The following is a 61,647-nucleotide window of genomic DNA, read 5'->3' as shown; positions in this document are numbered from 1 at the left end:
AGACCGATATGGTTTTTTCAGGGCCGATAACCGATCATCAGTCGTCAAGGAGGCCGATAACCGATATTTGGAGCCGATATTCATTTACAGAAAAAGGGAAAATATTGGCGTCAAAATTTTGAATAATACAAACTCCAACACTGAAGTTCATTTAAATGCCTTTAAGCATTTGTTTAATAAAAAGATTCTCAGAACATATCCATATCGATATTATCAGCATCCAGAGGGACTGCGAGCGAGCAGAGCTGCCGCTTATGTGTTTATAACGTTAGTGGGCTCACAGTAATGTTCCTAGTAGTTATGAGTTGTAGAGGACTGGGATGTTTATTACAACTGCGGGAGACTCTGCTGCCTTAACTTACCTCGAAATCAAGCCCGCAGGAACAGCGCGGGTTTCAACGGTGGCAAAACTTTTTCTCCTCTCCGCCGTGTGTCCGTGTGCAATGTGCATGTACAGCTTTCGCTGCTGATTGGCTGTTACCCGCGCCATGGCTCTGCGTGTAACCAATCACATGGTGCTGTGGGTGGGACAATGCTGGAGACAGCGTAGAGACAGCAGACAGAGAAGCGCAGCTGCATCAGAGCCAAAATAACCCAGTTTTAAACTGATCTCTTATCGGCCCTCGGATAAAAAAAAAAGGCCGATGCCGATATGCGTCAGAATGCCGAATATCGGCCGATAATCGGTCGATCCCTAGTGTGGACATGTTAAAAGAGTCAAACCACAACACAGTTTAAAAGTCCTGTAATAACAATCCTGAGCTGAGTAGCGCCTCAGACCACAGTGCTTGAAGAGACCCTCTTGGTTTGTGCAGGCGAAACCACAAAATTCTCATGTCATAGGAAACTGTAACAAGAAATGAAAGTCCAGTTACTTGATAAAATAAACACTCAAAAAATCTGCAGCATGTAAGACCCTCCAAACCGCGTCACTGCCAGAGCGTCACGTTTCCATGACGACCGACCGGAACAAGACGAGGAGTGTGTCATGTTTACATGACTCCCGGTTGTAAAAACGAGTCTTTAAAGTAAAACTGAACTTTAACTTCAAAGACACACGTGCACAGTATAACGCTTATTTGTAGCGCTGCTCACTTTGTTTAATAAATGAGACTGTAGCCGCACTGACGGAGCTAACGAAGCTAACAGAGCTAACGGAGCTAATGAAGCTAACGGAGTCAACAGAGCTAACAGAGCTAACGGAGCTAATGATACCATAATGATACCATAATGATACCGGTATTGGAATCGGAACAACTCCAGTTCGGTCCAGTTCTGTATCTCGATGACTCCGGCTGTTAAATTTTAACTTGTTAACACGTTTTGAGTTGCTAACACGCTAACTTGCTAACAGAACAACAACCACAGGTAGCCAGTGTGTGTGTGTGTGTGTGTGTGTGTGTGTGTGTGTGTGTGTGTGTGTGTGTGTGTGTGTGTGTGTGTGTGTGTGTGTGTGTGTGTGTGTGTGTGTGTGTGTGTGTGTGCTCATATTAGCCTGTGCACCCACATGTTTATCAAAGGTTAAGTTACTGGCATATTTAAACGAGTCCTTCCCAATTAACTTATACATGATTTATGCACTGAAAGACCTCTCTTTAACCGTGAGAGTGATACTTTTCCGGATCCCAATGTTAAAAGGCCAATAAATATATATTTTTTTTTTTAAGAAAGAAAACTATACTGTAACGTTATGATAAAGTATAGCCCAGGGGTCTGCAACCTTTAACACTCAAAGAGCCATTTGGATCCGTTTCCCAAAGAAAAGAAAACACTGGGAGCCACAAAACCCCTTTACATCTAAAATGAAGATAACACTGCATATATCGTTTTCACCTCTATGCTAGGCCCATAGTGTGTTGCATTTATTAAATGAAATAACTGCTACAGAGAAAACGAAATAGCATTTATGTAACATAACAGGGATTTATCCATCGTTGTCTTACCTGGGGTCGAAAAGTTCAATAAATAGCTGGACCTGCCGGCGGGTGTCACAAGTCGGCAGTTGTGACGTATATTTTGAGTGACAAAAAATTAAATACATTTTATTTTAATGTTAAAAGATCACCATCAATTCAAATTTAGAATTATATTTAAAAAAGTAACGCCCTAAAATAAAAATACATTTGAATTAAATACTGGATAGCAACTAGTAAATGTGCTGCAATGCACTGTGGGAGTTCAGTGTCTTTTGGTTGATGTTACAACCATGAGTGTGGTGTGGCATTCAGTGTCATTCAGTTGTTGTGTAACTCTTGCTCTTTCACTGATGAGTGATTAGTTGCGGCTATTCTGAGGCAGTTAGTTAGCGTGAAAAAGTGAACGGCTTTGATCAGTGTCCTTGCTCCGCACCGCCCGCTGCAGAGAGCTGCAACAGAGGAACGAAAGAGCCGCAGGTTGCCGACCCCTGCTATAGCCTAATCTACACGCGTGAACCCCGAAGTTTAAGTATCATATTGAGCAAAGTACTCACCTTGAGAGTAAAAAGTCTCTTAGAGATGTTGGCAGCACATGGACACAGTGTGGGTGAGATGGAACCCCTGCAGATATGCATTGGAGACCCGCAGTTCTTGTTCTCTAGTTTTTTAGATCTTGTCCTGACCTCAAATGCACAGTTTTGAGGTTTGCTAACTCAAGTTAGCATGTGAGACCAAAACTTGAAAAAGATAGTTGGAATACATGTGTTGATTAGTTTACAACACAACTCAAACTTTTTTGCTTAGTTAGCTGAAAAAATATGGTTAGGCCAAGAAATGTAAGTTTTCATTTTTAGAGTGTTGTCAGTGTGTCAGCTGGTGTTTTTGTTCCCACTCTGTGTTTCCTGTCACTGTTTGTTTCATTAGTTACTTCCAGGCTGGATTACTGTCATTCATTATCATCAGCTTGATCCAAATAGCTCTCTAAAAAGCCTCCAGCTGATTCAAAATGCTGCAGAGAGAGCATTGATGGGAATCAACCAGAGAGATCATATTACTCCACTTTCAACTTCTTTTCTGTGAGTAGTTTGAATGTACATTGACATATGAGCTGAGAGCTGAACTATACAACACAGGAAGGAGGAAGTGTGAACATGATGTTGCTGCAGTCTCATGATCTGGATCTCCTCATAATTCTGACAGAAAGGTGTTTTTAGACTAAATCATTATCCTGCACCCTGCTGGAAGAGACACTGTCAGACACCTCTACTTAAGACCTCTGAGAATCCTCCAGCTGGAGTCAACTCACGGCACATATGACTGCTCCACCAAACACCCAGGCAGTCGTATGGTGAAGCTGGTGGATGACACGGTGGTGGGACAGATATCCCATGGTGACGAGTCAGTGTATAGACAGGAGGTGGAGGACCTGATGGACTGGTGCAGGGACAACAATCTCTGGTTAATGTGATGGAAACAAAGGAGATGGTGGTGGACTTCAGGAGAGGTGACCATGTTCACTCTTTTTTTTTTCCATTTGTCTGCATTTGTCTGCATAGTTGAACACCACAGGGTGTCAACATTATATGAGGTTGATGCAGTTATATTCTTGCAACTGAAAGCTTTATTACTTCAGGGCATGAGTGTGACCATCACCAGCCTCCCTGGGAACTGTCCTGTTGATCTTTATTGAGTGTAGTGACCTTGTGTGGCAGGGAGGCAGTGCTACACCTCAGTGAATAGAGGGGGAGAACAAAGGACAGAAAAGATGTAGAAGGATGGACAGTGGAGGAGATACATGTGGTGCTAGTAGGAACTAGTGGAGTGCAGGGTTCTGTGCTTCCCAAGTCACCTCACTCAAGTATGACTGGGTACAGTCATCTCTGGAGAGATGAGAGAGTCCAGGGGGGTAAGGTTGTCCCAATGGAAGGAGAGAAGTCTGCCATAGGGCACGTAGTGATAGAGTGAAAACAATAATCCAGCCCTTGATAGCCGGGACTCAACAATTCTTCTTGATGTGATCCAGCACGGGCCGGCAGGTGACAACACACATGCATTTGGGCATTCCCTAAATATGAGTGAGACCATTACCAGGGCCCAGAGTCAGGTCAGAAACCCGAGCGCCCGAGAACCTCCACCCCAGTGTGGGGCGCATGGGTGACAGGACCAGAGACCCACCGTAGCCACGGGGCAAGCCACACCCCAGCGCAGATGGCGAGCGACGACCAACATCCCCAGACCGACCAAGCGAGCATAAGCCGGTGCAGGCCAGAGCAGCCCCCTATACCCCCCACACCCCCAGCCACCGCAGCCCGTCCACCCACCGCCGCCAACAACCCCCCCAAAGACCCCACCCCCCACCCGCAGGGCAGCCATGGAAACCTCTCCAGCCGAGAGGACTCCCGCCAAGGAGAGACCCCAGCCCGCCATTGAAGGGAGAGGGGAAGCACCAAGCCACCACCCGAACCAGTCGATACCAGAACAACCGGGCACCCAAGGGAGCCGCCACGAACCCGTCGCCACACAGCACCGGGAGCCAACGCCCGGCCAAGAGGACACCAGAGAACCTAAGTAGGTACCCCTACCAACTGCCGTGGGGCCACAGACCGCCAGCCCAAGATCCCCCTGCTAGTGGAGGACCAGGCCCCCCAAGCCGTGCCAAGGGATAATGAAAAGTGACAGTGTCCCTATTACTGTGCTTCCTCAGTCCCTGATGAGGAAGCAAGCCCCTACACCGTGACCCTGTGACCCTGGATGTGGTGTGGTGCATTAAGACAGGGGGCAAACAGGAGGGTCGGGTGGGTCAGAGGACTGCAGCACACTACTGTCCTGCAGCCTGCCCTGACCCTGACTGATCCTGGGTGGACCCCTAAGGTGAGGTGCATTAAAAACTTGGGACGGGTGTATGTGGTGTACGTAGCCATGGTTGTAATGAGCGACATAGTGTATGGTGGAGTGTGAGGTGAGTGCAATTTAGGAGGCAGGCAAGTGAGGGCCAAGTCCCCGGCAGTAGGGCCGAGGCGCAACAGCAGCCCATGGGACCCACAGACGGGGCGAGGGCCCACAGGACTCAGGAAGTCCCCCGACCAGACCCCGCCCCCAGCCCAGCACAGCAACCAGGATACGACAGACCCCCAGGAAACCCCGAAGAACCAACACGACCAGCCGAGCAATGGCATCGCCTACCCCCCCATCTGCCCCCCGGGGTGGCAGGGGTGCCCCCAAGGCGGACGGAGACCCCACCCCCCGCAGCCCCCCCAGCCCCAGTGCGACAGAGCGACCGGACCCGCCCAGGGTGGTATTCAGGCAGCCCCCCGCACCCTCAGGCTCCGACCCCAAGGCGTCGGGCGTGGCCCCGACCGCCAGGGCCCCCCGGACCCCAGGAAGGTCCCCCCGACCAGCGAGGGCCCAGCCACCAGCAGAAGGAAGGAGGGGCCGGAGGAGGGGTCGGAGGAGGAGCCAGGCGAAGGGAGGAGGGCGCTGCAGAGGGGAGGGAGAGGAGGGGACAGGGAGCCCGCCAGCCCAGACCGCCAAGGCCCACCAGGAGATCCAGGGAGAGTCGGCCATCGACACACCACGACCCCAGGAAAGTGAGCAAGCGCCGAAGCCACAGGGAACCCCAGGCAAGTCTCCATCGCCACCCCACGTGGGGGAGAGGGAGGCCAGCCCGGTAAACCACTCAGGGCCAGAAGTCAACCCAGGGGTGAGAAAGAGTAGGGCACCCCTAATGCATGCTCAAGGTGTTGTGGTCCGGGGATCCTCCTTAGTGAACCTGGATGAAGAGGGCAATAAAATCTTTTCCATAACGACATTCATCACTGTAAGAGAAATATTATTATAGCATTACAGTAAGTGGAACAGAAGTGGCAAAAGCTAGCAGGCAAAGTCAAGATGTAAATTAAGGTTGAGGGAGTCGCAGAATACAGACCATTTTTTGGCAAACAGAGTCAACTGATTTTTTCGGGTAGCAGATATTTTCTCCAATGATATATAATCGGAAAGAAGGTTCAACCACTGGGAAATGTTTAGTGACTGTTTGTTCTGTGACGGCCCCAAGGCCCCACCCGGGTTTGGTGTTGTTGTTGTGGTGTGTGTGTGTGTGTGTGTTTATGTTTCAGGGTGCTGATTGTACCGGATTGGAGGCAGCTGGCCACTGTCTCCAGCCCTATAAAACCCGCCTTCCTGAGGGGTTCGGTCTCTGTTCTTTCCCCTGGAGTCATGAGGAGCTGATCATCTTTGTTTGAGTTCTCTTTGTTTAGTTTTCTATTTTAAGTTGAACTGGCAGTATGTTTTCTGCTAGCTTCTTTGGTTCAGTTTAGTAAGACTGAGTGATATTGTTTACTTTTGAATTCATTTTTGTTAAAATAAACTACTTGTTTTCATTTAAATCCCAATGTGCTTCTTAAATTTGTGATGGTCTATGAGCCGGACCATAACAAATTGGGCCCCAAGGCCCCACCCGGGTTTGGTGTTGTTGTTGTGGTGTGTGTGTGTGTGTGTGTGTGTTTATGTTTCAGGGTGCTGATTGTACCGGATTGGAGGCAGCTGGCCACTGTCTCCAGCCCTATAAAACCCGCCTTCCTGAGGGGTTCGGTCTCTGTTCTTTCCCCTGGAGTCATGAGGAGCTGATCATCTTTGTTCATTAGGATTGTTTTCTTGGCGATGGTGAGAGCTACAAGGACAGATTGTGATAGATGGCGAGGAAGACTGATTGTTTCCAGGTCACCAATGAGGCACAAGTTAGGGGTTAATGGGATTCTGCAGTCCAAAATTAAGGCAAGTTTCTGTGTTACAAGTGACCAGAAGTGCTGTACCGGAGAACAGAGCCAGAGAGCGTGGAAATAAGAATCTGAATAGTTTTGGGTGCATTGCGTACATTTGTCGGATTGGGAGAAGCCCATTCTATACATCTTGTATTGAGTTGTGTGTGATCTGTGGAGTACTTTAAACTGGATCAGCTGTAAATTCAAGTCTTTGTCATTTTAAATATATTTTGGCAGATCTGAGTCCAGAAATCAAAGTCTGTAGACAGGGAAAGATCGGCTTCCCATTTTGATATTGGTACATGTATTAAATGTGTGGTTGATAGCAGCTTATATATTAAAGAGAGGGTTTTCTTCTTTTTCGGTATGAGTTTTTTAATGTTGGTGACGAATTGTGGTGGCTGTATGCAGTTCTGGAGCACTTTCTTTCTGATTGTCTTGGTCACCTGTAGGTATTGGAGGAAGTTTCCATTTCTTATTTCAAACGTATCAAATAAATCTCTGTGATTCATAAGTAAGTTCCCCTGGAAGAGGTGATGGTCCCCGATTTGGCACAACCCTGACTTTGTTATTCACAAAGTCAGGGTTGTGCCAAATCGGGGAGAACCCACAGGGTTCCAGCAGGGATCCTGTGGTCTCTAGACTCTTCCACCAAGCCAACAGGGTGGCGGCAATAATGGGGTTTTGGAAGCAATTATGACGCTTAAGGGTGATTGTAATAAAGGGCAGGTCCGAAATGCATATGTTGTGGCAGTCGGCCTGTTCTATTTCTAACCACGAATTGTAATCTGCCTCTGGGTTTATCCATCTGGTGATGTATTGTAGCTGATTTGCCAGGTAGTAGATTGTAAAGTTCGGTGCATACAGTCCTCCTTCTGATTTATTTTTTTGAAGGGTGGTGAGGCTAATTTTTGTCTGTTTGTTTTTTGAGTAAAATTTGGTGACTGCAGAATCTAGGTTCTGGAACCATTTTGCTGTGGGTTTGAATGGGATCATGGAAAATAAGTAATTAATTTGTGGCAAAATTTTCATTTTAACTGTTGCTATGCGTCCCATCAGAGAGATAGGAAGATTGGTCCAGCGCTTCAGGTCATCACAGATTTTATCCAGGAGTGGATCGAAGTTCAGTTGCACTAACTCTGACAATTTAGGTGAGATGTTTATGCCCAAGTATTTGATATTACCTATGGAAACGGGTAGTTGGGGTTTATGGTCTGCAGGATCCCATGCTTTGTCCGTTATTGGTAGTATTGTTGATTTGGACCAGTTGATTGAGTAGTCAGAGAGGGCTGAAAATTTTGAAATACAATTATAAGCTTCCTGTAATGATCTCTGAGGTTGTTGCAAGTAAAGTAAAACATTGTCAGCATATAGATTGATCTTATGTTCAGAGATGGGTGAGTGGATACCCTGGATACTGGAGTTCTGACGTATTGCTGATGCGAGCGGTTCAATAAATATAGCAAACAGTAGGGGAGACAGGGGGCATCCTTGTCTGGTTCCCAACTGTAAGGTGAAGCTTTGTGATGTGAAACCATTGGTGGTGACTGTGGCCTTAGGTGAATTATACAGTGCAGCAACCCAGTGGATAAATGACTCTCCAAAGCCGAAATTTTGAAGGGTGGCAAAGAGGAAAGCCCAGTTAACTTTATCAAAGGCTTTCTCAGCGTTCAGTGATAAAACAATGGCTTCTGTATTTCTACGCTGGGACATGCTGATCAGGTTAAGGAGCCGTCTAACGTTATTTGTAGATTGTCGGCCTTTGATGAAACCTGTTTGGTCATTGAGAATTATTGATGAAATTACTTTCTCTAGTCTAGATGCTAGTGCTTTGGAAATAATTTTGATATCTGTATTAATCAATGACAGAGGGCGATAGCTGGAAGGGAGTGTTGGGTCTTTATCAGGTTTTAAAAGTAATTTAATTGCAGCAGTATTCATTTGGGATCTTATGCAACCTGTGTTTTTGATTTCTGTAACAGTCCTTAGGAACAAGGGGGCCAGATCTGACCAGAACTGTTTCATAAATTCGGCAGGGAAACCATCCGGCCCAGGAGCTTTGCCCATAGGCATATTTTCTAAAGCTGTTAATAGTTCTTCCATGGTCAGTGGCGAATCCAATATGTTTCTTTGTTCTGCCGTCAGTTGGGGTAGATTGAGTTTTTTGAGGAAGTCCTGAATGTCGTCAGGATTCGGGTTGGTAGTTGTTGAATATAATTTTTCATAGAAGCTGTAAAAGATAAGATTAATTTCCTGTGGTGATTGAGTGTGTTTGCCACTTGAGTCCTGAATTGCATTTATAAGAGATTTTTCTCTGTTGCGTTGGAGTTAATTCGCAAGAAATTTGCCTGATTTATTGCTATGCTCAAAATTTTGGTATCTAAGTTGTTGAAGTACGAATTCTGTTTTTTTTGGTCAAGATATTTTCTAATTGTAGTTTCGCATTTTGTAGTTGGGTCCATAATTGTTCATTTGGGTTTGCGGTGTATTGTTCAGTTATTTCTTTAATCTTATCCTCGATGTTTTTTTCTGCTTGTTGGTCCCGTTTTTTCTTGTAAGAGGAGTAAGATATAATTTTGCCTCTGATTACGGCTTTCCCTGTTTCCCAAATCAGAGATGGGGATAAATTTGGAGAGTCATTTATTTCCAAAAACCCCTTCCATTCCTTCCTTATTAATGAGTCAAATTCAGGGTCTCTCAGTAATGAGGTGTTAAGGCGCCATGTGGGTGATGGTTTTAGGGAGGGTTCTATTTGAAGGTGGAGGGACACCGGTGCATGATCACTGATTATGATAGGGTGTATACTGGTGTTGATTCTTTGTACAATAGAATTGTTTGTCAGAAAAAAGTCAATTCTAGAAAAGGAGTGGTGTACTGGGGAAAAGAAAGTGTATTCCCTCTTTGTGGGGTTTTTGATTCTCCAACCATTGCCAAGTCCAAATTCATCCATGTATTCTTTGACGACTTTGGCTGATTGTGATTTTTTTATGTGTGTCGAATTATGGGACCGATCTAGAGAGGGATTCAGGACTGTGTTAAAGTCCCCTCCAATAATTGTAAAGGGTGTGACGGCTATGTCAGATAATTGTGAAAAGACTTTGTGAAAGAAGGCCGGATCATCGTTATTCAGGGCATAAATGTTTGCAATTGTGTATAATTTATTAAAGATTGATGCCTGAATGATGATGTATCGACCTTCTGTGTCTGTTATCAATTTGTTTAAGGTAAACACGAGTCTCTTATGGACCAAAATCGAGACTCCTCTTTGTCTACTGTTGAAACAGGAAGAGAAAACTTGGTTAAAATTTGGATCTATAAGAGATTTTTTTTTCTGAATCTTGTAGGTGAGTTTCTTGAATGAGTAAGATATCGGCTTGTAATTTGGAGATATAATCCATAATTTTAATTTTTTTTTGCCTGCGAGGGAATGCCATGCACATTCCAAGAGACGACAGTTAACTGCGACACTGAAATTGAGAGCATTCATATCAACAATAGCATCAGTTCCTGGAAAATGGATAGTTAACTTAATAACATTAGCACCACGAGAAAGGAAATTATTGTGTCGGAGATATGTGGAGGGGTGAAGGGGTGAGTGGAGATAAGTGTGGAGGGGAGGGCAGGGAGACATGGATAGAAGGAGAAGAAAGAAAGAAGAATAGCAGGGGGGGATGTATGAAGTGAGTGAGAAGGTAAGAGGAGTGACATACATTAACATTTTGTGAGGTTTTTCTTTTATGTTTTTTTTTTTTCCTATTCTAAGTATTTATATTTATATATATACAAATGTACACCTTTATAATATACATACAAATAACAAATATACATGGCTTATTTTTCTTAATACTTATCCGTCAGTAGAGCCAGGGGGTGATGTTTGCATCCCGGAACAGCTGACCGTCGATGTAAAGTTTGTCCACTGTAAGTGCGGCCCTCTTTCCTCTCTGCTGATGATCCTTGAGGATCGGGTACAGCACTTTACACCTCTCGTTGATTTCTTTCGGGAACTGGTCGTTAATTCCGAAAGTGGTGCCTTTGAGTTCGCGTCCTTTGCTCTTCACAAGTACCTTCTGTTGAAAATGTTCAAATTTTGCAATGATGGGACGCGGACGGTTTCCTCCTCGGGCTCCGAGCCGTGTGACGCGGTGAAAGGAGATGTTATTCACCGTCTCCGTTGGCAGTTTGAGAGCGTTGGTCATGAATTTTTTAATCAAGGCCTCTGGATTGTCCGGGGAGCTCTCTGAGATCCCTGAGAAAATTAGGTTGTCCCGCATACTCCTTGATTGTATGTCCAGGACAGTCTCTTTCAGTTTTTATTTTCTTCTTTGAGCTGGTTTACCTCCACTGAAATGGAGGTGTCGTCCGCTCGCAGCTCGGCGTTATCTCTTTGAAGATTAGCGATCTGATCGTACGAAAACTCTAAGCTTGACTTGAGATCCTTGATCTCCTGGTGCATAAGGCTTAGCAGATCTAGTTTTTTATTAATAGACTCAAGTACTGATACCTCAGCTGTTATTATATCGCTTGTGTCCGTAGAGGAGTCAGCTTTCTTTCTCTTGGCCGGATTGTCAGAAAGCTCCATGACGCACCGCAGGTAGAACTCGTCAATAAAGTTTTCTAGGGACTCCACTCTGGCGGTATTTCAATGTTTTAATTTAGCCTCTTCGATTGCGAGTGGAGTCCGCGGATCTCTGTTGATGTTATCCTCTAAAGTCTTGATTTAATCGGTTTAATCGTGCAGCGTTATGCCGCCATGTAACAATTCAAAACCTCACCCGTCTCGTGAGATCACAGCATCTCGCGATCTCTCCCACGTTCACTCTCCCCTTCACATCAAGGAAAAAACTGTAGAGATGGTCCACAGAATCAAGTACCTGGGGCTCTACATCTCCAGTGACTTCAACTGGACCACAAACACAGAGAGCGTGGTCTAGAAGGTCCACCAACGCCTCTATTTACTGAGGAGGCTAAAGCAAACTGGACTGAGCCCTGCTGTCCTCACAGCCTTCTACAGGTGTGTGGTGGAGAACACTCTGACCTCCTCCATCACCTCCTGGTGCAGGAAGTGCTCGGCTGTGGACAGGAAGGCCCTGCAGAGCGTGGTCTGAATGGGACAGAAAATCTGCTGCTGCAGCCTGACGTCCATAGAGGACATTTACACCAGCTAGTTCAAGTGCAGAGCAGCCTGCATCGTGGGGGACTCCACCCACCCAGCAAATACACTATTCAGCCTCCTCCTTGGTGCATCAGGACCAAAACATCAAGGCTCCAGCTCAGCTTCTTTCCAGGAGCTGAGAGACTCAAACAATATGACAAAGACCATCTACTGCTCTATTCTCTGCATCTGACACATTTTAATTGCATCTTTATATTTCATATTCTTTATGTTTGTGTGCTCCTGAACCAGAGAAACACATTTTGTTTTGTATGTGTAACATATAAATGACAATAAAGAACCTTGAACACTTGATCACAACATGCAGATAAAGAGATAATATCTTCAATAAAAGCCCTTTAGTTTAAGCTGAGAGCAGCACTCACAAACACAACAGGTACAAAGTCTGATCTACACCCAGAGATAAACTCACCTGCTTTCCTGTAAATGGAGAAGAGAGGCGGAATTCAATTCAAGTGTGTAGTCAGTTCAGACTCCATTTAGAGGAACACTGAAGGCTGAAGCAGGGTGAGTGTTAACCTTCTTCTTCTTCTTCTTCTTCCTCTTCTTCTTCGCCATGTGGACTGTAGAGGGAAGAACAGTCAGAACTCAACAGTTTGATTCAAACATTCACACCAACTTGTGATGAATCAGCTGATTCCTGGTGATTTACATAAACATATTAATGTCTTTCAAACCGATGACTATGAAACCAGTCTAGGCCTCTGATACCGAAGTGTTTATTATTTATTGATTAGGACGTCAATGTTACTGGTGTCAAATGCTTTGGACAAGTCTAAAAAATGCCAATACCATAATCACCTGTATCAACTGTATCATTGATTTTATCAGTTAGATCAATCACTGCCGTGTATGTAGTATTTTCTTCCTGAATCCATACTGGGATGGGACAGTAGCATTTAGCTTGTCCAGATAGCTGCTAAGTCTATTGTAGACTCGTCTTTCCAGAGCCTTGGAGAGAGTTGTCAGGATGGAGAGTGGACGCTAGTTGCTCAAATGGTTCTTATCTCCACATGTGAAAATTGGTGGAAGTCGTGCAGTTGTCTCTGCTTGTGTTACTACTCCAGAAAGTAGAGACAGATTAATGCAGTAAGTAAGGGCTGCAGTAATTACAATGGCAACACCTTTCAGAGTTTCACTGGAGATTTAGTGGGTTCCAGCTGAGTTTGAACTTTGAACATGTTCATGATGATTTTATAGACTTCATCAGTTTGTTGGACTCAGGAAGAAAGAGCTCAGGTAGTTACCTGATAATCATTAAATGAGGCACCCTGAGGTTGGCTCATTTTACTAGATAGGCTTTCACCAATGGAAACAAAGTGGTCATTCAATGTATCGGTAAGACTGGAGTTACTGGTGACATTACTTATAGTATTATCATGGTCAGGGAGCACAGGAGGTTTTTGGCCCCTGTTCAAGACCTTGTTTAGTTCTCTCCAAGAGTTCTTAGAGTCACCCTGAGATGCATTTAGAAGTTCTACGTCATGATTACTCTTCTTCTTTCTAGTTTGTTTCTGTCATTGATTTATTGATTTTAATTATTAGTTTGGGGTTTTTATATAATTTATTTTGTGGTTAATGTATTTTAATATGGCCTTCATGAGCCATGGATTATGAATAGTTGTACTGCATAGTCTTCTCTGGGATGGTCCTTTGAATTCAGTCGTTATTTCTTTAGTTAGAGTCAAATGCAGCATCAGCATCACTGCAGTTGTAGATTCTATACCATCCCTTAGCCTGCAAGTCCTCATTTAGACGTCATATGGTTTTTACATGAAGTAATTGAGTTTTATTTCATGAACTCCTCATAAAAGTGGAGTTTCCTAAACTCTTTTACTTTGTGTGTTCATTGTGTTTCCATTGTGAGAATTGTGTTCAGGTCTTCCTGTTTCTCCTACGTATATTCCATCAACCTGTGATCTGAGTTCATTAGTTTGAGCCATTCTTCCATTTGTTTCCAGAAGAAGTTGGTAGTAAGTGAAGAGAATATGTTCTGTAGTTTACTAGTCTGAGTTACAAAATGAACCAGTGTGTCTTTCAAAGCTGATTCTGAATCTAAAGAATTAGTTGGAATACGTGAGCTTCTTCACATTCTGTTCATGGAGGAAAATGTAGGAATTCCCTTTGTAGTCTTTGAAAGGATCCATACTTCTAAAATCAAGTTGAACAGGTTTGACTAGAAGTCATTGGTCAAATCAAACTAATCAAAGTGAAAGGAATCAATCAAGGAACTGGAAATTCTTCAACACATTTAGCAATGTTGATAGTGAATTGGTTTCAGGTCAGTTTGTCCATTCATTCATAGTTAGCTTGTATTACTCCATCATAGCTAGAAAGACTTTGATTTTTAATGGTTTAATGACTGTAGAGAAATCACATGACTGGAGAGGACTGACCCTATCTGAAGTTGATGTAAACTCATTGAGTGTTACTGGTTTACCTCTCAGACTGACTGAAGTCAGAAGATGGAGAAAGAGTCTACAGCATCCAGCTGTCTGTCTATGAAGAGTGATCTGTCCAGAGATGAACCTCCACTCTTCAGTGAAGAACCTGGACCCTCAGGCACACAGAGAGGCTTCATCAGTCGACAGGATAAATATGAATGTCCAACTGTACAGAGACTCAAAGGTGACCCCTGACTCTTTTAGAATGACCATGTTCAGTGCTTCTCACTTACTGCAATGACTACTTCTAATACTGATATGTTCTGCATCAAGCTGGGCCTTCAGAAGGTCCTGATCTTGGCACATGTGAATGTATGTAGTCTGTGAAATAAGTATCAGGATGTGGAGTGTGTTGTCGGAGGTAACTGTATTAATCTTAGCTATTTCTGAGACCCACCTTGATGATTCCTTCACTGATTCAGTTGTAGCTACTGAGAATTTCTCCATTTACAGAGACAGAAACAAGTTTGGAGGTGGAGTAGCTATTTATGTTGGTCAAACCACACTATGACCTTATGGGAGAAGATATTGAAGCTATCTGTGTACAAGTCTATTTGGTTTATTTAAAACCAATCATAGCATGGTGTTTCTATAGGCCTTCTAGTGCTGATGCCCAGTATATGAATGGGTTTTGTGAGATGTTTAATATCAGATGAAAACAGAGAAATCTTCTTACTAGGAGATATGAATGTAGATTGGTTGGTGCAGTCATGTCTAAAGAAGAATTTGCAACTCTTGCAGAGTTGATTTTAACACCTTTTCAGGGGTTGTATAGCTCCACACTCTACAGAGTTAAAGTAGAGTTAATTATTTAACACTATGTCAGCGTTCGTTCTTTAACTCTCCCAACTGGGTTAAATTAACACTACATGGTATGAAAAATAATGACACTATTTTTACTTATTTTTTTATTTTGGTAGTTTTAGTCCCTAAATTTAATATGTAATAATTCAATACAGCTTTATAATACAATAATAATTAAAATTATGAGAGACTTAATTCCACGAACAACAATACATTCTCAAAAACATTTATTGGTAGGCTTTTTTCACAAGCAGTTAATTAGAACATAATAAATAAAGATATAACAAAATAAATTCACAAGCCCACAATCATGAGACACATTGAACACAAAATGAGCTGCAGGTAAGGTTTCTGCAGCAAGACTGGGATTAGCACAAAGACACTGAGCATTAGACACAGGAGCAAGTCAGAGAAAACAGCGTTACAGAAGTGATTAATCAAACATCCTAAACTCAACGTGTTTCATCCACCTTTTACCTACTTTTACATATGAGGCTAAGACAGTGACATGACGAATTATCATAAAAATTCTGAATATCAAATTACCTTATGAAAGACTACAAGTCACTCAACTGCATCAGAGGCACCGTAAGAACTCATGGATGGTAAGTCAAAATTAAAAGTTAAAGAATAAAATAAAATTAAAAAAAAACGATTAAAACAGTCCCAATCTCTTATTGGTATCTGTAAAGATAATCCTCATAAGCAATAACGCAAACCTTTTTGAACACGACGAGGTGTTTCTCAGCTTGAGCTGCAGAAACCTTGCCTGGTCTTCTCTAGCCTTGGGCTGAAGAAGGTATCAGGTGGAGGAGGAGGATAATGGATGAAAGTTCACTGTCCCAGCCTGGCTTTGGAAATAACAGCAAAATGTTTCACACAGTAATTTAAAAACATCATTAATTTGAATTACAGCTTTACCAAAAAAGATGAGGAAATAAAACAGGAAAAGAAATCAACCCCCTATAAAAAAAAAAAAAAAAAAATCAAGGAACCTTTTTGCCATTGGCATACTAATGTGGCAATGCCAAATCCAAGAATTTCCCACCATAAGGTAAGTGTAGATGTGACACAGAATGAAAACAATGGCCATTTGGAAGACCTCATCATAAACTCTCAGCTGAAACAACTACACAGTAAAATCAGCATACCCAAATTAACATGGTAAGAGTTGATCTTAATACTTTTAAAGTGTCTATTCATGTGTTTCAGTGACGTCACATTTTTGTTGCGGCCGCCATCTTTACGACCTAGCGCCACGACCCGGTCACGGAGAAAAATGGCCAGTCAAACGGCAAATGCGACTCTTTCACCTTCCGAAAAACAATGCTAATTAAAGAAAATTGGTATTTTGGATTTTGATCCCTACTTAATTGCCCTTGAAAGGCTAATTCCTCTTCAATCTGCCTTAAATTTGCCAAATTTGTCCTTTTGGTAAATTTGTACATTTATCTAATTCATAATCCATCCCCCTACACCGGCGTGTCCCTGAAGGCTTACAAGAGCACCGAAGCCTACCCGTGCTTCACCTCAGGTTGGGTCACCGAGGCAAAACTTTATCACCTGGAGGACCAAAAAATGTTTTTGGTCATGGGAAAGGTAAGTTATGTATTTATTTACCACTATATGAGCTTTCTGGCCGATTAAAACTACCACAAATGTTACATTTACCTAGCTTGTTTTTGGCTATCTAAGTGTTTATTTACCAATATATTCGCTGCTATGTGGTTAAAACTAACGTGAAAGTAATGGTTGCAAGGTCATTGTATCCATGTCACTGTATCATTGATACAGGTTAAGAGGTCGTTTTAACCAACCCATGGTTCTTATAATAGATCCATGAATCAACCTCATTATAATTGTTGGAAAAATACCCCGCTGCGCTTAATGAAAGGATTGTTTTTGCAAGGTAGTATTCTTGTTGACATACTAAACCTACGTTTTTTTTTTAAACGGCAGGTAAAACATTCACAGAGCCTGAGTGTGACCCCCCCACACCCCTGGATCACAGTGCAGGAGGATGGAACAGTTGTCAGGACTCACTACACCTGTAAGGCTTAGGAGAGGTGTGATCTCATGCAGCAGCCCTCGTGTATTCAGTCCTGGCTGCTGTTGACATCAGAAATAGACAGGCCTGCACACAGAAGCCCTGTGCTTGGACTCAGCCAAGTAAGGAATCTGTCAGGGGGGTTCCTTATGAAGCGCTTCGAAACATCAGCTTTTCTCTTAAAGAGCCCTGCCACATTCTAGCTGTAAGAGAAAAGTATTTTTGCAGATATAGGGTATGCCAATATTTCTGAACTATTGCTCCTATTACTGTGTCTCTTGTGAAAACAAAAATAAAACAAGACAAACAACATCTGATTCTACTGTAAAAAAAAACCTGTATTTTAGAATCAGTTAATCTCTTGGACATAAAATCAAAGATGTACATAGTATTAATTTCCACAATCGATTAATTTACCCATAAGTTGAAATTTTTACGTGCTTGGAACAGCACTGCATTAAAAACAAACATGACAAACCATTTACAGTGTGATTTACATGTGGCACAAAGACACTGACAGCCATGCTACTCCAAGGGAACAATAGATGGGCAAATGTTATACAGAAAACAGCACACTCTGACCATCTTGTCGAGTGATGTAAGGTTTCCTGCAGTTGAAGTCTCGCACAGAGAGATGTGGATTGTGCTCTGTAAAATGGTGTACTTGTTCCTTACGAGATCAATGACTCAACGTGGATCCGAACAGCTGCTAGTCCCCTTGAGTCCTCAAGTTCGATCTTCGCTAGATTGTCTTTTCCCTTTGGTGAAGGCATGTATTTTGAGATGAGCACTGTACAAGCCCACAGCATCTCCTACAGTAAACCCTCAATCTGCTAGGACCACATCACCTGGTGCTAGATTTTCTAAGTAAATACAGGATCAGAGTTTAGAGTAAGAAGTTCGGAGTTAATATTTAAACATTTACACCTAGAGGTTTGATTCAGTGACACTTCCCTTTTACACTCGGTTTTGACACCAACTATTTATGGACTGAGAGTAAATTATAATGGATTAACTCTACCCAGAGTATAATTAACTCTACTAGTGTATGTCTAGTTTAACACCAAGAATTCGACTCTTCTCAATTTGCTGTGTCCTGTTGTGACCAACCTTTCCATAAATCTCGCAGCTACACCATCTCCAAACTGCAGGATGAAGTCTTGCTCAATCTGCAACAGAAAAATGAAATACCAAAAGCCTGTCTAAATGGGACTGACTGGAAAAATATTACATTTTATATTTAGCAGCTGAGGAGATACAGTATGTAAATGTATGGATGAGCAAACAGTTTGAAAGTATGCTTATTCAATTTTAGCAACTGAGAGAGAGAGAATTGTTGCTGTTAACAACTGAAAGAACAATTACATATTTTAATGCAAAAAAATTCAATTACCAGGCCTTTCACATCTTTGAAGTGGGGAAATTCAGTTAAGACATCTGACTATTTCTCTCCATCAAGGACCATACTGCGACGATGTTGAAATGTCATTTTCATCTTCTGCTTGATAGTAGGTTCATCAATACAGTATCTTATTAAGGCCATGGCCTCCTTGCACTGCTCTTCACTTAAGGTCATCTCAGGACTAAAGGAAGCCTCTCTTCTGGCTGCTGGTCCACTATTCAGTTGACGTGATGATCCTCTGCTTTCTGATAAGCCACTATGCCAGACAGCCACTGCCACTTTGACCATCATAGAAATGTCCCTTCAAAACTACAAAAAGTTGATTAGTTCCAACAGCAGCAAGATCATTGAAATTAGGAAGTTAAATTAATGTAAAACTGGATCATTGGTGTGGAAATATAAATGTACCCTTTTCATTTTTAAAACCAGGTCTCTAAACTATTTTATAAGCACATGCACACAGAAATTTGCTCTCAGTCTGCAAGGGCTTACATATCCATTTTTAGAGTAAGGATCCATCAAGTACAGGAAGAGCTCAACGATGCCTTGAGCATACATCTCTCTCACATTCTGTGGCAGGCCCGTCCTGACAAGAGTAAACTCAATACTGTTAAAAGACATACTTCCAATGATTTTACAGCCAAGCCAATAACAAGAACATCATAATAAATGTTTTCAGTACAAAAAAGTTCTCCGGAGAACAAAATTACCCATGCGCTTCAGTCATACCAGCCACAAGTATGTTGACCATTTGTCGGCGCGAGAAGTCAGTCAGACTTTTAGTGCGGTGGTACTCTTTGATGATATGGTCGCCCCCAGGTTTCCTTGTTGGCACCAATTCAACCACCTGTGAAGTGGACAAGCCTTTCATAACTGACAATACATACACTTAAAAATCTAATAAAACATGGTAAGTCCCAGAGTAATGAATTTCCTACACCAACTTATAAGTTTGACTTCGTCGTCTGCCCTCTGTCGTTTTCTGGATGGACTGTCACTCTTCTCTAATATGATTGTGTCATCTGAGTTGGAGGACACAATTACGAGGATGACTTTGTCATTACTACTACCATCAGACAGTGCACTGAAATTTGCTCCTTGGGTACTGCTGGACAAAGTTTCCTTGAAATCTGTAGTTCAGGAGAAAAAGATGGGACGGAATAATACCTATTTGTTTTATTTTGTAACAATAAAAAAGTTCATCATTACACTCCATGGATTATAGTGAGCAACTATGCCGTCATCAAACTTGATGGTTAGTACGCCAGTGTTGGGTTGCTGCGCTATGTCTAGAGAAGACCTCTGTATCCATCTCTGTTCCTGTTTCATCAAAAACCTTGACACCACCATTGACTGGTGAAACTGAACTTCAAGAAAGCTATGACAAAAAACAAAAAACAAAACAAGATTTCAATAAATATAAAATGCTCAGGATTAACCAAAATGATTGCTAAAAGGTGAAGACAACAATTATTTTCAATAATAATAATAAAAACGATAAACACACCAACACGCTTAGTTCCTTTAGCTGTGTAACTGACACTGTGCTTTTGGGTACGACTTACCAGAATTTAAGAATTCCTCGAGGCTTGGCTCTTTTATCTTGACATATTTCTGTATGTTGTATATTCTGGTTTTGATCAACATGATGGTATCTGCAAAAACAGCAACCTGAAAACAACATTGTGATCCACAACACCATTACAAGCTGACAACCTGAAAATTGCCTATTTCAGCTTTAAAAATCACAAACACAATTCAGTTTTCATCAACTTATTACTTACCACCAGAGCACCACACTACTCTTACAGAAAAATCTGGAAGAAAAATATAAAGAAATCAAATCAAATTAAAATCCATGAAAATTTTATTTGTAATGGAGCCTAACTATTTTTAAAAGTTTTGAGTGCTGCGCTGTGCGAAGCAGCTAAGGGCTAACAGCTACCAGCAGCTGACTGAGCTTCTTGGAGTTGCGGCTCGGTTCTCGTCAATGGGTGTCGACTCCTTGCATTCCTCTCAGTCTGCGGGTCTGCAGCCAACGGGTCCATGAGCATATCCGTATGCCTGTTACATGTCCCGATATGCTCGACCAAATTGTGACGTACAGCGATTTGTAGATCTGTAGAGGATGGAGATGAAATATATATATATATATATATATATATATATATATAAACACACATATTAATGAGTTACTTTGACTAAATCAATTTCCATTTGGGTGTAATTCTTCCTATATGCAGAAATTAAATGTATACTGTATGGTGGCAGTCTTCCGTAACCTGATGCATTACTCACAGTTGAGCCTGAGGATGGACTGGTAACTTATGAATTGTAGTAAAGTACATGTTTTTTCTACTTAGATAAATCACCATGATCTGCAGCAAACAATTTGTGCAAACAACATATCTCAAACTTAGGGGTATAACGGTACACACACGTCAGGTTGACTAGCATCACAGCACTTGCTAGCACAACGTGATGTTTAATATTTACTATCAAACGTTAGCAAAAACTTTTGTTTTTGGACCACCCCTGGAGACTGCTTTTTTGAAGCCAAAAAAGCAGAAATGTTTCGGGCCAACCCTAACAATCAGCTCAATCACAGTTAAATCTCAATATCACACAAATACAAACATGTTAGCATGAATATTTAGTTAATTATCCGGCCAGTTAAAAGATACATTTCTCTACTTTTTAGCTACCTAGCTAATTTGCTATTGACAGCCTCACCAATCTCTTTAATAACGTTCCATTACTAAGACATGCAAACAAACCTTTATCTTGATGTTTTCTCCTCTTCCTCTTTATTATCTTTGCCCCTGAAGGAAATGTCCTTTTTGCGACATTGTTTTGCCATCAACTACCTTCGCTTTGGATGTGCAGTATGCGCTGCACGACAGGAGGCCACAACATTAGTGGTGCAGCGGAGGGTTGACATTTAGAGAATGGTTAGACCGACATCAGCACCCGCACTATGCTGATGTAAAATTGTGTGTTGTACAATATTATATCTGTAGTCATTTAGAAATCACTGCTCATACATGCAAAAATAAATAAATTTATTAATGAATTAAATAAAATTAGTTAATTGCTCTTTGGGGGCCTTTTAGTGGCCGCAGGGCCCTAAACCTTTATTGACACTAGTACAAGTACCAGCGAAATTAGCCATCAATGCACACCCTTAGTGGAATCAGATGATTTTGTTGATTGATGGTATTACCACTTATGAAGGTAAAGTATTTAAACTAAGGCAGGGTATGAACATTTCAAGCAACACTAAATCACACGACTGTATTAAGAATATTATAACGAAAGACAAAAGTTGTGTATTGAATTTGAACAGGTTGAAGTGGGTGAGGTTGAGCGGTTAGTCTACTCTCTTCCTGATAGTAAATCAGCTGTTCTAGAGAACCTGGATAGTAAATGATTCAGAATGACTGAATGACTGCTGCTATCATAGCATCTCCTGTGTGTCATATAATTAACAGATGTCTACATGTGGGCCTGTGTCCAAAGATGTGGGAGGAGACTAAGGTTCTTCCTTTACCAAAGGATACCAAATCAGCTTTTAATGAGGGCAGTTCTAGACCTATGAGCATTTTACCTGCTTTGAGCAGAATCATGGAGAGGGTGGTATATGCACAGATTCAAGCTTTTGATGAAATAAATGAGCTCACAATGAGTCTCAACATGACTAGGAGCCGTGATGCAGTGTGTTTGTCACCTGATTATCAGTATTTAGTTGGTAGTGATGTGAAATCATCATTTTATTGGTGGATCAGTCTTAAATGTTAGAGAGAAAGGAACAACCACAATGATCTGTTAGATGAAGAGCTGCAGACCAGCTGCCTCTTCTGTCAATCAAACACTGACACGCCCCCTCAGAGGCTGATAGAACAAAGAGCATTTCTAATGTTTCCTCTAAAAATTTGTTATAATGAGAAGAAAAAACTCTTTACAAAACATTTAAAGTCAGTTTCTGTTCTTTGTGGCTTCAAACAGGGATGACTGTTTTCTTTCTGTATCTGGTTTCTTCTTCTTTCCAGATGATGTTGGTCTGCAGGAGGTTTTAGATGAACAAAAGATCAGTCTGAGGAGGAGATGTGAACATGTGACTGAAGGAACTGATGTAAGAGGAAGAGGAACCCTCCTCAACAGGATCTACACTGAGCTCTACATCACAGAAGGACAGAGTGAAGAGGTTAATACCCAACATGAGGTGAAGCAGCTTGAGACAGCTTCCAAGATGAAGGCCCTCCATGACATTCCAATCAGGTGCCACGACATCTTTAAAGCCTTACCTGACCAACACAGACACATCAGACTGGTTCTGACCTACGGCGTCGCTGGCGTTGGAAAAACCTTTTCAGTGCAAAAGTTCACTCTGGACTGGGCAGAGGGTTTGGAAAACCAAGATGTCAGTGTGGTGATTGTGCTTTCGTTCAGGGAGCTGAACTTGATCAAAGATGAGCAGTACAGTCTTTTCAGGCTGCTCCATGTTTTCCATCCAACTTTACAGAAGGTCACAGCAGAGCAGCTGGCTGTCTGGAAACTTTTGTTCATCTTTGACGGCCTGGATGAAAGCAGACTTTCATTGGACTTCAACAACAGTGAGGTTGTGTCTGATGTCACACAGAAGGCATCAGTCAACGTGCTGCTGACAAACCTCATCAAGGGGAACCTGCTTCCCTCGGCTCTGGTCTGGATCACTTCTAGACCTGCAGCAGCCAATCAGATCCCTCCTACATGTGTTGACAGGATAACAGAAGTACGAGGCTTCACTGACGCCCAGAAGGAGGAGTACTTCAGGAGGAGGTTCAGACATAAAAAGCAATCAAGCAGAATCATCTCCCACATCAAGACCTCCAGGAGCCTCCACATCCTGTGTGGAGTCCCAGTCTTCTGCTGGATCACTGCTACAGTTCTGGAGCACATGTTGACTACAGAGCAGAGAGGAGAGCTGCCCAAGACCCTGACTGACATGTACTCACACTTTGTGATGGTTCAGACAAAGAGGAAGAAGAACAAGTACCATGAGGGACATGAGACGAGTCCACAGGAGCTGATGGAGGCTGACAGGGAAGTTCTTCTGAAGCTGGGGAGGCTGGCGTTTGAACATCTGGAGGAAGGAAACATCATGTTCTACCAAGAAGACCTGGACCGCTGTGGTCTGGATGTGACAGAGGCCTCAGTGTACTCAGGAGTTTGTACAGAGATCTTCAAAAGAGAGAGTGTGATCTTCCAGAAATCAGTCTACTGCTTTGTTCATCTGAGTGTTCAGGAGTTTCTGGCTGCCGTCTACATGTTCCACTGTTACACCAACTGGAAGACAGAGGTACTGGAGGACTTCCTGGGGAAAAAATGTAAAAAAAAGAAATCAAACTTGTCTTTTGTTCAGAAGACTTCTCAACAGTTTGAAGAAGATCATAGTTTGGTCTCATTTCTGGATGACCTCCTTTATGGAGCCATGGAGAAATCCCTGCTCAGTAAAAATGGTCACCTGGACCTGTTTGTTCGCTTCCTTCATGGCCTTTCTCTGGAGTCCAACCAGAGACTCTTAGGAGGTCTGCTGGGTCAGACAGAGAACAGTCCAGACACCATCCAGAGAGCCATCAACAAGCTGAAGGAGATGAACACTTATAAAATGTCTCCTGACAGAAGCATCAACATCTTCCACTGTCTGATGGAGATGAATGACCTCGCAGTTCATCAGGAGATCCAAGAGTTCCTGAAGTCAGAGAACAGATCAGAGAAGGAACTCTCTGAGATCCACTGCTCAGCTCTGGCCTACATGCTGCAGATGTCAGAGGAGGTTCTGGATGAGTTGGACCTGAAGAAGTACAAAACATCAGAGGAGGGACGACGGAGACTGATCCCAGCTGTGAGGAACTGCAGAAAGGCTCAGTGAGTCCTGATCATTAACAGAATCAGTCAGATGTTCATCAGATGATCACCTCACTCTGTTTTATACTCATTCAGTCTGGATCAAGAATGGAATGAGCTGATTTTATGTTTTATAATAACAGATTAACTCAATGTGCACTCTTGGAGACCGATTTTGAAGTTGTGTCCTCTGCTCTGAAGTCCAACCCTTCCTATCTGACAGAGCTGAACATGAGTAGAAATAACCTGAAGGATTCAGGAGTGAAGCATCTGTCTGCTGGACTGGAGAGTCCAAACTGTAGACTGGAGACTCTGAGGTCAGTTCACTGACTGGAGATGTTGGAGGTTTTCTTTATTCATTCAGTTTATAAAAACTAAATACACAGTCACAGACTGTTAATGATGTTGTTGAGTCAGACTGATAGAAGACCACTGCTCTGAGTCACCATGAAACTCACATGATACATTAATACATTTCCCCTCTTTGGATCATTAGACCTTTAATCTACATCTTTTATTCTTTAATCAGGTTGGTGAGATGCATTTTATCAGATATCAGTCGTGATTCTCTCGTCTCAGCTCTGAAGTCCAACCCCTCCCATCTGAAACATCTGGACCTGAGTAACAACAACCTGAAGGATTCAGGAGTGAAGCAGCTGTGTGGTTTTCTGGAGAGTCCAGACTGTAGACTGGAGACTCTGAGGTCAGACTGCATGTTTTCTTTGTGTGCTGAGCCCCCCCCCCAGGATGATTGACTCTGAAACTCTGACACTAAATCACTTATTTAATGATTTATTTGATAAAATGTTGTTGATTCCACTCTCTCTAAGTTCAAGGTGATGTCTTCAAATGTCTTAGTTTGTCTGAACCAGACTCTAAAAGAGTTCAGTGCGAAGGAACAAAACATCTTCAACATGTGGACTTTAAACTTGTTCATTGTGAACCTATTCAGCTCTGAACACATGATTTAAAGGAGGAACTTTACAAACTCACATCTTTTATTCTTTATTCAGATTGAGTGACTGCAGTTTGTCAAAGATCAGCTGTGATTCTCTGGTCTCAGCTCTGAAATCCAACCCCTCCCATCTGAAACATCTGGACCTGAGTGAGAACAACCTGAAGGATTCGGGAGTGAAGCAGCTGTGTGGTTTTCTGGAGAGTCCAGACTGTAGACTGGAGACTCTGGGGTCAGTTCACTGTCTGTTACTGTTGTAGATCTGATGTGTTTAATCACCAACTGAATCTAATTCATCTTCATTTATAACTTTGTTGTTCCTCAAACTGAGGGATCTTCATGGTAAAGTCTGTTTTCAGGCCACATGCAGCCCAGAAGAAGATCTAGTGGTCCAGCTCATGGTTCTACGGAGCCTGTAAAGGGACATGAGGGACAAATAAATAATAAGAAGTATCTCATGCTGAAGCTGCCTCTAGGGGGTGCATGAGATGAAAAATGTATTTGCATGCGACTCGTTTCACCTGGGACGTCCTGTGATTCATATGACCCCCACACGTCTAGTTTCATGTGGCGCATTTATAGCCTGATCTCTGCTGCTTTTAACCTCACTCCACTGCATGTCAGAGGGAAATTTACACTTTTGATATATATCAAAAGTGTAAATTTCCCTCTGACATGCAGTGGAGTGAGGTTAAAAGCATTTGAAAGCACGTTTTTGATGTTCCTATGTTGTATATTGATTTGCTGAAGAAAGAAGTGATCACCACTGACAAGTCTTATCTTGCATTTTAAAAGGTTTATTATGAGAAAGAACAATGTCAAAAACTCAGCCGAAGCGGAGAGGACTTCTGGCCAATCGTCGAATCCCCTCTCTCGTTCAGCTCCCACTGTCACCTTATATAGGATGGTCATCCCCAAGAATAACCATACACAAACAAAACTTATGTCCTTACGTCTGGTTAGTTTTACGAGCTGGCATCTGGTAAATGACCTTTTGACCTTAAACGTTATACACACTTCACAAACCCCAAACACAGGAAAGGGACAGAAGAGAAAAACAAGAAGATAATATACTACACCTACATCACATACGTTTATTTGATTTCAAAGTCAAAGTCAGCTTTATTGTCAATTTCTTCACATGTACCAGACACACAAAGAAATCTAAAAACCGTTTATTCTGTCTGCGGTGAAGAGGTAAAGTTCACAGGCTCAACGGATAAAGACATTTTCTAACACTAAAGGTAACAATAACTAAAGCGCACAGTTAAAAATGCAATAAAGTAAAATAAAGAGTTCCCAGTGTATATGTAGACATGGCAGCAGCAAGTGTTTCTGTGTGAAACTATTTAATCTCCATGAATGTGAATGACTTTGTGTTTTGATGTCCGGGTTACATTAGACAAACATGTTTATTCTGATAGTTGAGAAGTGAAAAAGTAGTGATGATGAAAGTTGATGATCTTTTTCTTTGTGTTTGTTTGAAGTTTGTCATTACCTCCTCGTTATTAAGCTGAGGATGTCAGTTTTAAAATGGGACCAACTGAATTTGTAATTGAAAAGCCCTGGTTTAGTCCATTGACTGTGGCAGAGTCATGTTGAGCTCCACAAATCCACCACTGGATGATTGACTCTGAAACTCTGACACTCTTCATTTCCACCTTAGAGCTTTTCAAATTAAAAGCAGGCCACCCACTAACAGTCATTTTATATTAGAGCTCAATCACTTATTTAATGATTTATTTGATAAAATGTTGTTAATTCCACTCTCTCTAAGTTAAAGGTGATGTCTTCAAATGTCTCAGTTTGTCTGAACCAGACTCTAAAAGAGTTCACTGTGAAGGAAAAAAACACCTTCAACATGTGAACTTTAAACTGTTTCATTCTGAACCTTCTTCAGCTCTGAACACATGATTAAAGGAGGAACTTTACAAACCCACAACTTTTATTCTTTATTCAGGTTGAGGAGCTGCAGTTTGTCAAAGATCAGCTGTGATTCTCTGGTCTCAGCTCTGAAGTCCAACCCCTCCTATCTGAAACATCTGGACCTGACTAACAACAACCTGAGGGATTCAGGAGTGAAGCAGCTGTGTGGTTTTCTGGAAAGTCCAGACTGTAGACTGGAGACTCTGGAGTGAGTTCACTGTCTGTTACTGTTTTAGATCTGATATGTTTAATCACCAACTGAATCTAATTTATCTTCATCCAGAACATTTCTCCATGAATCTGTAAATGTCCTTTAGTTCAAGACGAGTGTTTGTAGCAGAAACTATAGAAAATGTTAAAGTCAATGAAGCTTAAAGGTTGTTAGGACCAGTGATATTGAGCTGAACATTTAAAACCTGAACACATCTGATTGAATTATTCATGGTTTAATCTCTATCTTTTATTCTTTATTCAGATTGGAGAACTGCACTTTGTCAAAGATCAGCTGTGATTCTCTGGTCTCAGCTCTGAAGTCCAACCCCTCCCATCTGAAACATCTGGACCTGAGTAACAACAACCTGAATGATTCAGATGTGAAGCAGCTTCTTTATCTTGAGAAGAGTCCAGACTATAAACTGGAGACTCTGAGGTGAGTAGAGGGTTCCAGTCAGTCCATGCTGCTTTCATCAGTATCGTCCTAAACACAGTTAGTATCAAAGATCCAGTGTTTCCTGTAAATCTGCAGCTTCTCAGTGAAGCTGTGAGAGAAGAATGGAGACAGGCTTCAGGATTGGACAGAAAGACAGAGAGAGAGACAACAGTCAGCCAATCAGATGAGCCAGAAGCTTGTTGTGATCATGTGTTTGAGTTGATATGAAGACGACTGTTGTTGTTGTGTTGATGTGTCCAGGAAATAAAGCTGGATTCCAGCTGACAGCCTTCCAAGATGTATAGAGACAGTGGTGGTCATTCATCACATCTGATCAACAACTGATCACAGCTCTGAGATCAGTCTGACTGAAGCCTGCACATCACAGAAGCAGCATTACATTTAGTAACCATGAGTTTCTTAGTCAGCTGATCTTTGTTTCCATGGAGCAGCAGTAAATCCATCACTAAAGTGTTGGTGCAGTAATGAAGCGTTCAGGACTCTCAGCAATTTCTTAGTGAAATCTGCAGAGGAAACAGACTTGATTCTAAAAGTCTCTGCAGGTCTGTGTGTGTTCACTCCAACACGTTAACATGAAGCTGAAAGGAAGCTGGCTGAGCTCCACAGCTGCTCCACTGCTGCTCTGAACAGGACTCAAGTCCCTGCTGCTCTTTCTGCTGGATGTGATGATGAAGGGAAACACTCCTTCACCTCTTCTCTTCTTTCTCCTCCTCTCTACAGGTGGAGGTCATGGTTATAAACAGGAGGGTGTGTGAGGTGAGAGGATGAGCTGTGTCCTGATGATCCAGAGGATGAAGCAACAGCAGTTTGTGTGGACAGAGACTCTGACTGCAGATAAATGCTGATGTTGATCAAGAAGTGAGCTCAGTCACAAACATGAGCTTAAACTCACACATTATTCTCCCAGTGATGCAGCCAGTGTTCAGTTCCACTGACTCAGATACAGTGGTGTGAAAAAGAGTTTGGATCCTTCAGGATTTATTATTTTTACTGTTTATTACCTAAATGTTTCAGATCATTGAACAAATTTCAATATGAGACAAATAACACAAGTAAACACAAGATGTGGTTTTGAAACTGTAGGGGAAATAAGTTATTAAACAATTACGTGTCATAACTGCACTCGTCAAAAGGCGGCACCATCCACAGGTTTAGAATAGATGTGAAAATAAATCAATTAATATTGGATCAATATTAATTATTAATAAATAATCAATCTCATCATTTCTGAGGCGTCAGCTCTCAGTATAGGGATTATCTATTTCCAGCTCACAAGGATCTTCTGACAACAACTTAAGTGAAATATGTGGTTTATTTACAATGGTGAATGGTGAAAAATAAACAATATGATGAATAATATAACAGATTAATGGAAAATGATGAGAATACCAAAATAAATTCGTTTAACGAAAGTGAGAAGTATGAACAAAAATGAGGATGCAAACGTTACCTGATTTCTTACATTAATGATTTAGATTTGTTTAAGGTTTCTTTAGTTATAACACAATCATGAACTCTACTCAAATATGATGGTGATGGTCTACTTATGGGAACTCCTTGGATTCTGCTCCGAACAACTGGATCGGGGACAAATGCTGTCCTGGTGAGCTCGATCTTCCACAGCGGTACCATTGGGGAAACCAGCGGTACCGAAGAGCAGATTGATGGCAGTCATCCAGGTCCGGACCTCAGCGTCGGTTACAGCAAAGGTTTTCTCAGCGTTACTTAGACAAAAGTGACAACTGTGAAGTTGCTGTGCTGTTAAAAGTTGATTGTCAATGATGGAATTAAAAAGTACTTCAATGGCCGGTCAAAAGTATCTTCAAAAATATTATTAATGCGTTATTGTCTTGACAGTTAAAATAAAATTCACCTTGTACTTTGAAAAAGTTGTGTGTTAAATGTGGCGACAAAAAATTTAAAATTAAAACTAAACACGCCAACTGGTGGGCAATAAAAACTCAGAATTAACAGCGTAAATATCACGAAGACAAAAACTAACTAAGAGGAGAACTGAGCTAAGAGAGAACTGGACTCTAAAAAGATGTGAGCAAGAACTTCATAAATAACTGGACTAAGACTGGCCAGGTGCTAGTTTATCACCACGTCTCTGCAGGGTGTGTCCTTTTTTTCGGAAAACTGGTTTTCGTGCCTTACGATGATTTACATATCAGTGCTTTCATAAGAGAGTATTAACTAACAGTTGTACTTCTCACAATGTTGTTCTTCAGAAGAATGGTGAAACAGAGATGAAATTAAAACACTTTCAATGAAACACCATGTCGGCATGAAAACACGTTATCAGAGACATTCATTAATTTCTACGACTTTCCTCAATAATCTAATCCATACAATTAAATAATAATAGTAAGCAAGGCTAACTAATATCACAAGAAGGAAATGTAGATGATATTCAGCTAGGCTAACCAGTCTTGCTTTGTAGAATATAGACGTATTAAAACGCTAAAATTACATTCCAAAGACATTTCTTTAACTAGTCTGTGGATGGCAGTATGGCTCCATGGTAGAGACTTATGATTAAAATACTAAGGATCTAACTTTATCAAATTTTGAGGTAGAATAACGAACAAAACTGTAAAGTGATACAAATCAAAAGCTGAGTATAGATTCAAAATTCAGGTGTACATTGGTTACCGGTGTACATTTCATAGTTTGTAGTTCTAGTCAGAGAGAGATCTTAAAGTTCCGAATTATTTACCATTTTTATCTGCCACAGGTTGTCCAGGCACCAAGAAGTCTGGTCGTTCTTATCTGGGAGAAACTTTAAATCCTTGTTCGTTGGCATGGAAATATGCTTAAAAGCTTGTTTTATGGTCTCAGAAACCTGCAAAGGAAACAACAAAAGTCCTGTCCGACAAAGTGACCTCTTATGGTGGGTCAAGGGAGAAATAAAATGTTCTCCTGCAAAATTAAGGTTTTTATTATTAAAGGAAAAAAATCCAACCCTACATGGCCCTGTGTGGAAAATAGTTTTCAATGTAGAAGATGATGAAAATATGGTTTTCATTGTATCTGAGCAAAGAAACTGAGCAAAGATGTTTATTGTTACATGTTTTTGCGCCTACAAGCCAAGATTCTAGAAAAAACTTTTCGATAACTGTTGGAATTATTGTGCAAAAGTTGTCCCATATTACTCTGAGTGTTTAAGTATCTATTAATCTCCAAGTAGGCCAATGTGCAACAGTATATGTCAATAGAGTTGCTTTCCAGGAAGGAAAAGTAGAGAGACGTGATTTCTGCTGAGTCATCCCAGAGCCATCAGTGACATGCAGGAAGTGCGTCCTCGCCGCAGAAATACGGCTGAAGACGGAGCATACCCATCCGAGGACAAGGTCGAAGCGAGTAAACATGTACCAAGAAGATAGTGCTTGTATCGTTTGAGAAGTTGCAGCTATGTGCTCCCCTCCCCATTAGCGCTGCAACTTCTGTTGTAACCAGGAACCACCCTAAGGAAATAAAGAAAGAGGGTACGGCGAGGTACGCTTCAGAGCGGTAGGAGATTGTAACTGAACGTATCTCTGTCCGTTCGCGAGTAAAAAGTAACTCTTGTCTTTCTCTTCTTTGTGCGATGTTTATGAATGTTTTAGGTTGCTGAACCTGACAATAACAGATGAGACAAACTGATAGAAAAACATAAATGACTTTGTCACCGTCAGTGGGATTCAGACCAAACAGCTCAACATCACTGGCAATAACTGAACCAACGGAGGACATGACAAACAGACCAGCAACAGTTTGCAGTTTAGTTTTCCTAGATGTTCAAAAAGCTTTGGACACAATCAGTCATAACATGTTCATAAAGTGGAAAGGTGTGGATCAGAGGGGTAGTACTGCACTGGGTGAGAAGTTACTGAGGGGACAGGAAACAATATGTGGAGGTGGGAGAGTGTACATCCACATGCTTGTGTTTATAGAAATGATATTTGAAAGGTTTCACAATGATTAAAATTAGTGATGAGACAGATATTTTTGTTGTGGGGTTTAAATGAGCGACTGGAGATGATCACTGCAGATATGTACAAATTAAAGATCAAACAAATGATCATTAAATTCAAACTAAATTCATGTTGTTTGGAAACAATAAAAGGTGGAAGTAGAAGTTGTGGACTTTGAAAGAGTTGATGAAAATAAGTTTGTTGGTGTAACAAAATAACAACACAATAAAGTGGAAAGCTCACTGAAAGCTTCTCAGGACTCAGTGAGGAAAATCCATTGTGGAGCACATCACTCCACATTCTCTACTGTTCACTGGTTTCACCAGAGTTAAATGACTGTGGAGCTTTGGGCCAATGCTTAGAAATGTTCACTACAATCACTATCAATAGTACAACAAAGAGCCATGGGGATCATTCAGAATGCCAATTACAAAGACCACACAACATCAAACACATTCAAACTCAATGACCTGCTTCACTTTCAAACAGCACAACTCCTGAAGAAAGGAAGAAACCAGCAGCTTCCTGCAAATATTCATCACCTTTTACCAGAGATGGAGGTTAATCTATAAATATGGATGTCCATGAGGTGTTGGACATTTAAATATATACAGAAATTTGTGAGTTGAAATCAACTGATGGTTGTTAATTGGATGGATGGATGGATGGATGGATGGATGGATGGATGGATGGATGGATAGATAGATAGATAGATAGATAGATAGATAGATAGATAGATAGATAGATAGATAGATAGATAGATAGATAGATAGATAGATAATGAATCGAGAACAGACTGTATCCTAAGCAACTATAGAAGAAGAACAGAGTGTGGCTCCCTCTAGTGGATGTTGTGGAGTATTGCGTTGTCTTTGCTCCAAAGGTTTTTGTTCAGAGTTTTGGTGTTTCCTGTCACTGTGGGCCTCAGAGCACAGTAGTACACAGCAGAGTCAGACACATGAAGCTTCTGGATCTTCAGAGGAACTGATTTGTCTTTGAGCTCAGCATCAAATCTGTCTTTAGGGAAATCTGGAGCATTTTCTTTTGTGCTTGAATAACGTTTCAGCATGTACTTTGGAAAACTATTTTCTTCTTGTTTGTACCAGAACAATCTTGGACCTGCGTAACTTGTCTCAAAAGTACAGCTGAGTGTGAGCGTGTCTCCTTCAGTAGCAATGACATCTCCTGGTGTCTGGATCACTTTGTCTTCTCCTTTACACTCTGGGGAAGAACAGAACATGCAGAGGAAGAGATGAATCAATAAAGATGATTGATTCAAGGACAACAATCAGCAGCTACAAATGTGTTCAAGTGTGTGAAGAGGAAACATGTTGAGCTTTCTATCTTACCAAAGAAAAGAGCAGCAAGAATAATCCACAGCCAATGTTCCATCTGTACAACAAGGTTTAAATCAACAGGAGAAACTAGCTGATGTTCAACATTCAGTCTGACAATTGTTCTCTTCACGGCAGCAGTTATTATTGACACAATGGTTGAACCCAGTGCACAAGTAGTGCACCGCCTCCTTGATGATGCCGCCCTCTAGTGGAGATAAAAAAAAAAGTGAGTTCAACAGTGTGAAAAGGTGGCTTCCCGAATCTTTGAAAAGAGCATTGAAAAGAAAAAAAGAACAAAATGCTGAATTAAAAACACCAGATAAAAACAGGATAAAAAGACAGAGCAGCTCTCAAACTGAATTAAAGACCAAAGAATCAAGTTTTGTTGAATCAAGTTTAAAGAAGGGATTTAAACCAGGCAGTGTCTGGGACAGCCTACAGAGGGAAACTGGTCCAGAGTTTGAGAAGAATGATCTCCTCTGAGCTTCAACCTTGTTCTTGGGACAACCAAAAGACCTGAGTGACCTTAATGGGACATGTGGTAGTAGGAGATCTCAGAGATATGTTGAAGATGGACCATTCAGTCAGACGCTTTCTCTAGATCTATAAAGACACAATGCAGCTCCTTCTGCCCTTCTCTCCACTTCTACATCAGCATTCTCAAGGTAAATATCACATCTGCTCTTTCCCAGCATCAAACCATACTGCTGCTCACAAATGCTAACGTCTCCTCTTAGCCTAGCTTCCACTACTCTTTCCCACATCTTCATTGTATGGCTCATCAGCTTCATACCTCTGTAGTTCAGCATCATCACCAGAACACTCCTCCTCCATTCCTTAGGCTTCCAGTCCTAAACTCTCTTCCTCCTCTCCTTCTTCAACCAACAGTAGCTCTATTCCCACCAGGACCCTGTAGGTCAACAGCTCAGATGGTGGTCGTTGTTAAGAAGAGTCCTGACTGATCTGGAGTGGAAGACATGTTTATGATTCACATGTTTAGTCTGACAAAGGTTTTATGCTGGGTTCACTTCTTGACACAACCCTCTCCATCTATCTCGACTTTGGATCAGCACAAGAAGTAAACTGGCTTGTGACTCCCTATGTCTGGACTTTCAGGCTGCCAGGACCTGCAAGGCCTTCTCTGCTGGTCTAAAAATGTCTACACAACAGACAGACAGACGCTCTATTCATCCCAAACTGGGAAATTTCTCAGTTGCAGCAGCAATGTACAGGCACTCGACGCCATACATCCTATATAACAGTGTATGTTATGTGTCACATACAGATGAGGAGTTAAACAGGCGTATGGATTGAGACAGGACAGATTTCCTGTAGCGTCCTTTGTCTGAGTCTCTTGGAGAAGGAGCTCTGTTGTGTGTCCGTCATCTGGTGGAGAGGGAGGTCACGATTATCCATGACTGATGTCAGTTTGTTAAGTGTCCTCCTCTCCCAGCCAATGACAGAGCCAGCCTTCCTGATCAGTTTATTCAGTGTGTTGCTGTTCCTCCAGCAGACCACAGCAGAGAAAAGGGTTCTGGCCACAACAGCCTGGTAGAAGATCTCCAGCATCTTACTGCACACGATGAAGGATCTCAGCTTCCTCAGGAAGTAGAGTCTCTGCAGGCCTTCTAGGACACAGCTGTACTGTTGGTCCTCCAGTTCAGTCTGTTATTGATGCTCACTCCCAGGTATCTGTTCCCCTTCACAACCTCCACAGCCTGTCTCTCCCCCCACAGCCAGTTATATCCTTCATTCCTGACCACACCTCCCTCATGCTCTTGCTCCTGTTGTCACGATTCTGTCTTTTATTTTGTGCCACGTTTTGTGTTTCCTCTTTTATTTTGTCAAGTACTTGTTTTCCTGTCTGTTGTGTTTCCTTGTGTGTGTTGATTGTTTATTGGTCTCACCTGGTTTAATTGCCGTGATCTGTTTCACCTGTGTCTTGTCATCCCTGAGCCCTCTTGTGCATATATAGCCCTGCCTTTCCCTTTGTTCTCTGTCGCATCGTTGATGTTTTTTCCCCCGGTGGGTGTGTAATGTTACCTTCTTCCTGGCCTTGTTTGTGTCCTGTAAGTTTTTCTATCATGTTTCTGGAGTTTATTTTTAGTCTTTGGATTTACCTGCTTGTCTACAGCACCTTTTGGGTTTTTGTTTGTTTTCATTAAATACTTTTTTGTTTGAAACCTGGCCTCATCTTGAGTCCTGCACTTGGGTCCTCTACACCACTTCACCACTCAAATCCTGACACCTGTAGGAGTCCTTGCACTCCCTCAGCTTGTCCCGCAGTTGATGCTGTACCCTCCTTAGCTCCTCCTTGTCTCCAGACCTGAAGGCTCTCCTTTTGTTGTTCAGCAGAGTCCTCACAGAATTTGATATATTCTGTGATGCAGTCCACCATGCTGCTGATGTCTTCCCCATGAGGCTGACAGAGGGCCTCCCAGTCGGTGGACTCAAAGCAGTCCTGCAGGGCCTCCTGTGTCCACATCCATACAGGCCTTTTGGACACAGACTGCCGTTGGACAAGCGGGACGTAATTTGGGGTGAGCAGGACAAGGTTGTGATCATACTTGCCTAGTGGGGGTAGGGCAGTTGTACTGTATGCATTGCAGGCATTTGCATACAGCAGATTCAGTGTTTTGTTGTCACGGGTGTGACAATCAACATACTGGGTGAAGTCTGTGAGTGTTCTGTCCAAGGTGACGTGGTTGAAGTCCCCATTGATCACCATAAATGAGTTCGGCTGCTGCGTCTGCAGACGGGACAGTGGTGTTGATGACTTACTGATATTTTCCATGAATACCTATTGAATAATTCCTAAAGGTCTCTTCGCTTCCTTTCTAGCTTTTCCCTGGTTGTGCTGCTTCCAAGTGTGTTTTCATATCAAAGCTCTTATCCAATCACATTTAAGCATTCATTTGTTGCTGGGCTCAAAGAAATCTGCCTGGAGGCCTTCACAATCACTTCTGCTGTCCTGCAGCATAAAGTAAGTGTTGACCAGACTGTTGCTTTAACCACTCAGATATTGAGTTTAGGACACCATGGTCTGCTTGCAGGTGTATGGTGATGTCAGTGTACTCACAGCCTCTGATTGGACAGTCAGAGAGTGAGCTAGCCAGAGCTAGAGAACTGCATCTGATGCGAGCTGGACGAGCAGAAATGTGGTTGTTAATTGAATACCTGGTTTATGATGGTACAATTCCTGAAGGAGGAGAAATTGAGCTGGTTGAGGATATACGGTCAACATCTTCAAGACAGACTTTTCAAGAAAAGCTGACATTGTTAACAAGTCCTAGCCAACTACAGGAAAGGACTTGTCAGCCACTTTCAGTCCATTAATAAGGAGCAGAACCCTGGCTCTCATGATCAGAGGAAAAGTCTGAATAGTTTCTTTATGGTCAGTAAAATAAATTTTATTTCCATCTTTCATATGTGTATTTGCCGTTTTTGGTCGAGATTGATATTTCTGCTGGATTTGATGTATGTGGTTCTTGTTGTCTGTGCAACGTTCTGTTTTATTATTTGGATGATCTTAAAGCTTTCTGTAGCGGTGTCATGATCGTTTTACGAGACGGTGTTTCCCCTGGGTTACTTTTTTTTTTTTTTTTTTTTTTTTTTAATATTGGATGTGCTCGATAGGAAAAGCGACTTGCACAGTCCGCCACTGATCAATACTGTAAACAAATATAAAACACTGAATATGTGATCAAATTATTCAAACAATAAGATCTAAACAACATGGAATGAAAAGAACATTGTAACATAACCTTAAAGTAGAAACATATGCTTCCTTGAACTTATTTCAGGTGTAGAATGATTCTGTTAGTGTCCATGGTGTTTAGTGTGTGAACCTTCAGTTGGTTTGTCATTGATGTGGATTTGCTGCTCATGTGAATCCTCCCAGTGTTTCATTAGCAGCTGTAACCACAGTGACTCTGATAAAACAGGAATTAGCAGAATCCATCTGATATGAAGCTGTGGTTTGAATACCACTTCTCTCCTCTTTGAAGAGTAGTCACATATCTGGGTTCAGGTTTTTGTACAGCCTCTTCTACACTTTGTATCACTGTGTTTCTAGAGCACAGTAGTAGAGAGCTGTGTCTGCCAGGGTCAGGTCTGTTATGGTCAGTTCAGTTGATGTAGACGATGTTTGGGATTTATAGCATTTATCAGGAATGTGTTCATTCCCACTCAAGGATTTAGCTCCTTTATAGAGAATAAACTGAGGAGCCTGAAGGTCAGAATGATGTCTGTACCAGAAAAGAAGAATATTTGTTTCATCTGTCTGATATTTGCATGACAGTGTGACAGATTGTCCTTCTGTTCCACTGACTTCATCTTCATCAGGAGAGATTGTGTCTCCAGCTGTTAGTCCTGGAAAAAGTAGAGAACATGAAGCCATTAGACTAACATTGTCCATGAGGCTGAGAGGAGAAGACAGTGGAAAATGTCTCCTGTACGGTGTTACTCTGTGGACATTCACAACAAAATCAACTGTACAACTCTGTCAGTTCAATGTAGAAGATGATGAAAAGATGATTTTCATTGTATCAGAGCAAAGAAACAAGAAGAGTTGTGAAGTGCAGTCTGTATATCTGGTTAATGCAGCAGATTCAACAAAACTTGAATCCTGTTCTTCAACTCACCTATAATGTGAGATAGAAGCAAAAAGAGGTGAAGCAACATGTCTTTGGAGTTATTAAAGCCAGACAGACAGCACATCAACAATGTTCTTCCACCAGAGTAGAATGAGGAAGAAATAATGTCATTGGATGAGCTGATGATGTTGAGTGGGCGGGGCCAGTTACAGCTTGACTTCAACTCAACCAATCAAATTCTTCTCTGCTTCAACAGCAGCTCTGTCTCAGATGTCAACTGCTTCATGTCTCTGTTGTCTTTGTCCTCAGTCCAATGAGTCAGAAATCAGTGGTTGAACAGAGTGTGGCTCCCTCTAGTGGATGTTGTGGAGTATTGTGTTGTCTTTGCTCCAAAGGTTTTTGTTCAGAGTTTTGGTGTTTCCTGTCACTGTGGGCCTCAGAGCACAGTAGTACACAGCAGAGTCTGTCACTGCAGCAGAGGAGATCTCCAGATCCATTTTACTTTCCTCCTTTCTTACATTTACAGACAGTCCATCCACTGTTGTTTTCACTATGTCTCCTGATTCCATATGAGAGATCAGGAACTCTGGAGGTTTTCCTGGATATTGTCGATACCAGAAGAAATAATCAGAACCTTTGGTGTAGTTACAGGACAGAGTAACAGTGGTTCCTTCTAAACTGGACTCTTCAGTCTTGACTGCAGTGAGTTGTTCATGGCTGACACCTAAAGGAAGAGATAACTCTGTTATATCATGTTAGAAATGTTTCAATCCATCATTTCCATCCATTCAACAATTTAATTTAACATCATTTTCCTGTATAGTGTAGCATACCTGTGAGAATGAAAAGAAGAAGAGAAAACGTCCAATCGTCCAACGACAGCATGTTGAATGAAGGAAATGTTTCTGGTTTGTGTTTTGAACTCTGTTGAATCTGGAAGTTTCTCTTTTCTATAGTTCAATAACAGCTCAGCTCCTCCCTGAATCTCTCCATCTCCTCTTTGAGGATGTTGATGTTCTATCACCTCTACAATGACTCAAGAGCAGACTGTATCCTAACCAACCATAGAAGAAGAACAGTGTGTGGCTCCCTCTAGTAGATTTGTGGAGTATTTCGCTGTCTTTGCTCCAAAGGTTTTTGTTCAGAGTTTTGGTGTTTCCTGTCACTGTGGGCCTCAGAGCACAGTAGTACACAGCAGAGTCAGACACATGAAGCTTCTGGATCTTCAGAGGAACTGATTTGTCTTCGAGCTCAGTATCAAATCTGTTTTTAGGGAAATCTGGAGCATTACTTTCTGATCCAGAATCTCGACGTAAAACAAACTTGGGGAAACCATTCAGTTCTTGTTTGTACAAAAATAAATGCGGATATGAAGCTGTTGTTTCAAAAGTGCAGCTGAGTGTGAGAGTGTCTCCTGACTTTAAATGAACAGGAGAAACTAGCTGATGTTCAACATTCAGTCTGACAATTGTTCTCTTCACAGCAGCAGTTATTGACACAATGGTTGAACCCAGTGCACAAGTAGTGCACCGCCTACTTGATAATGTCGCCCTCTAGTGGAGATAAAAAGACATTTTATTGTTTATGTGTCTTCGTGTCTTATTTGAAAGTTGTTTGTTCAGTGAGCTGTTCTTGCTGGAAGTGTGTTGTGTGTGTTAGTGTTGGGGGGTTAGTGAGTCTTGGGAGCAGGCAGCATGTTCAGAGTTGTGATGACCTGAGTGAGGAAGCTTTCTGAGTCTCAGGGTTCTGGCCTGGATGCTCAGGAAACGTTTACCTGATTGCAGTAGGTAGAAAAGGCAGTGGAGAGGGTGGGAGATAAAATGTTGGATGCTTTCCTGATCCACCTCAACCTGCACATGTTGTGAAAAGATGGAGAGAGTCTTCTGACTGAGTCACATGTGTGTGCTCCCTCCCTGCCTGCAGGGGGTGCTGTGTTTCATTCATTCAGTCATTATCCCAATAAGAATGCCTGGGAAGGATGCAAACATCTGTAGTGATTACAGGCCCATAGCATCGACATCTCAAATGGGGAAGCTGATGAGAGGATGATTAATGACAGACTTGTACTCTGGGTGGAAACCAGAGGTTTGTTGCTGAACTACCAAAGTGGTTTTAGGAAAGGTAGAGGAACAGTGGAGCCAGCAGTTCTCACTGAAGCCTCTGTTAGAAAGGCGCAGGTAAACAAGGAGTCAGTCATTGCTGTATTTGATACTGAAAAGGCCTATGATGTGGTTTGGAGGCAGAACCTTCTTATGAAGCTTCATCAGGTGGGAGTTAAAGGTAGAATGCTTCAATGGATGAAGAACTTTCTCTCTGGTAGGAAAATAGTGGTAAGAGTTAAAGAAGCGTTTAGCAATGAACATACAGGGCAGTATTATCAGCCCAGTGCTGTTGTTGTTGGTCCTCATTAATGATTTCTTTAAGAATCTGGAAGGATCCATGGAGGTAGCTCTGTTTGCAGATGATGGGGCTATGTGGAAACGGAGGAGGAACCTCAACTATATGGTAAGTAAAATGCAGCAAGCAGTGAATGAAGTTAAAAGATGGTCTCTAGAGTGGGCTTTGAGACTGACTATTATTTTTCTGTGAGAGAAGTATTCCCCAAGACCTAAAGATTTCAGTTTCTGATTAAGAGCTGGAAAGAGTTGATCATTTAAATACATTGGTTTGTGGTTTGATAAAAGATTAACTTGCTCAGTTCATATCAGTAGAATAATAGACAAATGCAAGAAAGTGCTGAATGTGATGAGATGTTTACAAGGGCTGGACTGGGGAGCAAATAGACCTGTGATGAGATCAGTCCACGTTAATGTCATTAGATCAATACCAGACTATGGGTGGATCATTATAGATGTGCAGTAAAAGCTCATTTAAAGGGGTCAGATGTAATCCAGAGTAAAGCTGTGAGATGGGGTTGTGGGCCTATGCAAGCTGCTCCAGCTGCAGCACTCCAAGTGTAGCTGGGGGAGATGCCTCTGCTTATGAGAAGAGATCAGTTTATTGGGTCAACCTTAGAGGTCAGAAGGATGAGAAGAGCAGCAGATCTGTTCTTGTGCATTGACAGGACAAAGAAAGAGCTCAACTCAAAGCTTTGGTTGGAGCATAGAACAGGAAGCCAGAGAGATGGGCCTTCAGGAGCTTCATGTGAGTCCAACAGTGTGTTTCCCAGCAGTTCCTCTGATGTTGCTTTACACCTGCTAGAGTTAGAAGGGAGAGGCGTTATTGTCATGCAGTAGAGAACCAGATCAGATTATCATATGGAGAAAGAGTTGTTGTTTTTACAGATGCATCCAAGACAGAAACCAGTAGAATGGGCGCTGCATTTACAATCCCCGGTCTGAGGATTCTATAAGAGAGAGACTGAATAACAGCCTCTTTAGTTTAGTGTGGCTTTATTTCAGTCAAGTACACACATCAACACAACATTATGTACGCATGTAAAAAAAAAAAAAAAAAAAAAAAGCAGATTTTTATTCACTTTTTATTCACACTGTGAGTTTATGGATGATTTGTTTGTTGGGTCTTGATAATCAGCTCTGTTGATTATTCTTAGTGCTCTCTTTGGTAATATGAAAACTGGTTTAATAGTTTTATACGTATGTCCCCAGACCCCCAAAGGTTCAGTACAATACATGTAGTGAATATTAGTGATGATGTGTTTAGTTTTATTTGATATTGCAGTAGATTGTATACGGCCATTGTGATAGCTCTATCCTGGGTTGAGTGTCATAGACCTGAGAGTGAGGTTTTAATGCTTCAGACTCATCATGGGCATTAATAAGCACTCTAAATGTCATGTCTCAGTCTAGGCTGGATATTGTTTTAGAAATAGTCCAGAGGACAGACAGATTGCAGCACTCCAACATCAGTAATGTCTTCCTAGGAGTTCAAGGGAATGAGTTGGCAGAAGAGCTGGTTCACAAAGCTGGTGAAGTCCCTCAGGTCACTATGAGCCACATCTACTTAAGGTCTGTGTGTCCAAAAAAAACGTACAAACTGATTTACTAACAGTGGACGCTAAGGGTTGTGTCTTTCAAAGGTGCAATATAGCACGTCAGCATCCAGTTAGCATCCAGTTAGCATCCAGTTAGCATCCAGTTAGCATCCAGTTAGCATCCAGTTAGCATCCAGTTAGCATCCAGTTAGCACATTGGCATCAATGAATATACAGTATTGGGTGTTTACACACAATTATATGTGTACTGGGCGGAGAAAATGTGATCACACAAAGTGATTTATCAAACTTGAAAGTAATGTTGCTCATAGAAACTGTGTCTATATTTGACACGTCTCAAAAGGACGTGCAGACGGTTTGTCCTATGTGTAGCTGTGCACATACTGTAGCTGCTGTTATTGTAGAGGAGGAATTTAAACATCTTACACGTTCTTTTTTTATTCAGTAAATATCCAAACTGATCAGATGTGTCCACTAAATGATCTGGTCTACAGTGACTGTTCTGTAGTGTGGACCTCTTTTACTTGGCAGTCCGTCTCTACGTCCCGTCTTATTTTCAGATGTTTTTATTCAATTCAATTTTTCAATTTATTTATTTTATTTATAAAACACATTTCATGCACAAGGCAGACTCAATGCGCTTTACAAGAGGTATATAAAGTTACAATACAAACAGTTACATAAAAATCAGTTTGGAATGAATTGAACGGTATAGGTGCAAGTAAACAATCATATGTATGCCATTTTCACCACATACACACTCACACAACCACGCACAGACACACACAGCTCAGCAGAACGCTGTTGAAAAAAGATAGGTTTTTAATCTGTTTTTAAAGATGGCTACTGATGTGGATGTCTAACTGTGTCAGGCAAGGTGTTCCATGTTTGTGGGGCATATACACTACAAGCTGCCTCCCCTTCTTTGGATCTGGTGCGAGGGATGAGTAAATGGCCGCTGCCTGTTGACCGAAGTGTTGTTGCTGGGGTGTAAGTGATGAGCATATCTGTGATGTACTGAGGTGTAAGACCATGTAGTGCTTTATAAACCAGGAGCAGTATTTTGAAATTAATTCTTGTAGGTAACCAGTGCAAACATTTAAGAACAGGTGTGATGTGTTGATATTTTTTGGTACCAGTCAGAATACGTGCAGCTGCATTTTGAATTAGTTGTAACCTCTGAATACTTGAATCTGGAGTCCAGTTAATAAACCTTTACAGTAATCAAATCTACTTGTTATAAATGCGTGGATTCATTTTTACGAGTCTGATTTTGACAGAAAGCCCCTCAATTTGGAGAAATTTTTGAGATGATAAAAAGATGATCTTGTAATGTGATTGATATGACTTCTGAAAGTTATACTGCTGTCGATAATTACGCCCAGATTCCTTGCTTCAGTTTTGCTATGAAGAGAGAGAGAGTTGAGATGTTCTGCGATTTTCAGTCTCTGAGCCTGTGCACCAAAGATGATTATTTCTGTTTTGTCTTTGTTTAGTTGTGAAAAGTTTTCTGACATCCATTGATAATATCTTTGATGTACTGAGTGAGGGATATTATGGGTGATAGGTCATCTGGGTGTAGTGAAATGTAAAGCTGCGAATCATCTGCATAATTATGGTAACTAAGATTATGCTTGCGTATGACATGAGAGAGTGGAAGCATGTAGAGATTGAACAGCAGTCGTCCAAGAATTGACCCTTGAGGTACCCCACACGTAATGTTCCTTTTGTTTGAATTGAATTCACCAATGGAGACATAAAACTGCCGATCATAAAGGTAGGTTCTGAACCAATTTAGAACTGGGCCAGACAAGCCAACCCACCTTTCAAGCCTTTCCAATAAAATTTTGTGGTCAACGGTGTCAAACGCAGAGCTAAGATCAAGTAGAACAAGAATCGAGATTTTTTTGGAGTCTTTGTTTATACGTAGATCATTTAAAACTTTAATAGCTTCAGCTTTAGCTCCATAATGTGTTTATTTGCCTCTTCAGCTGAAACCTTCGATGTAACGCCACCAAATATTATTCTGCACTTTCTCAACGGTGAACACCTACGGCCGTTTGCACCCGCTGTCATTTATCAATCAGTCTGAGCAAATCACCCACCAACCGTACTTCCAGCCCACATGCAAAATTCTAGATAAATTAGTACACAAGTTGGTACATGCAATGTGGGATCTTGGTAGATCCGGCCCTATGAGTGTAAGTATTAGTGAGGCTGGAATCCAAAGCAGAGTCAAACTATAGTCTAAGGAAGAATGGAAATACATGTTGGATAGTGAGAGGACAGGGAGATGGTTTTGGAGTAGGACTACAAGTAGAAACAAGCAAGAAGGACATTTTTACAAGGATGAGGTTTGGACATAGAGGACTGAACAGTATGTTAGTTAGAATGAATAAAGATAACAATGCTTTATGTCAGTGTGGTTTTAGTCAAGAAACTATGGAGCATGTTATTGAAAATGATCCATTATATCAACAGAAATGAACATTTCTATCAGTCAGTTATAGAAAGAAAATATTGTACTGAACATATCTGATCTATTGCAAAGACACTGAGAGATTTGGTTGAAAAGTTTTTTTTTATCTTTTAATGACAGGTTTATTTTATAGGATTCAGATTATCCAGATCCACACTCCATTTCAATAGGTGGCAGTAATGCACCTGAAAGTTGTTTACCATCCACCATTTAAAATGATAAAGAGAACAATCCAGCTCTGTCCCTCTTTTCCTGTGACCTCTCAGCAGCTGAACCGCTCCATAATCTGACTGTGTTGTCCACTCCAGGTCTGAATGTTTTACCACCACAGTCCTGACAAGTAGAGCTGAGAACACAGTTTAGTTTTCTGGTTTCATCCTGTTTTTAGTCAGTCAGGGAAGGAGCTCTGGATTTTATTTGGTGTCTGTGATAGTTCAGTTAGTAATAATGTTGGTTAGTTGTTTTGTCCATACTCACTCTGAAGATGAACGTGGGAAATAAAGATTGTTCCTGGACAGTAATTCAAGGAAAAGGGGAGAGTCATCTTTTGTGTTGTGTACTAGGTTCCTCCAGGCCGATCATAACAAGAGATGCCCATGTTCCTCTGTGCTGAGCTCACGACTCTCTGGAGGAACTTTACAACCTTTGTGTTGGGAAGTCCAGCAGCCAGTTCCAGGAGGAGGTGTTGAGGCCCAGAAGGCTGAGCTTTACCATGAGCTGCTGTGGGATGATGGTGTTGAATGCTGAGCTGAAGTCTGTGAACAGCATTCTAACGTCACTGTCCATGTTGTGTTGGTGTGTCAGGGCCAGATGCAGAGCCAGGGATACTGCATCATCTGTAGATCTGTAGGAACCATACTCAAACTGGAAGAGGTCCAGAGTCATTCAAGAACACTGCTGGAGACTTCTATGGCTCTGGTAGGATGGTGGAGGTCTTGAAGCACTTGGGTTCAACTGCTTGACTCAGTGAGGTGTTGAAGATGTCATTGAAGGCCTCTTCAGGTCCCTCTCAGGAATGTGGTCTGGTGCAGCAGCCTTGTGGGGACTGATCCAGGAGAGGGTCTTCATCACATCAGCTGAAGAAAGACAGAACACCTTGTTGCTGTCACATAGTGGATGGATGTGACAGTGGGAGTCCTTTTCTGTTCTGCTCTTTGACAGTGTTGCTCCTCCCTCCACCTGTTCCTCCTCTCATATCACTGGATGTTATGAAGACCAAAACCACAGCTGGATAGATTTTAGAGCTTTAAGCCCCAACACATAAACCTCTGTTATTCTGGAGCCTTTCTGCTGCTTTTTAGCAGCAACATCATCCAGTAAATAAGGAATCTAATGAACGATGATCCATGTCATCACTTTGTTCTACAGATTCTAAATCAGCCTCTTTTACTGTTTGACTGCTTTGAATGCTGAGGATTTTATTGGCTGGAAATATCAATTATTTGAAGAGCAGAGATTATTTCTCTGTGTTCAACATTCATTAATTTCTATGTTAGTTCTTAGTGTCCATGGTGTTTAGTGTGTGAACCTTCAGTTGGTTTGTCATTGATGTGGATTTGCTGCTCATGTGAATCCTCCCACAGTGTTTCATTAGCAGCTGTAACCACAGTGACTCTGATAAAACAGGAATTAGCAGAATCCATCTGATATGAAGCTGTGGTTTGAATACCACTTCCCTCCTCTTTGAAGAGTAGTCACATATCTGGGTTCAGGTTTTTGTACAGCCTCTTCTACACTTTGTATCACTGTGTTTCTAGAGCACAGTAGTAGAGAGCTATGTCTGCCAGGGTTAGGGCTGTTATGGTCAGTTCAGTTGATGAATCTGTTGTTTTTGATGTATAGCGTTTATCAGGAATGAGTTCATACTGACTCCAAGATTTAGCTCCTTTATAGAGAATAAACTGAGGAGCCTGAAGGTCAGAATGATGTCTGTACCAGTAAAGGAAGGCGCTACCTCTATCTGTCTGATAGTTGCATGAGAGTGTGACAGATTTTCCTTCTGTTCCACTGACTTCATCTTCATCAGGAGAGATTGTGTCTCCAGCTGTTAGTCCTGGAAAAAGTAGAGAACATGAAGCCATTAGACTAACATTGTCCATGAGGCTGAGAGGAGAAGACAGTGGAAAATGTCTCCTGTACAGTGTTACTCTGTGGACATTCACAACAAAATCAACTGTACAACTCTGTCAGTTCAATGTAGAAGATGACGAAAAGATAATTTTCATTGTATCAGAGCAAAGAAACAAGAAGAGTTGTGAAGTGCAGTCTGTATATCTAGTTAATGCAGCAGCTTCAACAAAACTTGAATCCCTGTTCTTCAACTCACCTATAATGTGAGATAGAAGCAAAAAGAGGTAAAGCAACATGTCTTTGGAGTTATTAAAGCCAGACAGACAGCACATCAACAATGTTCTTCCACCAGAGTAGAATGAGGAAGAAATAATGTCATTGGATGAGCTGATGATGTTGAGTGGGCGGGGCCAGTTACAGCTTGACTTCAACTCAACCAATCAAATTCTTCTCTGCTTCAACAGCAGCTCTGTCTCAGATGTCAACTGCTTCATTTCTCTGTTGTCTTTGTCCTCAGTCCAATGAGTCAGAAATCAGTGGTTGAACAGAGTGTGGCTCCCTCTAGTGGATGTTGTGGAGTATTGTGTTGTCTTTGCTCCAAAGGTTTTTGTTCAGAGTCGTGGTGTTTCCTGTCACTGTGGGCCTCAGAGCACAGTAGTACACAGCAGAGTCAGACACATGAAGCTTCTGGATCTTCAGAGGAACTGATTTTTCTTTGAGCTCAGCATCAAATCTGTCTTCAGGGAAATCTGGAGCATTTTTTTTTCCAAATTTTTGACGTTGCAAAATGTACTCCGGGATGCCGCTTTGATCTTGTTTGTACCAGAACAAATAGTAGTTCACGTCAGTTGTTTCAAACGTACAGGTGAGTGTGAGAGTGTCTCCTTCAGTAGCAATGACATCTCCTGGTGTCTGCATCACTTTGTCTTCTCCTTTACACTCTGGGGAAGAACAGAACATGCAGAGGAAGAGATGAATCAATAAAGATGATTGATTCAAGGACAACAATCAGCAGCTTTAAATGTGTTCAAGTGTGTGAAGAGGAAACATGTTGAGCTTTCTATCTTACCAAAGAAAAGAGCAGCAAGAATAATCCACAGCCAATGTTCCATCTGTACAAGGTTTAAATCAACAGGAGAAACTAGCTGATGTTCAACATTCAGTCTGACAATTGTTCTCTTCACAGCAGCAGTTATTATTGACACAATGGTTGAACCCAATGCACAAGTAGTGCACCGCCTACTTGATGATGTCGCCCTCTAGTGGAGATAAAAAGGCTTCCAGCAGCTTGTCAGTGTGTCAGCTGGTGTTGTTGTTCCCACTCTGGGTTTCCTGTCACTGTGGCCTCAGATCCCAGTCATACAGATCAGAGTCTGTCACTGCAGCAGAGGAGATCTCCACAACAAATGTTGTTGATACCAGAAGGAGTAATCACAGGTCTCAGCAGGTCTGGAGTATCTGTAGGACAGAGTAACAGTGCTGCCTTCTAAACTGGACTCTTCAGTGTCCTCAGCTCCTCCCTGAATCTGTCTGTCTCTCCTTCAGGGTTGGACTGGTGGACCTTTGACCCAATGTGGGCTGGTCCAGTCCACTACTTTTTTACTAGTTATTATTTTGACATGGCCTTTCATACGGCCTATGTGCTGTGGTGAAAGTTTCTTTATCTTCTAAATTCCCTCCAGTTGGGCCGGCCAGGCAGCCACTCATCACTGGCTACAGAGGGCTAGCAGTGTGTTGACACATGTTATTGGTCTATTGTTTGTCTATGTTAATCAATCATGGGCTGACAGGCCCAGAGAGTCCTGACAGTGCTGTCAATCCCTACACAGTCAGGGTGGGAGGAGATGGGCTGCTGCTGAGCCAGTTAATGGGTAATAAGAGCATCTTTAGTCTTATTCACGTGGGATTAGTTTTACCTGAGGACGTCCTGTGATACAGATGTTACCTCCTACGTCTGTGTTCCATGTGGTTCACTCAGGACAACCAAACCCTTACTTTTACTCTAATTTACGTTCAGTTGTTGTGGCTCTGCTCCTTTCCATCTCACTCCACACAGTCAGAGACAAATTTTCTTTGCACAGGATGATGGATGATAAAAATATATTTTTGATACAACTTTTTAAGAAATTACCACTGACCTGGTGGTATTTACATGAGACCCACCTTTATAGATGAACACATTAATGATTTAATGTTTTCGGATCTGGCGTTTCAGAAATAACTCAGCCGGTGTCCGTCCAGTCATGGTATGGGGTTGTACTGCGGTACATGAGCAGGAAATTTGCAAGTCTGTGACTGAGTGGCAAAGGAGCCTTTCCCTCCGCCTCAACACGTCCTTCATCAGCGCTTGTTTCAGAACTTGCACTGATCTCTCTGCAGCCCCATTTGACGCAGGATGGTACGCAGGCACAGCAGTGTGTTTGACACCGTTTCTCTCCAGGAACTGTGTAAATTCTCTCGACACCAGCTGCGGATCATTATCCGATACCAGCTCTATGCAGTCCATACGTAGAGAACAGGCTTCGCAGACTGAGAGGTGATGGAAGACATCGCTGAGGACATCGATGACCACCAGGAAATTCTCAGCAAAATCCGTGTGTATTCTCTGCCACACTCTTTCCATCTCCAGTGGTGCAGTGGTGTATTTTCTGGACGGTTTGGCAGATAGAGCAACCTTTCACCAGCTCTACAATGTCCCCATCACAGCCAGGCCACCGCATGTAGCTGCGGGCGAGAGCTTTCATGCGGCAGATACCTGGGTGCACATGATGAAGGTCTTCCAGTAGTTGTTGTTGATAACCTGGGGCTACGATGACTCGCTGGCCCCAAAGAACGTAGCCTTGTTCCGCTGACAACTCCTGCCTGCGTATGAAGTAAGGCTGCAGTGCTTCATCCTGCACATGACTGGGCCATCCATTCATTGTGTAGCTCCACATCTTGATCAGTATAGGATCTTTTAAAGTGGCTCTCTCAATGTCTTTTGCACACACTGGCAGTTCCCCAGTGTGAGAAGTAAAAAATACCTCCCTCTTCTCCTGTGTTGTCGACTAAGGCTCTGGGTAGGCGAGACAATACGTTTGCATGATCAGCTGATCTCCTGTAGTCAGTATCATAGCTGTATGCCATGAGGATGAGAGCCCGGCGTTGCATCCTTAATGCTGCTAAAGTTGGAACAGCTGACTTTGGTCCCAGGATAGTTAACAGTGGTTTATGATCTGTAGAGGGTGGAGGATGGTGGAGGAGTTTTGCAGGAACCGGCTGTAGTGCTTAACATTTGTTTGTGACATTTGTTGGCTCGGGCGCTTTGTTTATTGCTGCCACCTTTTCATCCATGGGATGCAGGCCATCCCGGTCAATGTGTTGTCCCAGATACTCCACTCTGCTCTGAAAAAACTTACATTTAGACAGTTTTACTCTGACACCATGTTTCTCCAGGCGTGTGAGCACTTCGTCCAGTGTTTTTAAGCGCTTCTCCTCCGATGAAGCAGTGGTGAGAACATCATCCAAGAAACATGTCACATGGTCCAGTCCTTGTAGAATCTGGTCCATAACAGACTGAAGAATTGCAGGTGTGCTGGAAACACCATAGCTGAGATGATCAAATTTGTACAGGCCCTTGTGAGTGTTGATCGTCAAATAGTTCTGACTCTTCACCTAAAAGCAGCTGCTGGTAGTCATGAGAGAGGTCAAGCTTACTGAATGATGTTCCTCCTGCTAAGGTAGCAAACAAATCTTCTGTGTTAGGTAATGGTCTGCTCTTCAATACACTGATTTAGACTGACCTTGTAGTCGCCACAAATCCTAATTGTTTGGTCTGCTTTTGGCACAGTGACTATTGGAGAGGCCCACTCACTTTTCTCAGTCTTCATTTTTTTCCAATCTGTCCAGCTCCTTTTCCACCGCTTCCTTTAATGCGTAGGGAACTGGGCGAGCTTTGCAGAGGATTGGTGTGGTGCCTGGTTTTATGCAGATTTTCTTCATGTCTTCTGGATGTTCGTCCTTCAGCTTCTATATACTGAGTTTGAGAAGTAGCTTTTCCCTTTCTAGATGCACAGGCTATGTGTCCAGTTTCGGAGCATGTGACACTTTTCATTTTTAAATCTGCAGTCACGTGCTGAGTGTCTTTCCCCACATCTGTAGCATGTCTGTTGTGTCCCAGAGTAGTTTTTATTTCCTTTTTGTGTTGTGCTTTATTATTGTTCTCTCGACTAAACTGTCCTTTCCTTCCCTTGTCAGAAAAAGCATTAGGGCTTGATAGGGCATTTACCTGATGAGGCTCACTGTGTCCAGAAAATGCCATTGATTTTTTTTTGACCCCAGTTCCATTGCTAGTGCCACCTCACAAGCCTTCTTTTCATCCTTGGTTTCATTTGCCAGCATTCGCTGCTCCAAACGTTCCTGATATGACTCAAAATCCTCCTTTGCATCATTGTATTCATCCACACGACCGATTTGCATAGCCATGGCAGATCTTTCTGATGCTAACTGCTAGTCGACTCGTGCCTGGTTTCTCCGCGAAGAACAAGGAAAAAAAGAGAGAAAATAACTACGTTTCCTCGACTACGACCATGTAAGGTGACTTTTTCAGTCCATTCACGCAGTGGTTTCATTTAAAATCCTCGTTGCCATGTGTAGTATTATGTGCGAGAGACAAGAATCAGGCCGAGCATGGCTTCAGAACACACTTCACTTCCAGCAACAGACACACATGACAGGTGCTGCTCGGCTCAGTAAACACATTCAAAAAGGTGTTGGCCAACCAAAACCTAACCAGCAACTAACTGCCTTAATTCACTTCAATCTATTACAACCCCAGAGACGAGTGAGTGGGTCAGACTCAGCAGCGGAGGGCGGTGGTGACCTTGTCCGTGGCCGACGATGATGAGCCAGTGGAGGCAGACATGGTAGTATCGTTAGCCTGGGGCTGCTATGCTACATGTTTGAGACATGTCCAAAACACAGTGAAAATGTTTTTACGTTGAATGTGATGTTACCTTCATTAATAAAGTCAAGCAGTGAAAGCTTTACCTGCAAAGTGGCCCACGAAGCTTCCTGAGAGCAGAGTGTAATATTTAGTCTGTTCTTACTCTTGTTCATGGAGAAAATACATTTACATCCATTCAGTAAAGTATCTAATTACATAAAACAGGATGTGGATACTAAAGCATTAGTTCTATCTGATGATTTTGAATTATTAATAAAAGTATAATAGCTGCACAGACAATGTTCATAAAGGTGTACATATTTTGACACACAGTACAGTACAAGACAAGGAGAGATGTGATAAGAATAAACAGTTATTATCAAAACTTCAATAAAAGTGCTCAGGCTATTTTACACCTCTCAAATATCATATTTTTCTCAGTTGTTTTGGCGTATTACTCTGATCACAATTAAAAGTCTCGTAACTGTTAGTCCAACCTCCACAACACTGAGTCATTTGTGAACGTCATAGTCTCAGTTTGTCTTTGCCATTAATGGTTTTACACAGGGGCCATCAGGGGCCAGTGCCCCTGTAAAATTGCTCCTGGCTCCTGTTGTGGCCCCTTTGCTGAACAGATAATAGATTTATTCATTTCTTACGTGACATGCGGTGGCTCAAAGATCAGAACTAACGTGACGGAGCGTTCTACACGGACTCTTTGAAGTGCTACGCTTCAATTTGGATCTTTGGATGTGAAGTGAACAGCCAGCAGTCCTGCATGGACGACTGCACAGAGGCCAGGGTTGGAAAACCATTCAAGTTCATCACATTTTACTGTTGTTCACTGCAGTGATGAAATCCATCTTTATTGGTCTTGTTATGTTTGTGAATAAGCAGCTATTGAAGTCAGTAACATGATGTCATGTTGGGAAATGGGTGAAACAACCAACAGCATGTAGCTACTTGTTTAATGAAGAACTTGAATGGCCTTCTGAGAGTAGATGCTACAATCCTCTCCATTTTCTTTTTAGTAGGATATCATCATGAAACCAAGGACATTTTTAATTTTTCTTTCTGTTTTTCCTCCTGACTGCACATGAAGAAAGAGTGAGATGATGAGTGTGGTTTAGATAAAGATGGTGATTGGACATTTAAGTCTCATGCTGTGAAAAAGAACTTTGCATGTAGCTAAATGCTGAGATTAAAAAAGTGTCTGTGCAGATAAAACAGAAATCTTATTTTACAAAAAAGACGAACATGGTTTCAAGGTTTATTGAGCACATTTTATTTCATGTTTATTGAGACAAAGCGCATTTGTCTTATTGTATCAATACTTGATGTATTTTGTCTTGGTTTTAAACAAACTAAACATTTTGAATGCTTAAATATTGCCCTGTTTTGTCCTTAAATGTTCCCCCCTGAAATAGCACCTTCCCCACCTCGGCCCCCCTGGTAATTTGACCTAGAACCACCACTGGTCATTCCTTATAACAAACTGCAAATGCTTTTGGACATGCATCACTTGCTGTCATACAGTTCTCTGCTGTTTTATAACATCATGATCTGCTCATGTCATGTCAGTCACAAATGAACTGTACTTATGAATGCTGAATAGTCATTCCCTATGAAACTAATACAAGCTTGAGTCATTCCATACAAAAATACTGAGCACTGCTCCCCTTGATCTGTACTTTCATCTGTCTTTAATCATCATCATTAATTATTAGTGAGTTAGTTGAAGGTAGCTGTTATGATTTAAACACTTTTCTCAGGAAAAAGAGACTTGATTAGAAAGAATTCATCTTCTTTTCATCCCACCACCTTCTGTCCATTTGTCCTGCACCATGGAACCACTGAGTCCAGTCCTCTGTGGCTGAGTTTCCACCTGTTGGTGCTTTTTGTGAGGTAATATGGAGTTGATATTGGTGAACAATGTAAATCTGGATAAAAGTAAATGTCCCCAGTTAATACAGAGATATGTGCTATATCAACTAAATAATTAATACAATAAAATATAAACAACATGGATCATGAAGATAAATGTAGAATAACCTTGATGCAGAAACGTACGCTCCCCTGTAGTTTTTACTTTGGATGTAAAATGATTGTGTTGTTAGTGTCCATGGTGTTTAGTGTGTGAACCTTAAGTTGGTTTGTCATTGATGTGGATTTGCTGCTCATGTGAATCCTCCCACAGTGTTTCATTAGCAGCTGTAACCACAGTGACTCTGATAAAACAGGAATTAGCAGAATCCATCTGATATGAAGCTGTGGTTTGAATACCACTTCCCTCCTTTTTGAAGAGTAGTCACATATCTGGGTTCAGGTTTTTGTACAGCCTCTTCTACACTTTGTATCACTGTGTTTCTAGAGCACAGTAGTAGAGAGCTGTGTCTGCCAGGGTTAGGTCTGTTATGGTCAGTTCAGTTGATGTATCTGTTGTTTTTGATCTATAGCGATTATCAGGAATATAATCATCCCCACTATTATCTTTAGCTCCTTTATAGAGAATAAACTGAGGAGCCTGAAGGTCAGAATGATGTCTGTACCAGTTGAGGTAAACTATATCATCATCTGTCTCGTAGTTGCATGAGAGTGTGAGAGATTGTCCTTCTCTTCCACTGACTTCATCTTCATCAGGAGAGATTGTGTCTCCAGCTGTTAGTCCTGGAAAAAGTAGAGAACATGAAGCCATTAGACTAACATTGTCCATGAGGCTGAGAGGAGAAGACAGTGGAAAATGTCTCCTGTACAGTGTTACTCTGTGGACATTCACAACAAAATCAACTGTACAACTCTGTCAGTTCAATGTAGAAGATGATGAAAAGATGATTTTCATTGTATCAGAGCAAAGACACAAGAAGAGTTGTGAAGTGCAGTCTGTATATCTGGTTAATGCAGCAGCTTCAACAAAACTTGAATCCCTGTTCTTCAGCTCACCTATAATGTGAGATAGAAGCAAAAAGAGGTAAAGCAACATGTCTTTGGAGTTATTAAAGCCAGACAGACAGCACATCAACAATGTTCTTCCACCAGAGTAGAATGAGGAAGAAATAATGTCATTGGATGAGCTGATGATGTTGAGTGGGCGGGGCCAGTTACAGCTTGACTTCAACTCAACCAATCAAATTCTTCTCTGCTTCAACAGCAGCTCTGTCTCAGATGTCAACTGCTTCATTTCTCTGTTGTCTTTGTCCTCAGTCCAATGAGTCAGAAATCAGTGGTTGAACAGAGTGTGGCTCCTCTAGTGGATGTTGCGGAGTATTGTGTTGTCTTTGCTCCAAAGGTTTTTGTTCAGAGTTTTGGTGTTTCCTGTCACTGTGGGCCTCAGAGCACAGTAGTACACAGCAGAGTCTGTCACTGCAGCAGAGGAGATCTCCAGATGAAACTCCTTTGTTTGTTTGTCATGATTTAAATTCAACCTTTCTATTTTCTCTGAATAATCTGCGATGAGAAACTGTGGAGATGAACTGGACTTCTGTTGGTACCAGTAGAGGTTTGTGGTAGAACCTGAATAGTTGCAGGAGAGAGTCACAGTGTCTCCTTCCAAACCCATCACTACATCTTTAAATGGTGTCAGTACGTCCTCAGATGATCCTGAAAACAACAGAGACATTTGGATTTTAATTCTCTATCGTTAAACTTAGTTCAGTGGTTTAAAAGTCAATCATTTCAAACATCAGAATGTTTTTCATGTCTATCATTTCCTTTTCCATCTGGCTCCATCTTTTGATGACTTACCAGTTTGAAAGGAGACCATCATCATCCAAATGAATAGCAGGAACATTATTTTCACTTGTACTGAATGAACAATAGCGAGAACACAGCAGCTCTTCAGTTCCAAAGTGAAGCCTTTCATATTAAGTTGTGTAGCTCCTCCTCTTGCTGTGGCCTGTTTCCATTCAGGCTGATGGAAGCTTTAAAAATGACACTGATGCTGCAGTCATCATCATCCAAGAAGGTCAGACTGAAGCAGGAAGCTGCAGAAAATTCACCTGAATCAATCTGGAGAGAAACAACTTCCTGAGGAATCAAAACCCTTCAACTGCATCCTGAACAGATACTCTCTGTTGTCAGTAAAACATGTTCAAGGAACTAAATGAGGTCAAGTTAAAGTTCTCAGCTTCTCTCTAAAATACTGTAGATGATGCTCAGAGTCAGATTTGGTGTTTCTAGACTGGGATCAACTCTCATCATTTTTCTGACTCTTTTGCTTCTTGTCTCTTTAAAGATTCTCCTAAAAGCCTCAAGGCAGCTTCATAATGTTTGTTAAAACTAGTCACAATCATCTGAATCTCCTCAACCTTTCACCAACAGATCAACCAGATGTTTTTATAGATCATCGTATCATTCAATGAAATAACAGAAGTTTATCAAAATAAAAAAGAGATTAAATCAGAATCAGATCATTTAGACATAGTTTAATTTTATAGTAGCTGCAGGGACGTATCTTAACCTCCAGGGGCATCATAGTGTCTAAAAGCCATGTCTCCATGTTTGGTTTGAACTCTGAGCACCACTAGCTGACTACTCCCTGCAGATCTGACAGACCTACCAGGTTATTACTCAGCAAACATGTCTGATATACAACACATTTCATATTTGTTCTGCTCTTTGGTCTGTGTTGTGAAGGGGATTGTTGGTGATTGAGTTTGGAAGAGTTTTCTGTCTATGTTTGTTCATATTAGTTATTTTTAGCACCGCTGTGATTGGTACTCGTGATCTCAGTGTCATGTACACAACGACAATAAAGTGTTTTTCTTTATTTCTTTCTGATGCACTTTGGACCAGACGAGCAGAGGGTGGGTGGAGCTGTAAATTAATTTGTATATTTAGCTGAATACAGTGAAAGGATCTAAGATTTGGTGTATTCGCAGCAGCATTGTGAATGACTTGCAGTGTTCTTATTGTGTTGTGGTGGTGGACAGGAAGGAGTTTATTACAGTCGTCCAACCTACAAGAAATAAAAGTCTGAAGCAGATTTTCTAAATCTCACTGGGACTCAAAGTTTGTCATTTTAATTTAGTTCTCAGATGCCATGATGATGATTGTGATGCAGCTTTGATGCGGCCACTGAAATGTAGATCCTCATCAGCGACAACTAAATCTGCCTCAGCAATATCAACACATTTTATCCACACTGCAGGGAATGACTGCTGGAAAACTGCTTTAGTGCCAACTCAGTCACACCTCATCCATGTTTAAAATGACATGTCTCTGAAATTGATGAAAAGACTGATGAAAATCAATCATGTGAACATTTAAGAAGGAATGGTTTGTCGGAGGACTTTCAGTCAGGTTTTGGTTAAAGTTACTAATCATCTCCTCATTGTCTCAATGGACTTGTCTCCATACTCATCCTGCTGATCTCAGAGCTGCATTTGATCCATTGATCACAATATTTTACTAAGACTCCAACATGTTATTGTGATTAACTGAGGAAACACCACATAAATCTCACACCAGCATGAATCCAGATGAAACTGATGAGTTAGTTCAACTCCAAGCATAAAGGATTGGAAAACTTGGAACTTTCTACCTGGAAACAAAACAGATGTGATTGTGTTTGTCTCTAAACATGTCAGAGATTTACTATCTAATCAGACAGTTTCTCTGGATGGCATTAGCTTGGCCTCCAGTTCTACTGTGAGGAAACTTGAAGTTCTATTTGACCAGGATATGTCCTTTAATTCATAAAACAAGTGACCAGGACTGCCGTCTTTAACTTCAACAATATTGTCACAACTAGGAACATCCTGTCTGAAAGTGATGCTGGAAAACTACTTGATGTATTTGTTACTTGTATGATGTATGAGTCCAGAAATGGATGTAGTCTGGTTACATCCACACCTCCACTCTGTTCTTTGTATCACCAGTAAAACACTAATAGGAAACACATTGGGTCTGAGCCTGGTTTCACAACAATCACATGGGACAACACTATTCTAGATAGTATCTAGTGGTCTTTGGAGCTCAGAGACTTGTTTTACTGCTGCATGGCTCCCTCTAGTGGATGTTGTGGAGTATTGTGTTGTCTTTGCTCCAAAGGTTTTTGTTCAGAGTTTGTGTTTCCTGTCACTGTGGGCCTCAGAGCACAGTAGTACACAGCAGAGTCTGTCACTGCAGCAGAGGAGATCTCCAGGTCGACTCCATTTCTCTCCTGGTTCAGTTTAGCAGTCAGTCTGGGGTGTGGAGGTGTTGCTGTCACCACGTTGGGATCTTTTGTATCAGTGATCAATAGAAGGAACTGAGGAGCTGATCCAGGATCCTGTCGATACCACTGGAGATTATCAGCTTTAACTGAATAGTTACAGGACAGAGTAACACTACTGCCCTTGATGAAAACACTTCAGCTCTGATGGCAGTAATATCATCTTCAAAGCTGTGACCTAGAGATGAAACAACATGTTATATCTACAGTCCTGTTCCACAGTCACATGTCCATCCTTTGAAAGACTCAGTGATGCTGCTAACAGTGTCGTCAACAGTTCTTAGTGATGAACTCGTCACATCTTTGTAATGTAGAATGTGTCAAATGTTCAACATTGAACTCCAGCTCCAAGAAAATCCAAAGTGGACGAGTAATGCTTTGAAAGTGTCTTTGTGTTCCAGGTGTTGTTGTCAGAAACATACGTACCTACGAGAGCTGAACAGACCAGAATCACAGCCAGTTTTTCCATGTTGACAGACGTGAACTGTTGGAACTGATGTTCAGTGTCAGTTAGTTGTGAGTGGTTGTGTGAGTTGTGTTTGGTCTGATGTTCACAGCGGCAGTCAGTCAGTCAGTCAGTGGGAGGAGACTAGTTCATTGAGCTCAGCACAGCTCTAAAGAGTGGTGATCTGACTTAGTGGAGCTTTAGTATCAGCTCCAACCAGGACATACAGCCTCACTCTGACACTGCCTACAGTCATTAAGCTACTTCATAGGACCCACATATCCAAGGTTAAATAGTCTAGCATCCACCCTGGAGACTTACACACAACAAGTAAGGCCCTACATTTCACTTTAGACTGAACTGAACCCAGTGGAAAGATGTAATATCTGGAGTTTTGTGTTCTCTCTTCTTGCTGTTGTAGCAGCAGCATTTTGAATCAGTGCCAGTTCTCTTATTGTCTGATTGTGGAGGCAAGTAAGGAGTTCATTACAGTGGTCCAAGCAACAAGAAAGAACAACACAAAGGAGATTTTCTGAACCTTGTTTGAACAGAAACTTTCTCATTTTAGTATTTTTCTAAGTTTCCACGAGCTCTATGTTAGATAGAGCTGCATTCAACACCACTGATCACAATGTTTAACTACTATCAGAGAGTAGAGAAGACACATTTACACAATAACACAACATTTCATCCTCACACTGACTAGTGTCTTTTAACGTTTCCATGGTTTATGGAAGAGACTCTATCACCACCTTTAGACACATGGTTCTGACCATGTGTCCATTTAACATAGTGAGGATGTTGATGTTCTATCACCTCTACAATGAATCTAGAGCAGACTGTATCCTCACCAACCATAGAAGTTGAACGGAGTGTGGCTCCCTCTAGTGGATGTTGTGGAGTATTGTGTTGTCTTTTCTCTAAAGGTTTTTGTTCAGAGTTGTGGTGTTTCCTGCCACTGTGGGCCTCAGAGCACAGTAGTACACAGCAGAGTCGGACACATGAAGCTTCTGGATCTTCAGAGGAACTGATTTGTCTTTGAGCTCAGCATCAAATGTGTCTTTAGGGAAAGCTGGAGAATTGTCATCTCCTCCATAGTTATTACGGCGCAAAATGTACTTTGGAAAACCATTTTCTTCTTGTTTGTACCAGAACAAATAGGGGTTTGTGTCACTGGTTTCAAAAGTGCAGTTGAGTGTGAGAGTGTCTCCTTCAGTAGCAATGACATCTCCTGGTGTCTGGATCACTTTGTCTTCTCCTTTACACTCTGGGGAAGAACAGAACATGCAGAGGAAGAGATGAATCAATAAAGATTATTGATTCAAGGACAACAATCAGCAGCTTTAAATGTGTTCAAGTGTGTGGAGAGGAAACATGTTGAGCTTTCTATCTTACCAAAGAAAAGAGCAGCAAGAATAATCCACAGCCAATGTTCCATCTGTACAACAAGGTTTAATCAACAGGAGAAACTAGCTGATGTTCAACATTCAGTCTGACAATTGTTCTCTTCACAGCAGCAGTTATTATTGACACAATGGTTGAACCCAGTGCACAAGTAGTGCACCGCCTACTTGATAATGTCGCCCTCTAGTGGAGATAAAATGTTGAGTTCAACACTGTGAAAAGGGACTTCCAGAAGCTTTGAAAAGAAGTAGAAAAGAAAAAAAATGAACAAAATGCCAAATTAAAAGCACCAGATAAAAACACAATAAAAAGTCAGAAAGAGCAGCTCTCAAACTGAATTAAAGACCAAAGAATCAAAATGAGTTTAAAGAAGGGATTTGAACCAGGCAGTGTCTGGGACAGCCTACAGAGGGAAACTGGTCCAGAGTTTGAGGGCTGTAGCTGAGAAGGAATGATCTCCTCAGAATTTTAACCTTGTTCTTGGGACAACCAGAAGACCTGAGTGACCTTAATGGGACATGTGGTAGTAGGAGATCTCAGAGATATGTTGAAGATAGACTATTCAGTGAGACGCTTTCTCTAGATCTATAAAGACACAATGCAGCTCCTTCTGCCCTTCTCTCTACTTCTACATCAGCATTCTCAAGGTAAATTTCACATCTGCTCTTTCCCAGTATCAAACCATACTGCTGCTCACAAATGCTAACGTCTCCCCTTAGCCTAGCTTCCACTACTCTTTCCCACATCTTCATTGTATGGCTCATCAGCTTCATACCTCTGTAGTTCATCATCATCACCAGAACACTCCTCCTCCATTCCTCAGGCTTCCTCTCACTCTCCAAGATCTTATCAAACAAACCAGTTACAAACTCCACCTCCATCTTTCCTGGACATGTCCATACGTCCACAGGTATGTCATTAGGACCAACCATCCTCCCACTCTTCATCCTCTTCAAAGCCATCCCAATTCCTTCCATCTTCCCCTCATACTCCTGTCTCCCATCAACACATTTCCATCTCTGTCTTTAATCACTCTAACTTGTTCCACATTCCTCCCATCTCTGTCCCTCTGCCTCATCAACTGGCACAAATCCTTCTGACCTTCCTTACTGTCCAACCTCTCATTCATGTCCTCCTTCTGTTTGTCCTTTGCCACCTCTATCTTCACCTCTCGCTGCATCTCTCTTTATTTCTGTCTTCTTTCCTCCATCCTCTCAACTACTTCATGATGTCGCCCCCTAATGGAGATAGAAAGACATTTTATTGTTCAAGTGTCTCAGCGTCTTGGTTGAAAGTTGTTTGTTCAGTGTGCTGTTCTTGCTGGAAATGTGTTGTGTGTGTTGGTGTTGGGGGGTTAGTGAGTCTTGGGAGCAGGCAGCATGTTCAGAGTTGTGATGACCTGAGGGAGGAAGTTTTCTGAGTCTGAGGGTTCTGGCCTGGATGCTCCGGAAACTTTGAAACCTGATTGCAGTAGGTAGAAAAGGCAGTGGAGAGGGTGGGAGATAAAATGTTGGAGGCTTTCCTGATCCACCTCAACCTGCACATGTTGAGAAAAGATGGAGGAAATGGAAAGGATCCTGAGACCATCCACCACTGTTGTCTTCTGTGGACGTCCAGGTCTTTTTATGTTGTTGAGTTCACCAGAGTTTTCTTTTTTTCCCCTCAATGAACCAAACTGGACCAACACAGTGGTTAAATTGACCCGAGGTGTGAGTGTGAGTGAATGGTTGTTTGTCTCTGTGTTCGTCCTGTGATAGACTGGAGACCTGTCCAGGGTGTAACCTGCCTCTCACCAAATGACAGCTGGCATGGACTCCAGCAACCATGTGAGGATAAGTGGTAGAAGATGAGATGAACCAAACTGTTGGTTTGTCCTCTCCTAATGTTCCTGCTCTCTCTCTGATGGATTAGTTTGTTGTTGCAGAACTTTGTTCACCTGTTTGAACACATGTTGTTCATGTTCATGTTGTTCAGTTTCCAAATGTCCACGTTAAACTTGGAAACACCTCCTGGGGTTTAACTTGTTTGACTGATGAATAAATAATCAATGAATATCAGATTGAAGCAGGAATCTGCAGAAAATTCACCTCTATACAAGTTTCCACCACTCCCAAAGGTTCCTCTGTTGGATGGAGATGTGGTGACTGTGGAGGCCGTTGGAGTACAGTGAACTCATTGTCATGTTCCAGATGATATGAGCTTTGTGACATGGTGCATTATCCTGCTGGAAGTAGCCGTCAGAAGATGGTCCACTGTGGTCATAAAGGGATGGACATGGTCAGCAA

At 41.8% G+C, this 61,647-nt stretch overlaps 1 protein-coding gene and 1 long non-coding RNA gene across 3 annotated transcripts; both read left to right on the top strand.

Moving 5' to 3' along the window:
• Positions 1–12,229: 12,229 nt before the first annotated feature.
• LOC125010165 (NACHT, LRR and PYD domains-containing protein 12-like) lies at positions 12,230–29,805 on the top strand. Of its 2 annotated transcripts, XM_047588544.1 has the most exons (10): positions 12,230–12,359; positions 14,300–14,480; positions 22,599–23,915; positions 23,976–24,456; positions 24,579–24,752; positions 24,965–25,138; positions 25,449–25,622; positions 27,351–27,524; positions 27,792–27,965; positions 28,707–29,805. In XM_047588544.1, exons 2-10 carry the CDS (start codon positions 14,318–14,320, stop codon positions 28,723–28,725), a joined length of 2,850 nt encoding a protein of 949 aa, XP_047444500.1. In that variant the 5' UTR covers positions 12,230–12,359; positions 14,300–14,317; the 3' UTR covers positions 28,726–29,805. The 2 variants fall into 2 exon arrangements, 1 of the variants encoding a protein (XP_047444500.1); XR_007113021.1 differs by lacking the exons at positions 12,230–12,359; positions 23,976–24,456; positions 24,579–24,752; ... (3 more) ...; positions 27,792–27,965; positions 28,707–29,805 and adding an exon at positions 17,060–17,269 and having other exon boundaries at positions 14,343–16,699; positions 22,599–22,653.
• Positions 29,806–35,291: 5,486 nt separating this feature from the next.
• Positions 35,292–36,261, top strand: LOC125010200. The gene is made up of 3 exons (XR_007113027.1): positions 35,292–35,348; positions 35,635–35,819; positions 36,121–36,261. It is a non-coding gene; the product is annotated as an uncharacterized LOC125010200 (long non-coding RNA).
• The last annotated feature ends 25,386 nt before the right edge of the window (positions 36,262–61,647 follow it).

Source organism: Mugil cephalus, chromosome 7, assembly GCF_022458985.1.
Source record: "Mugil cephalus isolate CIBA_MC_2020 chromosome 7, CIBA_Mcephalus_1.1, whole genome shotgun sequence".
NCBI classification, from domain to species: Eukaryota; Metazoa; Chordata; class Actinopteri; order Mugiliformes; family Mugilidae; genus Mugil; species Mugil cephalus.
This window is presented reverse-complemented; position numbering and strand designations above follow the sequence as displayed.

Excerpts from the sequence above, each read along its gene's own strand:
- LOC125010165 (XM_047588544.1), top strand. The coding sequence starts at position 14,318 with ATGGAGAAAGAGTCTACAGCATCCAGCTGTCTGTCTATGAAGAGTGAT. Across the intron at positions 24,753-24,964 it reads TGTAGACTGGAGACTCTGAG|GTTGGTGAGATGCATTTTAT; the intron begins GTCAGTTCACTG and ends TTCTTTAATCAG. Across the intron at positions 25,623-27,350 it reads TGTAGACTGGAGACTCTGGG|GTTGAGGAGCTGCAGTTTGT; the intron begins GTCAGTTCACTG and ends TTCTTTATTCAG.